This window comes from Hyperoodon ampullatus (genome assembly GCF_949752795.1).
Source record: "Hyperoodon ampullatus genome assembly, chromosome: 5".
Classification (NCBI taxonomy): domain Eukaryota; kingdom Metazoa; phylum Chordata; class Mammalia; order Artiodactyla; family Ziphiidae; genus Hyperoodon; species Hyperoodon ampullatus.
In genome coordinates, this window is record NC_136918.1 from 23,158,891 (window position 1) to 23,230,979 (window position 72,089).

The window sequence follows — 72,089 nt, forward strand, 5'->3', positions numbered from 1 at the left end:
GAATTCAGGAGCATATGCTTTTTTTTTTAATTGAAGTGTAGTTGATTTACAATGTTATGTTAGTTTCAGGTGTACAGCAAAGTGATTCAGTTGTATATACATATATATTATATATATATTCTTTTTCAGATTCTTTTCTATTATAGCTTATTATAGGATTGAATATAGTTCCTGTGCTACACAGTAGGTCCTTGTTGTTTATCTCTTTTATATATAGTAGTGTGTATCTGTTAATCCCAAACTCCTAATTTATCCCCCTTCCCCTTTGGTAACCATAAGTTTCTTTTCTTTTCTTTTTTTTTTTTTTTTTGCTGTACGCTGGCCTCTCACTGTTGTGGCCTCTCCCATTGCGGAGCACAGGCCCCGGACGCGCAGGCTCAGCGGCCATGGCTCACGGGCCCAGCCACTCCGCAGCATGTGGGATCTTCCCGGACCAGGGCACGAACCCGTGTCCCCTGCATCGGCAGGCGGACTCTCAACCACTGCGCCACCAGGGAAGCCCCATAAGTTTATTTTCAAAGTCTGTGAGTCATAGGAGCATATGCTTTTTTGAATTGATTTCTGTAATGCAGTGACATGGATACCACATTCTCTGTTACCATTAGAGTTGTATTCAGAATCTCTTGTTTCAAAATACATGACGTTCTCCTCTTGCTAAGAATTTTAATATTTATCTAACATTCCTGGGTGTCAGGCACTGTGCAAAGTGCTTTAATAAATTATTTCAATCAATTTTTTACCATGGCCTTGTGGCATACACTAGATATTATTATTATCCTCATTGTAGAGCTGAGGAACTGAGGGGTAAATATTAGCCCATGGTCCAGGATCAGACAGATAGCTAACACCAACACATGGCAAAGCCAGAACTTGAATTTGATTAGTATGAATCCAGAGCCCATACACTTAACTACTACATTACACTGCCTCCCAGAAGTCATTATCACAGAAATGTGTATTATTTTTTTATTTCCAAGAATAATAATATGATTTTCTTTCTGTTATTACACTTGATTTAAAACAAATAAATAAACATGATACTCAAATACCTTTCATGTCACCCAAACCTGAATTCCTACAGAAGTCTTGTCTGTGCTAATTTAACTTGCAGTGGAGCCTTCATTCCTCTGTTTTTCTTAAATGAGTCTTAAATTTGTAGCTAGAGGCGTGTTCATGTTTTGAGTAATTGTACTTCACTCCCTATGACATTGTGGGTACTTAGAACATGTTCAATGATGTTTAAAGAATGCAATTTACACCACTTCCTTTGGAAGACTATAAATTAAAAAATGGTAGAAAGTGTCAAACCATAGTTACATCGAGGGTTTTAGTAACCTCATAAACCACAAGAACGAAATACCAAAAAAAAATTTTTTTTCAACTGCCAGCATCAAAGTTTCATTTGCTGATTCTATTTTTGCAGCATTGATGGAAGTAATCCAGTTAGGTTGACATTTTTATAGAGGATGTTTTAATGTTCAAATAAGCCGTGTTATTTCACCATCTTTATTTTCTTTATGGAAAAGGGTTTTTTTCTTCTGTAATGATTTGAACTATGAAATGAAAATGTGTCTTGTGGGTTGGATTATGGCTCCAGAAGATACATTTTAGTTGATAGAAAGGTCTTTGCCATAACCACAGTTGATGTTTACAGATACACACCCCTTCTAATTTTTAATGCTGTTGCTGTATTTCTTAGTGAATCTAATCACAGAAAATGTGTCAAATGGAAATGGAAACTTGGTCTCAGACATATGCTTGGGTTTCTGTTAGCAGGAAACAAATGTCCAAATGTGATTGCAGACAAGATCACATACGTGCTCACACATGCACTCATGTTTGGATCCAACTGGGAACCTGGTGACACGCGGACACTTAGAGCCAGATACTAAGCATATGTGGAAATTCGGTGTGATCACAACAGCAGAATGCTACAATATTTTTTCATTCAATCTGATGCTGGAAGAGAAGCCAAATGACAGCAAATCATAAAACAAATGTCATTCTCTTCTCAGAGCATGATGTTTGAATAATGGAGAAAAAAATAGATCAATTTGTTTCAGTGTGACTTTCTTGTCATTGGCAAATTGATAGATACACTTCTGCTCTTCAAGAGAAAATAGGCTGACAAAACTTTCATGGTTGAGATATGTGAGATAAAATTGCTTATATCTGATGTTTCTCTCCTATAGGACAAAATATGTCTATCACACACCAAAAAAAATAGTATCTGCAAATTCATATAGTTCAATATGACAGAATAATATTTATTATGTTCCTTTTTTCCTCAAGATTTCTTTCTGTGTTTTTTAAAAAGATGGCAATTTTAGTCATGTAAAGAGGGCATAACTAAAGATGTGGTATCTTATTTGGCATAACTTAAAGGTTTAAGTAACTTTAAACCTTACTGATACACATATCTTGTGTGGGAGTCAAACTTTTTCTAGTTTTATTGAGATATAATTAACATACAGCACTGTAAAAGTTTAAGGTGTACACAGAATAATGATTTGACTTGCATACATCATGAAATGATTACCACATTAAGATTAATGAACATATGTCAGCTCATATAGATACAAACTAAAGGAAAAAGAAAAAAACTTTTTTTTCTTGTGACGAAAACTCTTAGTATTTACTCTCTTAACAGTGCTCATATATAATGTACAGCAGTGCTAATTATATTTACCATGTTGTACATTACGTCCCTAGTGTTTATGTATCTTATAACTGGCAGTGTGTGCCTTGTGACCACCTTCTTCACCATACAAAGATGTTACATTTTCAGTGACCCTCCCCAACCCTGTACATTTCGTGCCTGGGACTCATCTATTTTGTAAGTGGAAGTTTGTACCTCTTAATCCCCCTCACCTATTTCATTCATCGCCCCAGCCCCCTACCCTCTGGCCACCACCTGTTGTTCTCAGTATCTATGATTCTGTTTCAGTTTTGTTATTTTTGTTCATTTGTTCTGTTTTTGTTCATTTGCTTTACAGATTCCACATGTAAGTGAAATCAGGGTATTTGTATTCCTCTATCTGACATATTCCACTTAGCATAATACCCTCTAGTTTCACCCATGTTGTCTCAAATGGCAGGACTGCTTTTTTTATGACTGAGTAATATTCCATTGTCTACAGATCCCACATCTTTTTTTATCTATTCATCTATCAGTGGGCACTTAGATTGCTTCCATATCTTGGTTATTGTGAATAACGCTGCAATGAGCATAGGGGTTCATATATCTTTTCAAATTAGTGTTTTTGTTTTCTTTGAACAAATACCCAGAAGTGGAATTTCTGGATCATATATATGGTTGTTCTATTTTTAGTTTTTTGAGGAACCTTCGTATCATTTTCCATAGTGGCTGCACCAATTTAAATGCCCACCAACAGTGCAGGAGGGTCCCCTTTTTCTACATCCTTGCCAACATTTATTATTTGTGTTCTCTTTGATGATACTTATTCTGACAGGTGTGAGGTGATGTCTCATTGTGGTTTTGATTTGCGTTTCCCTGATGATTATTGATGTGGAGCATCTTTTCATATGCCTATTGTCTATCTGTATGTCTTCTTTGGAAAAAATGTCTATTCAGGCCCACTGCCTGTTTTTAATCAGGTTGTTTGTTTTTTTGATGTTGAGTTGTATGAGTTCTTTGTATATTTTTGGATATTAACCCCTTATCAGACCTATTGTTTGTAAATATTTTCTCCCATTCAGTAAGTGGCCTTTCTGTTTTGTTGATGGTTTCCTTGGCCATGAAAAAGCTTTTTAGTTTAATGTAGTCCCATTTGTTTATTTTTGCTTTTGTTTCTTTTCCTGAGGAGACAGATCCAAAAGAGTGCTGCTAAGACCGATGTCAAAGAGCTACTGCCTATGTTTTCTTCTAGGAGTTTTATGGTTTCAGGTCTTACATTTAAGTCTTTAATCCACTTTGAGTCTATTCTTGTATATGGTGTGAGAAAGTAGCCCAGTTTGATTCTTTTGCATGTAGCTGTCCAGTTTTCCAAACACCATTTATTGAAGAAGCTGTCTTTTCCCCATTGTGTATTTTTGTGTAATTGTGGCATGCGGGATCAGTAGTTGTGGCTCGTGGGCTCTAGCACTCAGGCTCAGTAGTTGTGGCGCATGGGCTTAGTTGCTCTGCAGCATGTGGGATCTTCCCGGAGCAGGGCTCAAACTCGTGTCCCCTGCATTGGCAGGTGGATTCTTATCCACTGGGCCACTGGGGAAGTCCCTGGACACATTTCATTATACAATATTTAAGATTCTGTTATTACACCTCCACTGCTCTCAGAAAGGTCTTTAACAATTAGGCATCTGCCAAGCCCACAGTGGTAGATATATGAGTTTTCAAAAATTCTAATTTTCATTTGCCAGCTCTAATTTGGTCATGGGCAACAACTACTGCCAGTTGTTTTCTTTGCAGTGACAGACTCTTCACCCAAGTCTGAATAAGCACAATTGGTCTCTCACTCATCCTTTCAAGAAAAATGATGTTCTATGGAGAAAGCAGGTAGTTGAGTTCACCATTCAGACCATCTATATTGCTAAGTTTTCTCCAACATGGCTTTACCAATTTACAGCCTAATGTAGTTCTTAACTGGTCCTCTCTACCCAGGAGCAATTTGGCAATGCTTGTCAAACACTTCAAGAGAAGACATAATTTTTGAACCAGAATTTTCAGTTCTAAGAATTGGCCGTTAGAAACAAAGGTGTTTTTTTTTCACAGAGTTGCTTATTGTATTATTTGTAGAGGGGAAAATCTGGACAATAGCTTCTAGATGTTTAATAATAGGTGATTAGTTACATATATTGTAATATCTTTTCATGGACTATTATTTTATATCCTAATTTTGTTTAATGTTATTTTATATAATTTTATGTAATTATATTTATCAAAATGGGTGATATGAGTACAGTTAATTTTTTCTTTTCTTTTTTTGTGTGTGTATATTTGTGTTTTTGAGGAAACGTGTTATTACAGAAAGGAAGGAAGGAAAGAAGGAAGGGAAGGAGGGAGAGATGGAGGAAGGAAGGAAGGAAGGGAGGGAGGAAGGATGGACGGGAGGGCTGGCAGACCGTAGGTTAGAGAACAGATCTTGAAACCTCATCCCAAACTAAGTGTCAGGTCAGGCCAAAAAAGTAGAACATTTCCCAAACTTGACACTGCATTGTTGACATTTGAGAGCTTGTTGCAACCCTCAGGGATTTTGATTCGGTGGGACTTAGGATCAAGGAGACTGAAATACATAGACCTCACACCTTAAGAAATACTAATTCAGACACTAACTGATTTGATCAGATGAACCTGCAGTCATGAAAAATAAGGAGTCTTGTCATTTTCAATATTCAGCAGGCAAAAGAGATGAACAGCGTCTGGGGACAGTTCTGGGGGTGCCTCTCTTCCCAGAGGCCTGGAGCTGAAGGCCGGAGCCTTGGTAAACACATCCTGAAAGCCTGCCCCAGCCTTTGCTTTCTCCTGGGCTCTGGCAGCCTGCCCTGAGGCAGACAAGGTCAAGCCTGCAGGTGGCGGCCCCAGGTGTCCATGCTCAGTTCTCTCCCATCCCTTCTTCCTTTGTTCTCTGGCACCTGGGTCGCTTTCTCTGTTGACCAGAGCTTCCCAACTTTGAGCATCAGAATCTTGTCAAGATACATATTCCTGGCCCCCAACCCCAGAGCTTCAGATTTCATAGGCCTGGGGCGGGGCCCAGGAATATGAATTTGTAATAAGCTTCCAAGTGATATTGAAGCTGCTGGCCCTGGGGTGCACCGAGGTCAAGCCAGTCAGGGACTCGGGCTGAACAACCGAATGTTAGCCACTAGAATTCCTATCAGATGCCATTTAGAAATGCAGATGTGGATTGAGATTGACACATAGACACTATTGATACTATGTATAAAATAGATAACTCATGAGAACCTACTGTATGGCACAGGGAGCTCTACTCAGTGCTCTGTGGTGACCTAAATGGGAAGGAAATCCAAAAGAGAGGGGATGTATGTATATGTATAGCTGATTCACTTTGCTTTACAGTAGAAACTAACACAATATTGTAAAGCAGCTATACTCCAATAAAAAATTTTTTTTTAATTAAAAAAAAAGAAATGCAGACGTGGATGCAGTAGTATTAACAGCATTACTAGTGGTGGTGGTAATAACTAGAAGAAAAATAGCAACTGTGTTAATAGTAAGATTAATAAAGAAATAAAAATAACTAAGAACAATTTTTCTTCCCGTGTTTTGACAAAAGTCTTGAACATGGTCTTGCAGGAACAGAGACGAGATTTCCAATGCAAAAGATGTTATGAAATCACGAATTTCAAAAATGTCTCTTTAAGTGGATGTTACATTTTCAGTGAAGGCAAGGTCTTGAAAAACATACCAGACCTTATGATCCAGAAAAAGCTATTTCTTTTCCTCCTGCAGGGTATTATTTATCTTTGGCTAATAGATTCAGCCAAGCCATTTTTATAGCCTCACATGTTATCAAAAGAAAGTGTTTTTATTGCTCAATCTGACTACCCCCTTTCTTAACCTACTGCATTAATCCTGCCTTTGGAAGCCAAGTATAAACTGAAGTCTAGATAAAAGGGATTTTCTTTTAAACCCCATTTGTGTTTTTCCTTTTTGTGTTAAATTATGAATACGGTAATTGGCAGTTAATGAGACGTAAGTGCTGTAGCCTCAGACACTTTGGGTTACTCACGTCTCTGTACCATTTTCCTCTGGCCCTCATTTTCCAAACACCAGACCTATAATTATGCCAAAATTTATCCAAGCCCGAAGATATTTTGTTTTTCCTTTTTGCTACCTACAGACCATAAAATTATGGAAAGCAGACATGCGAAACTAATTTTAACCCCCAGTGAAAATTTTGAGGGGTGGCTCAATAAGATATAATTAAAGGTGTATGAATCATAGATGTCAGAGATAATGAGACATACAGAAAGCATCTGATTCAGCTGTTTGGCTGAATGTATCAACCCCATTTTGCAGATGAATTAGCCAAGGCTCCAAAAAAATAAAATATAGGTGAAGCTGAGAATTTGAACCGGAGGTCTATCTCACCCTAAAACTTGTGCCTTGTCGAGGGGGGTTAGCAGCTATTTTTTGCCTCTCTGAAGAGTGTTTTGTTTTTTTTATTGCACCCTACCTTGAACTCTTTTTTTCATAAGCTCTAAAGCTCCGTTTATAGTTGATTTGTGCAGTATCTTTCAATGACCATGTCCTTGCACCAGATATTTTGATATACTAAATTTACACATACACCTGAGTGAGGAAGACACAGGCATTCTGTTGTGTGTAAAAAAAAAAAGTCCAGGTCTCATGTTTATGTTGAAAATGTCAATCTTTGTTTCCACTCAAGTGCTGATCTTTCTAAAAATGTCCCTGATATTGAAGGACATCCAAAAGGCAGTAACTTATTAGAACCTTGGGTTCAGATTACAAATGCATCTGGCTAGCTCTGTGTTAAAGTTCAAATTACCTCAGAATTATTTTAAATATTTGTACAGGAACACTGATTAGTTTCCTAACGTGTTGCCTCATAACCACCTACTAATAACTACCTTGGTCTCCAATTGCTAACTGCAAGGGCTCCAGTGAGCTCTCGGCAAAGCTAATTGCTTCAATGTTTGGAGCTGTCCTATGATGTCTTGACTCTAGGACTTGAAAGCATTGATTCAGAAAAGAAATTTGAAACCGATTTTGAAAACTGACTTTATTCTTTGCACAGAAGGGTTGAAAAGGAAGTTCTGATGAGGTAATGTCCTTCCCTCCCCACCCCTTTTTTTGTAGTTACTATTTCCTGATGATGTACATTTAAACTGGAGACCAGTAGCATGATGTAGGGAAGAGAGTGACCCTGTAGGAGTTAGGGTACCTGGGATTTAGTTCTGGCTCTTTCAGCTCATGACCTTAGACAAGGCATTGAGTTTGGGTGTTGGTTTCTATAAATGAGACAGTGACACAGGCCATCGCAAAGCTGTGCGTTTAGCCAAGAGAAGCTAAACCACGGCGCAGACAACAGATCCAGGGATGGTTAGGCAGACCCCCGCCTCCCTTCTTTCTTACCTTTTGGCAGGACTGGCTTCATGGGCTGCAACCCAGGCAGTGACGCTGGGCCCGCGCTCTGCAGGGCTCTGTGCCTGGTCCACCAAGCTTTACTGTCACTGTCTTGAAAGTCTTACTAATTTTTGAAGAAGGGCCCTGCATTTTCATTTTGCTCTGGACCAGACAAATCATATCTCTGGTCCTGCCTTTCAGTAATACATTTCTTGCCAGTGTGTCTACCAGCTGAAAAAAGGTGTCATGACCTCAAATCTGCCACCTTTGTCACCACTGTATCGTTTGGGTAGACTGGGAGAGTAAAATATTGGCAAAAATATAAATGTGGATTTTTTTGGTTCTTTTCAGTGATCAGAGTTTTTGTGGGGGGTGTTTGTTTTTCTAAATTTTTTAAACATTAAAAAAAATTTACGGAAGTAGAGTCAATTTACAATGTTTCAGGTGTACAGCAAAGTAATTCATATATATATATATATATATATATATATATATATATATATATATTCTTTTTAGGATTCTTTTCCATTATAGGTTATACCAAGATATTGAGTATAGTTCCCTGTGCTATACAGTAGGTCCTTGTTGTTTATTTATTTTACATGTAATAGTGTGTATGATCTGAGGTTTTTTTTGTGAGATAAGAATTTATTTTCTATAGAGAGGACGCAATGCTGAATAACTTGGGGTGAGTTCATCAGCATCAGTAACATATATAGTAACAGAATGAGCCAAACACTGTCTGGTTTCTTCAGTGACCTCGGCTGAAAGTGGGTACATGTTTAATTTCATAATGCACATTACTCTGCTCACAGGAACAATCTAGCTGTTTAGTGCACTGAAAAATAATTGTTCTTGCATGGTCATGTTAATATTTAGAACTCTGACTCGTAAAACTTTAATGATAAAATTGTAATAACTGATTTTAATACAATTTCTGATTTTTTGTACCCTGAAGTTTAATCTGTGTTGTTATTATGTGGCTTTGGCTTCATAGTTAATGAAATACATTTAACCCTTTGTGTTCACGGGGTCCTGATCTGAGTTTTTGATTGTCTACATTTTCCTTCTTCCGTTCCTCCTTGTCCTAGCTCAATCCCATTAAAAAAAAAAAAAGAGTTAATTACTGATATTTACCACTAAGTATTTTCAGTCTCTCCCCCCAACATCATTCTCACTGGAGCCATGTAATCACCTGTAGTACAATGTAGAGGACCCTTGACAGACTGGAGAGGAGGCTTCTTTTCCACCAGCAGCAGCTTTGCTCTGACCAAGTGAGCTTCTCTCCCCTTTAAGGCTAGAACAGCCACCTTGGATGGGAAGAGGTCAATTCTATGTGAAAGGGGCTTGCTGTATGCGCTAAAATGCACATTCACGTGGGGCCGGCGTGACTGTACACATTAACACTGATAAAATTGACTCTGTGATTACAAGGAAATATGCTTTCTTGGTTATTCATTATCGCATGCCAGAGATGAAGGAGCAAAGGAGACAGAGGGAAGTGCTTCTAGGTACCCGCTGGATGTGGTTTGACATTAGGTGTCTGCTTTCAGAAGCTTGGAGGAGGTCTCTAAGCAACTAAACAGCCAATTGACATATTATATCCCAATAATAAATGGCTTTGATGGGCCACTCCAGAGTGTGTTAGTTCGAAGCATTGAAAATGCCAAACCAATCCTCAAACACTTCTTTTTTTTATTATTATTAGTTTCTGCTTTATAACAAAGTGAATCAGTCATACATATACATCTGTTCCTATATCCCTTCCCTCATGCATCTCCCTCCCTCCCACCCTCCCCATCCCACCTCTCCAGGCAGTCACAAAGCACCCAGCTGATCTCCCTGTGCTCTACGGCTGCTTCCCACTATCTATCTACCTTACGTTTGGTAGTGTATATATGTCCATGCCTCTCTTTTGCTTTGTCACAGCTTACCCTTCCCCCTCCCCATATCCTCAAGTCCGTTCTCAAGTAGGTCTGTGTCTTTATTCCTGTCTTACCCCTATGTTCTTCATGACATTTTTTTTTCTTAAATTCCATATATATGTGTCAGCATACAGTATTTGTCTTTCTCTTTCTGACTTACTTCACTCTGTATGACAGACTCTAGGTCCATCCACCTCATTACAAATAGCTCAATTTCATTTCTTTTTATGGCTGAGTAATATTCCATTGTATATATGTGCCACATCTTCTTTACCCATTCATCCGATGATGGACACTTAGGTTGTTTCCATGTCCGGGCTATTGTAAATAGAGCTGCTATGAACATTTTGGTACATGTCTCTTTTTGAATTATGGTTTTCTCAGGGTATATGCCCAGTAGTGGGATTGCTGGGCCATATGGTAGTTCTATTTGTAGATTTTTAAGGAACCTCCATACCGTTCTCCATAGTGGCTGTACCAATTCACATTCCCACCAGCAGTGCAAGAGGTTTCGCTTTTTTCCACACCCTCTCCAGCATTTATTGTTTCTAGATTTTTTGATGATGGCCATTCTGACTGGTGTGAGATGATATCTCATTGTAGTTTTGATTTGCATTTCTCTAATGAGTAAAGATGTTGAGCATCCTTTCATGTGTTTGTTGGCAGTCTGTATATCTTCTGTGGAGAAATGTCTATTTAGGTCTGCACATTTTTGGATTGGGTTGTTTGTTTTTTTGTTATTGAGCTGCATGAGCTGCTTATAAATTTTGGAGATTAATCCTTTGTCAGTTGCTTCATTTGCAAATATTTTCTCCCATTCTGAGGGTTGTCTTTTGGTCTTGTTTATGGTTTCCTTTGCTGTGCAAAAGCTTTGAAGTTTCATTAGGTCCCATGTGTTTATTTTTGTCTTTATTTCCATTTCTCTAGGAGGTGGGTCCAAAAGGATCTTGCTGAGATTTATGTCATAGAGTGTTCTGCCTATGTTTTCCTCTAAGAGTTTGATAGTGTCTGGCCTTACATTTAGGTCTTTAATCCATTTTGAGCTTATTTTTGTGTATGGTGTTAGGGAGTGATCTAATCTCATACTTTTACATGTCCCTGTCCAGTTTTCCCAGCACCACTTATTGAAGAGATTGTCCTTTCTCCACTGTACATTCCTGCCTCCTTTATCAAAGATAAGGTGACCATATGTGCGTGGGTTTATCTCTGGGCTTTCTATCCTGTTCCATTGATCTATCTTTCTGTTTTTGTGCCAGTACCATACTGTCTTGATTACTGTAGCTTTGTAGTATAGTCTGAAGTCAGGGAGCCTGATTCCTCCAGCTCCATTTTTCGTTCTCAAGATTGCTTTGGATATTCGGGGTCTTTTGTGTTTCCATACAAATTGTGAAATTTTTTGTTCTAGTTCTGTGAAAAATGCCAGTGGTAGTTTGATAGGGATTGCATTGAATCTGTAGATTGCTTTGGGTAGTAGAGTCATTTTCACAATGTTGATTCTTCTGGTCCAAGAACATGGTACATCTCTCCATCTATTTGCATCATCTTTAATTTCTTTCACCAGTGTCTTATAATTTTCTGCATACAGGTCTTTTGTCTCCTTAGGTAGGTTTATTCCTAGATATTTTATTCTTTTTGTTGCAATGGTAAATGGGAGTGTTTCCTTGATTTCACTTTCAGATTTTTCATCATTAGTATATAGGAATGCCACAGATTTCTGTGCATTAATTTTGTATCCTGCTACTTTACCAAATTCATTGATTAGCTCTAGTAGTTTTCTGGTAGCATCTTTAGGATTCTCTATGTATAGTATCATGTCATCTGCAAACAGTGACAGCTTTACTTCTTCTTTTCCGATTTGGATTCCTTTTATTTTCTTTTCTTCTCTGATTGCTGTGGCTAAAACTTCCAAAACTATGTTGAATAAGAATGGTGAGAGTGGGCAACCTTGTCTTGTTCCTGATCTCAGTGGAAATGGTTTCAGTTTTTCACCATTGAGGACGATGCTGGCTGTGGGTTTGTCATATATGGCCTTTATTATGTTGAGGGAAGTTCCCTCTATGCCTACTTTCTGCAGGGTTTTTATCATAAATGGGTGTTGAATTTTGTCGAAAGCTTTCTCTGCATCTATTGAGATGATCATATGGTTTTTCTCCTTCAATTTGTTAATATGGTGTATCACGTTGATTGATTTGCGTATATTGAAGAATCCTTGCATTCCTGGAATAAACCCCACTTGATCATGGTGTATGATCCTTTTAATGTGCTGTTGGATTCTGTTTGCTAGTATTTTGTTGAGGATTTTTGCATCTATGTTCATCAGTGATATTGGCCTCTAGTTTTCTTTCTTTGTGACATCCTTGTCTGGTTTTGGTATCAGGGTAATGGTGGCCTCGTAGAATGAGTTTGGGAGTGTTCCTCCCTCTGCTATATTTTGGAAGAGTTTGAGAAGGATAGGTGTTAGCTCTTCTCTAAATGCTTGATAGAATTCGCCTGTGAAGCCATCTGGTCCTGGGCTTTTGTTTGTTGGAAGATTTTTTATCACAGTTTCAATTTCAGTGCTTGTGATTGGTCTGTTCATATTTTCTATTTCTTCCTGATTCAGTCTTGGCAGGTTGTGCATTTCTAAGAATTTGTCCATTTCTTCCAGGTTGTCCATTTTATTGGCATAGAGTTGCTTGTAGTAATCTCTCATGATCTTTTGTATTTCTGCAGTGTCAGTTGTTACTTCTCCTTTTTCATTTCTAATTCTATTGATTTGAGTCTTCTCCCTTTTTTTCTTGATGAGTCTGGCTAATGGTTTATCAATTTTGTTTATCTTCTCAAAGAACCACCTTTTAGTTTTATTGATCTTTGCTATCGTTTCCTTCATTTCTTTTTCATTTATTTCTGATCCGATTTTTATGATTTCTTTCCTTCTGCTAACTTTGGGATGTTTTTGTTCTTCTTTCTCTAATTGCTTTAGGTGCAAGGTTAGGTTGTTTATTCGAGATGTTTCCTGTTTCTTAAGGTGGGATTGTATTGCTATAAACTTCCCTCTTAGAACTGCTTTTGCTGCATCCCATAGGTTTTGGGTCGTCGTGTCTCCATTGTCATTTGTTTCTAGGCATTTTTTAATTTCCTCTTTGATTTCTTCAGTGATCACTTCATTATTAAGTAGTGTATTGTTTGGCTTCCATGTGTTTGTATTTTTTACAGCTCTTTTCCTGTAATTGATATCTAGTCTCATAGCATTGTGGTCAGAAAAAGATACTTGATACAATTTCAATTTTCTTAAATTTACCGAGGCTTGATTTGTGACCCAAGATATGATCTATCCTGGAGAATGTTCCATGAGCACTTGAGAAAAATGTGTATTCTGTTGTTTTTAGATGGAATGTCCTATAAATATCAATTAAGTCCATCTTGTTTAATGTATCATTTAAAGCTTGTGTTTCCTTATTTATTTTCATTTTGGATGATCTGTCCATTGGTGAAAGTGGGGTGTTAAAGTCCCCTACTATGATTGTGTTACTGTCGATTTCTCCTTTTATGGCTGTTAGTATTTGCCTTATGTATTGAGGTGCTCCTGTGTTGGGTTCATAAATATTTACAATTGTTATATCTTCTTCTTGGATCGATCCCTTGATCATTATGTAGTGTCCTTCTTTGTCTCTTCTAGTAGTCTTTATTTTAAAGTCTATTTTGTCTGATATGAGAATTGCTACTCCAGCTTTCTTTTGGTTTCCATTTGCATGGAATATCTTTTTCCATCCCCTTACTTTCAGTCTGTATGTGTCTCTAGGTCTGAAGTGGGTCTCTTGTAGACAGCATATATATGGGTCTTGTTTTTGTATCCATTCAGCCAATCTGTGTCTTTTGGTGGGAGCATTTAGTCCATTTACATTTAAGGTAATTATCGATATGTATGTTCCTATTCCCATTTTCTTAATTGTTTTGGGTTCGTTATTGTAGGTCTTTTCCTTCTGTTGTGTTTCTTGCCTAGAGAAGTTCCTTTAGCATTTGTTGTAAAGCTGGTTTGGTGGTGCTGAACTCTCTCAGCTTTTGCTTGTCTGTAAACATTTTAATTTCTCCATCAAATCTGAATGAGATCCTTGCTGGGTAGAGTAATCTTGGTTGCAGGTTTTTCTCCTTCATCACTTTAATTATGTCCTGCCACTCCCTTCTGGCTTGTAGAGTTTCTGCTGAGAGATCAGCTGTTTTCCTGATGGGGATTCCCTTGTGTGTTATTTGTTGTTTTTGCCTTGCTGCTTTTAATATGATTTCTTTGTGTTTAATTTTTGACAGTTTGATTAATATGTGTCTTGGCGTATTTCTCCTTGGATTTATTCTGTATGGGACTCTCTGTGCCTCCTGGACTTGATTAACTATTTCCTTTCCCATATTAGGGAAGTTTTCAACTATAATCTCTTCAAATATTTTCTCAGTCCCTTTCTTTTTCTCTTCTTCTTCTGGAACCCCTATAATTCGAATGTTGGTGCGTTTAATGTTGTCCCAGAGGTCTCTGAGACTGTCCTCTGTTCTTTTCATTCTTTTTTCTTTATTTTGCTCTGCAGCAGTTATTTCCACTATTTTATCTTCCACCTCACTTATCTGTTCGTCTGCCTCAGTTATTCTGCTATTGATCCCATCTAGAGTATTTTTTATTTCATTTATTGTGTTTTTAATCGATGCTTGATTCATCTTTAGTTCTTCTAGGTCCTTGTTAACTGTTTCTTGCATTTTGCCTATTCTATTTCCAAGATTTTGGATCTGGGAAATAGAATCTTGGATCATCTTTACCATCATTATTCTGAATTCTTTTTCAGGTAGACTGTCTATTACCTCTTCATTTGTTAGGTCTGGTGGGTTTTTATCTTGCTCCTTCTCCTGCTGTGTGTTTTTCTGTCTTCTCATTTTGCTTATGTTACTGTGTTTGGGGTCTCCTTTTTGCAGGCTGCAGGTTCGTAGTTCCTGTTGTTTTTGGTGTCTGTCCCCAGTGGCTAAGGTTGGTTTAGTGGGTTGTGTAGGCTTCCTGGTGGTGGGGACTAGTGCCTGTGTTCTGGTGGATGAGGCTGGATCTTGTCTTTCTGGTGGGCAGGTCCACGTCTGGTGGTGTGTTTTGGGGTGTCTGTGGACTTTTTATGATTTTAGGCCACCTCTCTGCTAATGGGTGGCGTTGTGTTCCTGTCTTGCTAGTTGTTTGGCATAGGGTGTCCAGCACTGTAGCTTGCTGGTCGTTGAGTGAAGCTGGGTGCTGGTGTTGAGATGGAGATCTCTGGAAGATTTTCGCCGTTCGATATTATGTGGAGCTGGGAGGTCTCTTGTGGACCAGTGTCCTGAAGTTGGCTCTCCCACCTCAGAGGCACAGCACTGACTCCTGGCTCCTCAATTTGGGATGATTTGTTGTCTATTCATGTATTCCACAGATGCAGAGTACATCAAGTTGATTGTGGAGCTTTAATCCGCTGCTTCTGAGGCTGCTGGGAGAGGTTTCCCTTTCTCTTCTTTGTTCTCACAGCACCTGGGTCTCAGCTTTGGATTTGGCCCCGCCTCTGCGTGTAGGTCGCCGGAGGGCGTCTGTTCTTCGCTCAGACAGGACAGGGTTAAAGGAGCAGCCTCTTCGGGGACTCTGGCTCACTCAGGCCGGGCGGGAGGGAGGGGCACGGAGTGCGGGGCGAGCCTGCAGTGGCAGAGGTCGGCGTGACGTTGCACCAGCCCGAGGCGCGCCGTGCGTTCTCCCAGGGAAGCCGCCCCTGGATCCCGGGACCCCGGCAGTGGCGGGCTGAACAGGCTCCCGGAAGGGCGGTGTGCACAGTGACTTGCGCTCGCACACAGGCTTCTTGGCGGCGGCAGCAGCAGCCCCAGCGTCCCACGCCCGTCTCTGGGCTCCGCGCTTTCAGCCGCGACTCGCGCCCGTCTGTGGAGCCCCTTTAAGCAGCGCTCTTAATCCCCTCTCCTCGCGCACCAGGAAACCAAGAGGGAAGAAAAAGTCTCTTGCCTCTTCGGCAGCTCCAGAGTTTTCCCGGACTCCCTCTCGGCTAGCTGTGGCACATTAGCCCCCTTCAGGCTGAGTTCTCGCCGCCAGCCCCAGTCCTCTCCCTGCGCTCTGACCGAAGCCCGAGCCTCAGCTTCCAGCGCCGCCCGCCCCGGCGGGCGAGCAGACAAGCCTCTCGGGCTGGTGAGTGCCGCTCGGCACCGCTCCTCTGTGCGGGAATCTCTCCGCTTTGCCCTACCCAGGTATGTGGGGAGTTTCTTGCCTTTTGGGAGGTCTGGGGTCTTCTGCCAGCGTTCAGTATGTGTTCTGTAGGAGTTGTTCCACGTGTAGCTGTATTTCTGGTGTATCCATGGGGAGGAAGGTGATCTCCGCGTCTTACTCTTCCGCCATCTTACCCGGAAGTCACTTCTTTTTTCTTTTACAAATGACGTGTTCATAAACTTCCAAAAGGCTGTCTTTTTGCCCTCAGTCCACAAAGTTTTATTCTATTTACTTAAAACTTGATAGTAGCTGACTTCTAATTATATTAACAATATCTGAATGTTTTTAAGTATTTATTCTTTTCCCTTCATAAAACTGAATTTAAGTGACCATTTCTATGCTCTAATTGCTGCCCTGACTTCTGACTTAGAGATTGGAAGGCATGTCATCTTTTTTTCTTTAAATCACATAAACTGGTGTTTTGATTCACAACCATACTTAAAAACAGGAAAGAAAGAATTGGTCAGTTTTTAAAGGAAATGCAATTGGTCACTCAACAACGTTTTCTATCTGGTATTGATAACCAGCAAAGCAATAGTCCCAGCTTCCTTTTTTGGGTCCCTTGTATCCTATGCATTGAATCGTTCCCACAGTGAATCAATAGTTTTGAAAGTGTGGGATTTTAGATGAAAAGAACTAAAGTAAAACTCCTCAAGTAATCAGGTAAATGGTTTGGTTCCATGCATTTTATTTCAGAATGAATAAACCTTTTGAGCACTACTTTACAAAGATTCCAAAGTAAGAGCCATGGAAGCCAAAACATACGGTTACTTATGAAGTGAGAAGAAATCAGAAGTTCAGGTATCCACCCAGTGGGAGCGTAATGTTTCTCCTCTGTGACCTCCAGGAGGGGAGGTCACCCACTCAGCTTCTTCTCATACGTGTTGGTCTCTTCTGTGCAGTGATCTTAAAGGTCTCTGGGTCCTGCCCACAGAGATTCTGATGTAATTGGTCCAGAGCGTAGTCCAGGCGTTGGGATTTGAGAAGTTCCCCCTCCGGTGACTTTAAGAAGCTGAGAACCAAGGTCTAGAATGAGAAGTTTTAAAAATATACAATTAAATATATTAAGCATATAATTTAATGTATAATTAAATATATATGAAACATATTAATATAATATATATATAATGAGCAGCCTTACTAAGATATAATCACATACTATACTATTCACCCATTTAAAGTGTACAATTCAATGGCTTTTAATATATTCACAGAGTTGTACCACCATCACCTCCACCAGTTTTACATTTCCATCATTCCCCACCCCAGAAAAATCCATTAGCAGTCACTCCCCATTTCTTCCCCACCACCACCCCAGCCATAGGTTAGGCAACCACTAACCTGCTTTCTGTCTCTGTAGATTTGCCTATTCTGGACATTTCGCATAAACGGAATCATATAATATGTGGCCTTTTGTGAATGACTTCTTTCATTTAGCATAATGCTTACAAGATTTATACAAATTATACCATGTATGACAGATGAATGGATAAAGAAGATGTGGCACATTTATACAATGGAATATTACTCAGCCATAAAAAGGAATGAAACTGAGTCATTTGTAGTGAGGTGGGCGGACCTAGAGTCTGTCCTACAGAGTGAAGTAAGTCAGAAAGAGAAAAACAAATACCGTATGCTAACACATATATATGGAATCTAAAAAAAAAAACCAAAACTGGTTCTGAAGAACATAGGGGCAGGACAGGAATAAAGACACAGATGTAGAGAATGGACTTGAGGACACGGGGAGGGGGAAGGGTAAGCTGGGACGAAGTGAGAGAGTGGCATGGACATATATACACTACCAAATGTCAAATAGATAGCTAGTGGGAAGCAGCCGCATAGCACAGGGAGATCAGCTCGGTGCTTTGTGACCACCTAGAGGGGTGGGATAGGGAGGGTGGGAGGAAGACGCAAGAGGGAGGAGATATGGGGATATATGTATACGTATAGCTGATTCACTTTTGTTATAAAGCAGACACTAACACACCATTGTAAAGCAATTATGCTCCAATAAAGATGTTTAAAAAAATTCAAAAAAAAATTATACCATGTATCATTATTCACTCCTTTTTATTCCATTGCACAGATATACCACATCTTTTTTATCCATTTGCCATTTTGTGGATATTTGGGTTGTTCTATATTTTGGCTATTATGAATAATGCTGCTACAAACCTTTCTGTACACGTTTTTACATGCACATTCTCTTGGGTATATATTTAGAAGTAGAAAGTACTGGGTTTTATGGTAACTTTATGTTTAACTTTTAAGGAACTGTTAGACTGTTTTTCAAAGTAGCTGCACCATTTTCCGTTCCCATCAGCAGTGCATGAGGGTTCCAGTTTCTCCACATCCTCTCTGACACTTTTGATGATAGCCAAGAATGGCCAGTTTCTGCATACACAATTCAAGCACACATCATTAGGAAATGGGTGTGAAATAATATCTCTTTGTAATTTTGGTTTGTGTTTCCCTTATGGCTAATGATGTTGAGCATCTTTTCGTGGGCTTATTGTCCATTTGTATATCTTTGAAGAAATGTCTGTTTAGATCCTTTGCCCATTTTCTAATTGAGTTACTTGTTTTCTCATTATTGAGTTGTAAAAGTTCTTTATATAGTCTAGATACAAGTTCCTTATAAGAACTATGATCTGCAAATATTTGGCTTATCTTTTCACTTTCTTGAAGGTCACCACTGAAGCACAAAAATTTTTCATTTTGTTGAAGTCAATTTATTTTTGCTCTGTTGCTTGGGCTTTTGGTATTCTATCCAAAAAGGTTTTGCATACCCCCCAGGCAATAAAAAATTTTCTCCTATACTTTCTTCTAAGAGTTTTACAGTTTTAGCTTTTCCATTTAGGTCTGTAATTCACTTTGAGTTCATTTTTCTATACGGTGTGAGGAAGGGGTCCAACCTCATTCTTTGGATGTTGCTATCCTGGAATGAGTTTTTGAAATAGCCTCCTCACTGATGGTCAGTGCACATCTTGCTGAAAATCAGCTGTGTGATGAACTTCACTGCACATGGGACATCTTTACGAGAAATGAATCACCAGAGAGTTCCAGCTTCTTTCTGCTCTACCCCAGTGAGCCCATACACCAGGTGAAAGCCTAAAGGCACACCTGGACTACCAGAGAACACTTGTACTCAGTCTCTGGACGGAGGGCTCCCTACTGGGGGGGCACTTAGGAATTAAGGGAAGAGTAATATCAATCATGAAAGGCCTCTGAAGGAGTTGAGTGCCCTCTTCTGCACTGATCCACACAAACCCACTTAAACTACAGTGTGTGACCTCTAGGTCAGGAAGTGCCTGGCTGGATACTATGGTACTATTTGAGGATGCTTCATTGCCTTGTGCTCTTTCCTGTTTGAATGAAAGAAGGACCCTTCCTGATAATAGTGAGTCAGAAATGATTTCCAGGAGGGTTATGAAAATGTCTTACCCGAAAATGCTTAAAAAAAGAGTAGATAGGGAAATTCCCTGGTGGTCCAGTGGTTAGGACTCGGTGCTGTCACTGCGGTAGCCTGGGTTCAATCCTTGGTCAGGGAACTAAGATCCTGCAAGTTGCGTGGCATGGCCAAAAAGAAAAAGAAAAAGAAAAGAAAAGAGTAGATAAACCATCCCTCCAGAAGGCCCTTGAATGAAATATTGTCCAAAGTAGAGGGGAGTATCACCCATCCCCAAAGTTCTGTGCTGCTAGGTGGGTGACAGGTAGGAATAAGAACAATTCCACCAACAAATAGGGAAACCGCCGATAGTCAAGCCACTAGACCGTGAGCCCAAGTTTAGAACAAGTCAAGTTCCTTCTGTCTCTTCAGCTCCACAGGTATTGATTCTGGTGCACAGAGGTTCATCTTCCACAAACAGCCTCTCTGTGCTTGTTTAGGAAGGGAACATACATGACAAGGGTCTTACTTCGTACTTACTGCTAAGCTTTAGGTGGGCACATTAATGTGTGCTTTGGGGGACTGTATTAAAACTTCCATCGCTTCCCATAAATTCCCCTGGGAAATCCCATTTTATCCCAAGAAAGCAGCAAGGATTCACATAGACCTGGGTCCAAATTACACAATCTGGGTAATTTCCAGTGAGCTATTTAAATTCTTTGAGCCTCATTCTCCTCTTCAAATTATAGGAATATAAAAAATATTTATTCATGGTCATCACTGGATAAACTGAGATAACAAATGTAAAATCCCTGGCCCAAATTGTGAGTTATATATATTTTATTCCTTTCTCCCTTTCAGTACCAAAGAGAGGGTGGGCCCTCAGTTTCAAAACTCACATTTTGGGCCTTCAATCCAAAGAATAACAAGGACCGTTAGTGAAAATGGTAGTTGGATTTATGCTTGGACACGTCAGATCCCTCTCCTTTATCATTCTGTTCCTTCAGTGGTCTTAAAGCCCTTGGCAGGCTATAGGACCTCACTTCATGGGGCCTTCCTGCTACCCTAAGAAAAACACTACTACTGTCCATGACTTTGGTGATCCATCTGCATTCCAGAGAACTACCCAGTGGTTTAAAACAGCAGGTATTTATTTTCTTTGGTCTGAATATGCGAAGGTGAAACGCAACTGCCTTTTTTCAGAAAAGCTTTCTTGGTCTATGTCATTTGGTTAGGTTAAGTGCTGGGATGTATTATGACCTTGTCTGTGTACTAGTCTTCACCCAGTGACCCCAGAGATTGTTTATGCAGATATTTGTTGGCCACATAGCTGAAACTAAGCCTGAGCTTCCCTAAGATGCTTTTTTGGGGGGTTCATTGTTCAGCAGGAATATTTGTTTGTCAGTAAGAAGGAGCATTTATCATGGCAAGTGTGTGAGGCTCTGTACAGAAGAAATTACTCTAAGGAGGCATGGGATCTGGCTTGGTTCTTCAAGTAACCTTGGGCGTTTAACCCTCTCAAACATTTCCATTGCCTCTGCGTGATATGGAGGTCCTGATCTTTTCTTCCATGGGCCTCCCTGTAATGTCCTAAAGGTCATCTGTAAGATACCAGGCCTGAAGGATTTCACTCCAAGAACAACGTACACATTCAAGTAGTGGTGTCTCTCTTATTTGTATTCCTGAACCAGAATTCAGTCCGGTTGGTCTCTGGAAAAAACTCAGACGTTTCTCTAATGACAATGTGTCAAAAATTGGGAACAATGAATTTAAGAACTAGGAATGAGTAAGCATCCAAAGAAACAGTAATTCAATAAGGAATTTGGCATTTATCTTCATTAGGCTACATTAGCATGTATGTCCTTTCTTAAAACTTTGTGGATATAAGTAGAGATATTAAAAAAAAAGTAGAATAAACTACTTATTTTTCAAATCAAGAGAAATCAGAGGTATATATAAATTCCCAGAAGTACATGTTCCAAACCTCTGAAAATCCTTTCTGGAATTTGGCCTGGTATATATAAATCTAGACGTGTGAGTACAAATGTTACTCATATAGCTATATATGTGTCAAGCCCAAACTATTTGATTTTGCAGTGCAGTCAGTTATAACTTAAGACATTTAAATACACTCTCTGTTTCTACTGGAGTTCAGTGCATCCCCCTGAAAAATGTAGGACTTTGCTTTATAACTGGAGAAAAGAAGCCATGGAGAGTTATTTGAGGATGATTTACAGTCGAATATAACTTTAATTTTTTAGGTGGAGAAATCCACCGTGTTACTTTAGATTAATTTTAGAATTTTCATCTGGAAAACAAATTAGCCAAACCCTTAATAATTCAACAAAATAAAATACTACATATTTTTCCAAGACTTGGAAGAAATAAAATGGGGATTCTCCGTTTAAGTAAAACCTTATGTGTGGTTGTAAGAATCAAATGAAAAGATGCACATAGAAGTGCTTTGGAAATGGCAACATACTCAAGCAGGGTACCAGGAGGGTTCCGAGAGCCTTGTGGGAAGGAGTCTGGCTTTGGAACCATGTGTCTCAAATCCAGCGTGTGCTCATGTGTGAATTACTTAGTCTCTATGTGTCCCAGTCTCCACATCTGTAACATAGGGATCACAGTAATTCCCATCAGCACATGTAAAATTCTCAGGATAAAGCCTGACATATAGAAAGTGCTCAACTAATGTTGGTAATGATAGTGAAATGAGGATGATGCAAATGTATTGGGGGAAAATGAGAGGACAAGAAGAAGAAGTATCTGTTTTTGAAAATGGGAGATAGACCCCAACTGTTTAAAAAGGAGTAAACAGGATACTAGAAGCAAATTAGGTTTGGAATTAGAACAGAAAGGGATACACAGTTCATAAATATATTCCAAGTTGAGATAATTGTCTTTCTTGGTACTGGTAGAAATATCATTAGCAGCAGTTAAAATAGTTAAAACATGAAATATTTTGAGCAATCATTGCACATTTACTATGGAGCCATGAAGGTGCAGTTTCAAAACACAGGAAGGGGGACTTCCTTGGCGGTCCAGTGGTTAAGACTCCGTGCTTCCACTGCAGGGGGCACAGATTCAATCCCTGGTTAGGGAACTAAGATCCCGCAAGCTGTGCGGCCAAAAGAAAGAAAGAAAAAAACATAGTAAGGAATTATGAGATGATGACTTGGGATAATAAACCCTTATATTGTCGCATATATGGGCTGACAGCCTTATTCAAGAATGGTAGGCAACACAGCCTGACTCCAAGGGACATCTCTCCACAAGACCTTTTCCAAAGCTGAAATCTAGTTATTCTTTATGGCTTCGACCATATTTTGCCCCCCATTTTCTAAAACAGTGGCTAAATATTCCCTACGGGAAAGCCAGAGCCACCTGGGCTTTACCTTCCCGTGTCTATGATGCATGTCATAGCAGACATATAACATGGAGAGCAGCTGCATCACTCTCCAAAGAAGCTTCCCAAGGCCAAGCAGCTCTGCCCACTCACCTGTCCCTCGCCGTGCTCTACGGCTGCCTCTGCCTGGCTGGACAACGCACCTGGACTCTGCCTGGGATGCCCTGTCCCTGCTTGCTGCCACAGGGGCCGTTTCACAGGCTGGGTGAAACGGCCCCTGAACAGATTCAGCTCTGCTTCTCCAGCAGCTGAGGGAAATGGCCTGCAGGGCTATCTCAGATCTGCCAGAATTATTCCAGCAATGCTTGGCAAGAGCCCAGGCTGTTAGTTCTTCACACTAAAAATGGAGAATCGGGGCCAATATTCTTACTAGGATGGTCTTAATTCCAAGAATTTAAAAATAATATATATATATACACATTACATGTATATATATATATATATATATATATACACATTACATATATATATATATATATATATTTTTTTTTTTTTTTTCAGGGAAAGGATTGGGAAGCAGCTGGGCAGCCAGGCTGAGAGGCTGGATGAAAACAGAGCAGCTGTGTTGGTCTTAAGCCCTAGCTGGCTGCGTAACCCTTGATTTCTTTGAACTCTAGGCCCGAGGATTCGGGGCCATAAAACAGAGCTAACAAGTGCTGAGCTATCTGATTTCTTATGAGACATCAAGAGTAGAGTTGATTGTTAAGACGTTTGCAAACGGACGTTATTGCAGAAATGCTTATAATAATAAAAGGCTAATTATAACACTTCCCCAGGTTCTGGGACTACTGTAATTGGGAAGATAACACACTCAAGACCCAGCACATCCATCAGAGAGCTGGCGGCATATCTACCAAAGTAAATACTCTGTTATATATGGTGATATTTCATCTGCTGACCGGCGTAATAAGTCTTGCTGGACAGCAGCTTCAGTTTAAGATAAACAAAGCAAGCCTGGGAGTATTTTAAAGCCCTTTATGCATAGGTATATATACCTAAAGTAGGTTTCAGCCAGAGAGTAGAGGGGGCATCTCATGCCTCTTGGTATCTTCCTGGTGTCTTATGATTAATAAAAGTCCTAGCATTCTGCCTGGCACATAGTAACTGACCGAGAAATCATCAGTTCTATTCCTGCTCCCTAGCATTTTGTCATCAGTGGGAGATGGCTTGGCAGACGGGCCATGGGGAGAATTGAGTGCCAAGAGCACACAGTCTAAACAAAATCAGGGGGACTTCCCCGGAGGTCCAGTGGTTAAGACTTTGCCTTCCATTGCAAGGGGTGCGGGTTTGATCCCTGGTCAGGGAGCTAAGATCCCACATGCCACGAGGCCAAAAAACCAAAACATAAAACATAAGCAATATTGTAACACATTCAATAAAGACTTAAAAAAAAACATGTATTACATTAAATAAATAAATAACCAAAATCAGTGGGTTTGGTAGACAGATGCAGCCTGGGGATGGTATCTCTAGTTCCTCCTTCCAACCAGATTGTCACCTCTGTGGCACACCTACGAAGACATTTTTGAACTGTCATTGGTCACCTTTTATTCAGTGAGAGCTACAGAAGTACCAGTAGACCCAACTGCGTCTCTTACGGACACTCTAAGATGGAGATTCCCTTTAGGGAGCGCCGCTGAACAGAGTTCTACTTGTTGAGTATCGCTTACTGTGGCAGCGATTTTTAGAAACACCACCAAAAGCCTTTAATCCTCTCTCCGTTGAATGTATCTTTGGGGTTGTTTTGGTTGTTAAAACCCACCTTTTGGCAGAGAGTGGAGTGAGCCAGGAAAAGGGAATTGAGGTAGGAAACAGGGTGTAGAAAGTTCCTTAGAGAAACCCTGGGCTCTGTGTTACACCTTGCATTCCATTAGAGAACCACAGGGTAGAAACAAAGCACAAATCTGGCTGAGAACATGAAAGGCAAGTTTCAGCAAGAGCGAATTTTTGCAAAGGGGGGGTAAAATGAAATTCTGACAACCTTAACTACACTTCCTTCTTAAAGCATTGCTATAACAATAAAAGGTGAAATGTCAACAGTCACGTACTATTCTAACAATAGTTGATAATTTTTCCTCCGTGGGAGCGCTTGCCCTTGTGTTGTTTCAACTCTGTATTTTGACTGGCTGCCCAAGGACAGCAATTACTTAAGCCCTTTACCTGCACTTGGGCAGCACAGCTAGGACCTGTTGGACACTGCTGAGTCCTCCAGGGTTTTGCTCTTGGTGACTTCAGCCAAGCAAATGAGTCCTATGATATGGGCTACCTACTACTGCCTCTGCCTTTTAAACCACTCCAATTACCTGGATTCATCTCTGAGCCTTGCAACCAAACTAATGGCCACGCCTTTGGAAAAGGAGAACCCAACCTCTTTCTGCGTGTCCAGAAAACATCTTCCTGCTTCCGAAAGTCACACAGGGTCTCCCTCAGAATATACTAGAAGCGTAGGCTCTGCTCAGGGTTGGCACAAGTGGTGAAGAGGGTCTTCTATTTAATTTTGTTCGCTTACCAAGCATGCTTGGAACAACTGACCTATTCACCCACCTAGCCCATCTGCTGGGGGAGAGCTACCGAGATGACTACCATACAGACCTAGCCAGCAAAAAGCTTATATTCTGTGGGAAAAGTCAGATGATAGGAGTCATTGAGGGAAACAAGCTGAGCAGGGAAGTAGCCTGCCTCGAAGTTAGAAACTGAAATATCAGAATCACAACTCCAGTGTCCTCAGGGCTGGGCAGCTAAAAGAAATGAACGAAGGGCACTGGAAGGACATGGGGGTGGGCTGCACAGGCACCATCCAGTGGAACACCATCCCTCAGCTCCAGGTCTCAGTGCCACGTGCCAATGCTGGCCCATTATTGCCAAGCTTTCAGCCTTTTCAAAAGAATTTTTTTAATGTTGATAAGTTCACGATTTTTAACCCCTGAAAAGTCAACACCAAACTTTCTAGAGACCAAACTTGGCTCACTGGCCAGTAGTTCTTTTTCTCTGAGTTATGGTATGTGCCATCGTCAAATTCTCTCCCATCTTCATTGTCTTTGGCTGTCACTGGTTAGGTTCTGGGAAGCAGATTCTGAGACAGAGTTTATCCAGGAGGCAGTTAATTGGGGTGGGGTACGGTGGGCGGTGTTCTCGAGATTAAGACCTCTAGTAGGAAAGAGAAGGAAAAAGCTTTGGATAGAGAGAAGTTGAGCTGCAATGCAGTCTCAGTGGAGGTCTCCTTCAAGGAGGACAGAACCCGGGATGGCCTTGCAGAGCTGCTCCAAGTTGGAAGATGGGGCCAGGCCTTTATACACTGCATAGACCAGTCATTGGATGTGGGTTGCTTTGGGAAGGGGCATGACTTTGAGGCATGAGGTTCTCTTCAGCTAAAGGAATATCCATAATATCCATCACGGTCAATAGCTCTCCTAGAAGCTGGGGAACCAGGCCTTCCTCCCTGCAGGGGGATCCGGGTGGTACATCACAGCATCCATCACAGTGGTAGATAGACTTTTCTGCATGTCTAGTGTTGCTTCTGCAAACAAGGTCTCCATCGTCTTTGACCTGGTCTGATATCATGCCTTAGAGAAGAGATGCTCTCACATTCACTGCTTTTCCTTTCAGTCCCATCCTTTCTCTGAACCTGTTTCCCTCCCTACTTCTTGCTGGCCTGCCTGCCATAGAGGCTATTGGAACAGAATTCCTAAATTCCCTGAGGAATTCCTAGCCCCTTGATCCAACCCCAGAGCTGCACTACTGAGGCCTATAGTACGTATTGGGGACATTTGTAAGCACAGAGGCTCAGTCTAAGTATATGGAGATGGAATAGAATGACTCACTCATTTTATTCAACACTTGCCTTTTGATGGCCTACTGTGTGCCATGCATCGAGCTATTCACCTTGAACGCAACGTGATCCCTGTATGCAAGAGACTTGGGTTTTATTTGGCAGTGCAGGTACATAAGCAGACAAATACAGTGATGGGGGCCCTCATCGGGGTCATCACGAGTGTTACCTTGGAAGGCCACTTGGATTAGAGACCATCATAATCTTGGTGAAAAACAATTCACTGAGGCAATGCCGATTGGGCCAGAGAGGGTCAGGTTATAAAATGTGTCAAGACCCAGGGGATACTAGCACATGTGAAGAGTGGGGAAGTGAGGACCCTAACATGCTGTCCAGGTTGCAGACCTACGTGGTCGTAGATTGGGAAGATGTGAATGAATGATGGGATAACTGAGGAGAAAATGAAGACCTAAACATATGCTGCTGATAATTAAGGGGTCATTTAATACTTAATAACTGTTTATGGAATGTGTTCCTCCCTGTGAAATAAGGCAGGCAGTCATTAATAACTCTCATATATGGTCATTTTTTGATAAATGTAATTAAAGGCATGGCCAGCGTCCGATGGAAGGACAAAGGAGAGGAAGGCTTTAATTTCAGTTGATGAAATAGGAAACTCTTCTTGAAGTCGATAATAATGATTAGGATAATGATATCAGTGGAAATAATAGCTTCTATGGATGCTTGTTCAGTATGAGAGTTGTGTTAAGTACTTTCTCATGTCTGTCTCGTTTTCACTCAATTCGTCCTCTCCACAATCCTGCAATACAGATACTGTATCGTCATCCTCTCTGTGTAGAGAAGAGGAAACTGAGGATCTCAGAAACATTAAGCAATTTGCCCAAGAGTGGATGACAAGAAAGTGGTGGCCCTGGAATTTGAAGCCAGGTTGTCTGAAGCCAAAGTCTGGTGTCTTATCACAAATCTATACTATCTCCTGCTTGAAACTGATCTGGAAATAAACATGGGAGAGGGGAGCATTCAGACTGAAGTAACTGTCTTTCAAAGATAGGATGCTATTTTGCGTCTGAGGGTAAGTGCAGGAGGCTTGACCAAATGTGAGGTACAGAAGTGGGAACATCATTTGAAGGTTAAGTTTGCGAAATTAGATGACTGTCTCTTCATAGATGGCTTTAAATGCTGAGCTTAGGAGTTAGGGGGTTTTTTGTTTTGTTTTGTTTTGTTTTGTGGTACGTGGGCCTCTCACTGTTGTGGCCTCTCCCATTGCGGAGCACAGGCTCCGGATGCACAGGCTCAGTGGCCATGGCTCACGGGCCCAGCCGCTCCACGGCATGTGGGATCCTCCCGGACCGGGGCACGAACCTGTGTCTCCTGCATTGGCAGGCAGACTCTCAACCACTGTGCCACCAGGGAAGCCTGAGTTAGGGTTTTATTCTATGTGAAGTTGGGGACCAAAGAGGGATGTGAGCAGGGATGTGGTAAGGGCTGCACTGTGAACAATAATAACTCTGTTTGGGAAGGGGGGGTCGATAAATGGAGACACTGGAGGTGGGTGAATATACAGAAGGAGGAGAAGGGAGCCCCTGAATGTTGGCGAGGCTCTTTGTCAGCAGGACGAGGACAGGGCAAGTAGAAGGAAATGGAAGAGAGAGGCTTTACTGGAGGAGGGAAGGAAAGGATTTAGTCATTGCATCGACTCAGGTTTTGAGTTTGTGATATTGGGACCATGGGATGCAGATAAAGCTGGATGCAGAGAGAACGTGTGTGCAGTTTCATGTTGTGAGAATGGAGGTCTGGGCCTTGGGAGAGGCTCTGTCTAGAAGTCTTGGGAACCTCCACTTAGAGGGTTTGATGGACACTGGGGTTTGGATGGGGTGGGTTGGAGGTTATTGAAGAAAAGGCATCTAGGCTGAGAAGTCTGAAAGTAGACATTGAAAGAGAGGGTAAAGAAGGTGATTTTTTTTAAAGTCGTATTATGCATCGAATGAGTTGCTGCTGAGGCCACAGGCTGTGAAAGAAGTGTGTGAACTTTCAGCTTTAGGGTAAGAATTAATGTTTAAGATTGGGTAAAATGTTTCAGAAGGGCAAGATTGACACATGATGATTTATCTCAGAATCTTCCGAAAGCCCAGTAGGTCATGTCCATATGGGAGCACCGTCTGACCACAGCCAGTGATGAACTCGGGGAACCAATGGTCTCTGTCGTTTGTTGGCTACTCAGTACATACATCTTTCTGTTAAACCATCATAGTCTGCGATTTAGTTCTGACTTGTTTAAAGTGTGGATTATTACTTTTATTCTAATGACATTATAATTACAGGTTCATTTTTACTATTCAAAAGGTACAGCTTAAAACTCCAAGGATTTAAGGCAGATTATGCTGGATATAAAAGGAGGAAGGTATTCCCCAATATTTAAAGAGGGTGGCAATACTTCCAGCCCTTCCAGTGCATACAAATCGTGTGTGTGTGTGTATGTGTGCACGTGCATGTGCAAATTGTAGTGTATTTTATTGTTTTCTGGGAATTCTTTAATAATTTGGGTGCTCCCCTACATACAAGTGGGAATGTTAAAGCCAAGACTGAAAAGAAATTTCTGTTGCAGAAATTTTCACCTTAGTTGATTCTCCCAAGTAGCAGGCTGGTCGTCAGTTGTCTTTTTCTGATTATTAATAAAAATTCAACATTTCAAATTACATTCTCGTTCTCCAGCAGATGGGGCCCCATCTTTAGGACATCTGCAGAAAACCATTTATGATAGAATTCTTGTCATACCATAAAATTCTTATTAGACCTTAGAAATGACAATCAGGTTGTGTCCTGTTTCTTGCTAAAGATTACTCTCCCCTAGCCTTCCAGAAAACAGTTGTACCTTTACTTAAATTCTATTTTGATCGAGGTATTACATTCACACAGTGCACAAATCACAAATGTATGGCTGATGAATTTTTGCCTGTGTATATGCCTGTGGAACCACCAGGCAGATCAAGTGATAGAACATCAGCACCTGGAAGGCTCCCTCCATCATGCACTCCTTAAAGGTGACCTCTATTCTGACCACTGTGACATTGGCCAGGGACACATGGGTTTTAAGTGCAATGCTTACATATCAATGAATTCTGAAATGTGTTTATTTGCCTGTGCTAGGAAATACTCTTGACTTCTTTCCAGAGGTCACTTGTACAAGAGGAGCTCTTACTATTTGAGTGACTAATCCTGAGGCTTTTGCAATCAGAAGTGGCACACTCTATTTATACCAAGGGTGGAAATGATACTCAGGGTGAATGATTTTATGGACTTCTGCCCTCTAAGGGAGGTCCTAAGTTCTCACCATTTTCACGGAATTGAATCTCTCCTAAATTTTCTCCTCCTCTCACCATCCTGCACACCCAAGGGTTCTACTTGGTGTTATCTTTTTTCTTTTCTTTTTTTCAATTTTATGGAAGTCTAGTTGATTTACAAGGTTGTATAAATCACTGCTGTACAGCAAAGTCATTCAGGTATACATATATATACCTTCTTTTTTAAAATATTTTTTTCCATTATGGTTTATCATAGGATACTGAATATAGTTCTCTGTGCTATAACAACAGTGGGACCTTGTTGTTTATCCATTCTATATACAATAGTTTGCATCTGCTAATCCCAACCTCCCACTCCAGCCCTCCCCCAACCCCCTCCCCCTTGGCAACCACCAGTCTGTTCTCTATGTCCATGATTCTGTTTCTGTTTTATAGATAGGTTCATTTGTGTCATATTTTAGATTCCATATGTAAGTGATATCATATGGTATTTGTCTTTCTCTTTCTGACTTATTTCACTTAGTATGATAATCTCTAATTGCATCCATGTTGCTGCACATGGCATTATTTTGTTCTTTTTTATGACTGAGTAGAATTCCATTGTATATATGTACCACATCTTCTTTATCCATTCATCTGTCAATGGACCTTTAGGTTGTTTCCATGTCTTGGCTATTGTGAATAGTGCTGCTATGAACATAAGGGTGCGTGTATCTTTTTGAATTAGAGTTTTGTCCAGATATATGCCCAGGAGTGGGATTCTAGGATCACATGGCTACTCTAATTTTAGTTTTCTGAGGAACCTCCATACTGTTTTCCGCAGTGGCTGCACCAACTTACCTTCTCTAGTGAGTGTTATCTGAATGAAATTTCTTTATAATTATATTGATCAATTTATATTATATGAGTAATACTCTATAATTCTTCATCTTCTCCTAATCATTCTTATGTTCCACTCCAGAACTTCTCAGAGTTCTTACAGTTTCCAACACATAAGAATACAGGATTCAATAAATGACCAGGCAAAATCATCCCTCTTATTGCACGATTCAGGAAGCCTGAAAACAATACAGGATGGTCTTGTTTTCTTTCTCCTCCCTAGGGCTCCTTCCATAGGGTTGTTCTATGATTGTGCTGTAAGTCCAAACTTGCCCCTGTTTAGAAACCAAAATGAAAAGTTTGAGGCTCATTTCTTCAACAAACTCTGATGAATGAAGGGGTGATTTGTGGTCACATATTAAGGTGGCAAGACTTGGTGTGGCCCAGACTGCTGGTGCTTCTGAGACAATTCTACAGACTAAACCAACATCAGAGAGAGACTAGCGGTAGTTAAGTAGAAATAGAGACCAAGAAAGATCTCTTTGGTTATTAATTTCAATTTTTTTTCCCTGGTTGTTGAGAGTATGCCTTTTTGAATTGTAGGAGCTGGTAGTTCCATCAAGAGAAGATGCTCTAAGGTGAATTGGGTTAAAGAGATTTCTTTATTCATTAATCAAAGTCAAGAGAATCTTGTTTCCTCCACATTGTTCCTGTCTGTGAAAAGACAATGGCAATGTGACTGAATTCCCCACCTTTCTTTAATGAGAAAAAAATGTGTGTTTGCATGAGTATACACCTTTCTTTAATGAGAAAAAAATCTAGCACCTTTCTTTAATGAGAAAAAAATGTGTGTTTGCCTGAGTATACAAACACACATAAGAATGCTTGTGAGAACTGTTTACTCTACACTTAAAATAGACCTGAATTGAGTTGGCAAGAAAAGAGAATTGTGTTAATAAGAAGGTTTGTCAAAGTTACAATTATAGTCCTAATGACAACATATTAAGAAACTACTTAATTACCCACATTGACTGAAGGAAAAATTTTTAAGGTACACTTGATCTCATGTCATCAACAAGAAAGTAATAATTATGTTATGGTAATTTTTTTATTCCATGTACCTAGTAAAAATGTAAACAAATGCAAATATTTAAAAGAGAAAGTGAATCTTTTTACTTTTCACTCCCATCTATTCCCTCAGCCCCAATCCCTAGATAATAGCCATAGCTAATAGTTTCTTCCAGATATTTTTAATGCAAGTACAGAATGGAAGAATGGAAGGATGGATGGACGGATGGTTGGATGGATGGGTGGGTGGATGGATGGCTATATAGACTGAAATACATACTTATTTATTTCATTTCTAAGTCACCTACCTTGTTGAGGATTCAATGACGAGCAAAAATAGATACGCTATCAACTTTCCTAGAGATTATAGTCCAGCAGAGGAAAATAGGTATTAATCACACATAGGTAAATGTATAATTATAAATTAAATGCAACCAAAAAGGAGCATGTGAGTTTCTCTGAGGAAGTGACAATGGGGCTGAAATCTGAGGGAAGAATGGAAAACTGAGTTAGATTAGAGGGAAATGTTCCAGAGAGAGACAAAAGTATGTTCAAGTCTGTGTGCCAGGAGCACCAGAGCCTGTTCAGAGTGGCTAAAGTTAGACTGAGCAAGCGTGGGGAGAAGTACCTAGTTGGACTCCAGTTAGGAGGCTATTGCACAGTGTAAGGGAAGGAATGAAGGCAACTTGGACTAGCCCATCATTGAAGAAAAATGGAAGCATTTCATGGTATTTTGGAAACTAAATTCCACATGATTTAGCGATGGATTGGATGTAGATGGTAAGGAAGGAAGCAAGAAACAGATACTCTTTGTTTGTTGGTTTATATACGTGGAATTATCCTACAGTCATTGTTCTGATTCTGCATTTTTTCTCTTAATAATATGTTTTGGACAGTCCTCTACCACCCCTATCCCCCCACCCCCAGTTTCAGTAACATCTTTTTAACAGGCTCACTATATTTCATGATACGAATGTGTCATAATTCTTTTCACGAGTACCTCGTTGCTAAATAGAGATTGCTTTTGTTTTTTGTTTTTGTTTTAATTTGGGGGGAGGTATTTCAAACAATAGTACAATTTAAAATAACATACTTATACTGTACATTTGTGTTTGCAGACTTAGGCAAATATGATGTGCTAAATTCCCACCAGGGTAATTGTTGGGTTAGAAAATGGTACACTTAATATTTAATAGATATTTTCAAATTGCTCTAAAACAAGTTTACAGCATTTTATACCATCACCAATAATTTGTGAGACTGTGTGGTTCCACATACCATCAACAACTTTAACAAAGTTTTTAAGTTTTGCCAATCTGATCAGTACTAAATCTCTTCGTGATTTGTCTTCCTTTAAAATAAGTTTGAGTGTATGTGTATGTGTGCGTGTGTGTTGGCCACTAGTACTTATTTTTAGTGTGACCAGCTTGTTCATAATATTCATCCATTTGTCTAATGATATTTTTCTTTATTTAAAATTTTTTTATTGAGAACATAAGTTCCTTGTCTAACAAATAGATAAAAATAATTCAAACATATAATCATCACTGTAGATGCCACAGATACCAAAAAGGCATTTAACAAAATTTATCAACTATTTTCCCCCTGATTTATTTAATAGCTCTCCAGAGGTGGTGTTCTGGTCTTTATTTTGTATTCTGAACTCTACTGTCTCTCTTTTCTGTTCTTTCTTCTCTCTTTGCATCTCATCTTTGATTCATTCTTTCATCAAATTCATCATTTTTAATGTCTTCTATGATGCAAAGTATTCGTTATAGAATTTTTCTGCTGTTTCTCAAGGCTTTTTTTCTAGAATGTATCTTTCATCAGTCTCTATTTGATACCTTTCTCTCTCCCTCCCTCTTTCCTTCTCTCTTTTATTTCCCCTATGTTTTTTGGTTTTTGAATAGTTGCTATGCCATTGGTTTTCATGTTTCTCATATTCATGTGGGACATGCTAGCTAGACCATCTCTTTTCCCAAATGTTGTATCCATGAACCACACTTATCATCCCTTCTGCTCTGAGACCTGTTTATATTCTCTTAGAACTTAAGTTTGAAGCCTGGGTATTACTAGGATTTTACTTTTGCTTGAAGGCAGAGAAAAGGATTCAGCTGGGAGACATGGACTGTAACAGTTGATGAATTTGGGCTCTACTCTTTGTTCTGCAGCTTTATTTAACATTTCATACTGTTATATTTTTTAAGAAAGGACATAGTCTAGTCCTAACAGTGGGAACCCTTGGGTGCAGACTATGCTGTAATCTGGAAAGAGTTTTTGGAGCTTTTATTTTGACAGAGACATGCATTTACTTCCCCAGCTTCAGCTCCCCCTTCCAAAGAGTTGTTCTCACTTTAGGTGAGTCACTATCATGGTGGTGAGTCAAGACTCCTACTCTTAAAGCTTATTCTGTAAAATTATTGTGCCTACACTGCCTATTGACCCCTCAGAGTGCTGCCCTCTGAATCCTGGGGCATTTGTGAGATTTCCCCAAAATTTGTTCAAGTCTCCCAGAACTGCTTTCTTCTCTTAGAGTTGCTTTGGAGTTAGAGAGTAATTGCTTTTGGGTCTCTACACTGTTGTATCTCTTTTTCCCTGATCACCATCTTTAAAATATTGTTTTGCTAGATTGTATTTCTTCCTTTGTTTGAATGTTGTTGTTGTTTAATGTTTGAAATTTTTATTCCTTTTACTAAATTTGGAAGAAGGGAATTCTGGTTGTGTGACAATGGCTACATCTTTTAGCCTTTGGGGTTCAAAAGTTTTATCTGCAAAATGGGAACAAGGAATTCCTACCCTATCTGCTTTGGGGGGTCAAATTAGGTAATGTATTAGAAAGCACTTTGTGATAAGCAACCTAACATTACACCACAAGGAACTAAAAAGGAAACAAATTAAGCCCAAAGTTAGCAAAAGGAAAGAAATAATTAAGATCAGAGCAAAACTAAATGAGATAGAGTGTAGGAAAGCAGTAGAAAATATTTTTTAAAAAACTAAGAGGTAGTTCTTTGAAAAGATTTTTTTTAAAAACTGACAAACCTTTAGCTAGACTACCAAGAAAAAAAAGAGAGAGGACTCAAATAAGTAAAAATTATAAATGAAAGCAGAGACATTACAACAGATACCACAGAAATATAAAGGATCATAAGAGACTACCATGAACAATTATAAATCAACAAATTGGACACCTAGAACAAATGGATGCATTCTTAGAAATATATAACCTACCAAGACTAGATTATGAAGAAATAGAAAATCTGAACAGACTAATTATGAGTAAGGAGATCGAATCAGTAATCAAAAACCTCCCAGCAAAGAAAAGCCCAGGACCAGATGGTTTCACTGCTGAGTTCTACCTAACACTTAAAGAAATATTAATGCCAATCCTTTGTAAACTTGTCCAGAAAAAACTGAAGGGAAGGAACACTCCCAAACTCATTTTACAAGGCCAGCATTATCTGAATACCAAAGCCAGATAAGAACACTACAAGAAAAGAAAACTTCAGACCAATATCCCTGATTAATATAGTTGCAAAAATTCTTGACAAAATATTAGGAAATTGAGTCCAACAGCACATTAAAATGATCATACACTATAATAAGCGGGATTCATCTTGGAATGCAAGAATGGCTCAACATAGGCAAACCCATAAAAATGCTACATCACATTAATAGAATGAAAGATAAATATACAGTCATCTCAATAGATGCAGAAAAAGCATTTGACAAAATTTAACATACTTTCATGATACAGACTGTCAACAAATTAGGTATAGAAGGATTGCACCACAGCATAATAAAGGCCATATATGACAAGCCCACAGCTAACATCATACTCAATGGTGAAAACGGAGAGCTTTTCCTCTAAGATCAGGAACAAGACAAGGGTGCCCGCTCTTACCACTCCTATTCAACATAGTACTGGAAGTCCTAGCCAGAGTAATCAGGCAATAAAAAGAAATAAAAGCCATCCAAATAGGAAAGGAAGAAGTAAAATATAATCTTATATATAGAAACCCTAAAGACTTCATTAAAAACTGTTAGAATTAATAAACAACCTCAGTAAAGTGGCAGGATACAAAACCAACATAAAAAATCAGTTACTTTTCCATACGCTAACAACAAATGATGTGAAAAAGAAATAAAGAAAACAAGCCCATTCAAGATAGCATCAAAAAAAATAAATACTTAGGAATAAATTTAACCAAGGCAATGAAAGATCCATATACTGAAAACTGTAAGACATTGATGAAAGAAATCTAAAATAAATAAATGAAAGATAAATAAATGGAAAGATATTCTGTGTTCGTGGATGAGAAGAATTAATATTGTTAAAATATGCATACTACCAAAAGCCATCTATAGATTCAATGCAATTTCTATCAAAATCTCTATAACATTTTTCACAGAAATAGAAGAAACAATCCTAAACTTTGCATGAAACCAGAAAAGACTCCAAATAGTGAAAGCAGTCTTGAGAAAGAAGAACAAAGCTGGAAGCATCACACTGTTCTACAAAGCTATAGTAATCAGAGCAGTGTGGTACTGGCAAAAAGCAAACGTGAAGATCACTGGAACAGAATTGAGAGCCCAGAAATAAGCCCACACATATATGGCCAACTAATACTTGACTTCAATAAATGGTGCTGGGAAAACTGGATATCTACATGCAAAAGAATGAAACCAGACCCCACCTTACACCTAAATTAACTAAAATTAACTAAATTAACTAAAATTGGATTAACTAAATTAACTAAAAATGGATTAAAGGCTTAAAGGCAGAAACCATACAAATTGTAGAAGAAAACATTGGGAAAAGACTCCTTGACATTGGTCTTGGCTATGATTTTTTGGATATGATACCAAAAGCACAAACAACAAAAGCAAAAATAAATAAGTGGGACTACATCAAGCTAAAAAGCTTCTGCCCAGAAGAAGGAATGATCGGCAAAATTAAAAGGCAATCTACAGAATGGGAGAAAATATTTGCAAATTATATATCAGCTACAGGGTTAATATCCAAAATATACAAGAAACTCATGCGACTCAAAGGCAAAAAAGAAAGATTGATTTAATAATGGGCAAATGACCTGAATACAAGAATACCTCCTTTTATCGTGCTTTGCTGTGTTGAGCTTCAGAGACATTGCATTTTTTTTTGAAAATTGAATGTTTGAAGCAAACCTGCATCAATTAAGTCTATTGGCACCATTTTTCCAACAGCATTGATTTTTAATTATGGTGTGTACATTGTTTTTCAGACATAATACTATTGCACACTTAACAGACTATGGTATAGTGGAAACATAACTTTTATATGCACTGGGAAACCAAAACATTTGTGTGACTTGCTTTATTGTGATACTTGCTTTATTGTGGTTGTCTGGAACTGAACCCACAATATCTCCAAGGTGTGTCTGTAGACATTTTTCCAAAGGGAGTATACAAATGGCAACAGGTATATGAAAAGGTGCTTAATTACACTAATCATCAGGGAAATGCAAATCAAAACCACAGTGATATATCATTTCACATCTGTTTTTATGACTATTATCAAAAAGACAAGAGATAACAAGTGCTGATGAGGATGTGGTGGAAAAGAGAACTCTCATGCACTGTTGGTGGGAATGTTAATTGGTACAGCCACTATGGAAAACAGTCTGGATGTTCCTCAAAAAACTAAAAATAGAGCCACCATATGATCCAGCAATTCCATTTCTGGGTATATAGCTAAAGGAAATAAAATCAGTCTCAAAGAGATATCTGCACCCTAATGTTCATTGAAGCATGATTTATAATAGCCAAACGTGGAAACAACCTAAGTGTCTATTGATGGATGAATGGATAAAGAAATGTTATATATAATCTGACCCCTCCCTAACTCTCTGTTTGTCTCCTGCTACTCTTTTCCAGTTTCCTGCAATTTCACACACACACACACACACACACACAAACACACACAAACACAATGAAATGTTATTCAACCAATAAGAAAGGAGAAAATCCTTCCATTTGTGACAGCACGGATGAAACTTGAGCATATTATGCTAAGTGAAATTAAGTCCGACAGAGAAAGATAAATACTGTATGATCTCACTTATATGTGGAATCTAAAAAAAAACAAACTAACTCATAGAAACAAAGAATAGATTGGCGGCTGCCAGGGGCAGGGGTTGGAGGAAAGGGGTGAAGGTGGTCAAAGGGTACAACTTTCCAGTTATAAGAGAAGTAAGTTCTGGGATCTAATGTATGTGAGTACAGTTAAGAATACTCTTTTGTATACTTGAACGTTACTAAGATAGTAGATCTTTAAAGTTCTCACCACAAAAAAGTAGCTATGTAGAGTGATGGATGTGTTAACTAATCTTATTGTGGTAACTTTGTACACTCAGACTTACACAATATGTCATGTCAATTATATCTCAATAAAACTGGAAAATGTAGCAAAACAAAGATATTTTGTGAGCTGTAAAGTTCTTTAAAGATGTAAATTATTCTTACCATTATTTGCCTAGATGGGACACACAGAGACAAAAGTAAAGACTAGGATGATATATTCTGAGCACCAAAATGATAGAATGTGTGTTCATACAGTTAAACATTTAGGGCTGGTATGTAGAGTGAAATGGACCCAAAAGGAATAGGAATTCTGAGACAGACAGGAGTAGGGAGGGTAGAAACAAGGAAATGGTGGACGAGGACACCTGATATGTTTACAGACCACTGAGTCTCACAATTTCATTGAAATCACAGGAAACTGGAAAAGAGTATGGCGAGACAAACGTCGAGAGTTAGGGAGGGGTCAGATTATATAGACCTGACCCAGGAACCAGGAAGTTATTATGAATGTGGGGTAAAGTCTGGATTTGGCTTTGAAAACCTTAGGAGGAAGCTTACACTCTATGTTTAAGGGTGATTCTCTGGCCATGACATGCAGGAAACAATGAAGATGAGGAGACACTGGATGAGGGTGTTCCATACGAAGGTGAATGTGCATCTGGTGTTTTTCACTCAGACTGTCAGGTGTACACTTGCTGTACCAGAGTAGTGACCCATAGGGACCCCCTTCCCTCCAATGCTGCTTGTGAAGAAATGATGGTAAGAGTTGTCAGGACCTTGACCAAGGTTAAGGAAGTGGGCAGACAAACGAAGGGGCCAGTGGCAGGATATGAAAAAACAAACAAACAAAGAATTGGTAGAACTTGATGCACTCAGGTAGGAGGTGGGAGTAAAAAGGAGAGTGTGAGAGGTGGGTCCAGATTTTCTGCTGGAGAAACTGGGATCATAGTGGTGACAGTGATTTCAAAAAAGAGATATGGGGGAAACTGGAAATAATATGGATGAGGAGAACAAAAATGAGTTTGCTGTGGACTGTTGAGCTGTAGGTGTCAGTGAGGCTGCAGACTGATTTACCACTCCTAGACTTGTATGATGGCATGAAGGAGTTGTCCATCATGTTTATCGGACATTCATGGACTGTGCCCAGCACTGCGCAGCCAAGCGGACATGACGTGACCTATGGAGCTGGGCCCCAGAACCCTGTGCCAAACAGGAGTCACCTCATCGTGCTGTCCACTCCTAGACAGAACAAATAAGCAAACACCCCAACATGTTCTCTTATAGCTCAAAACCCTTCCCACTTCAAGGTGTTCCTCTGGGCTTTACACACGGGTCTCTTTTCACGTCAGAGAACATTCTCAAGACTTTTGTCCCCTTGGGGGCTCGACACCTAACAAATAGCAGTTGACCTTCCTTATTTTGCTCAGTTTGTGGCTTTCTGTGACCTAATTGGCCACCTTTCTCGATAAGTTGTAAGAAAAATAAATTACCAAATACTACCTATAGTTGTAACATTTAGGGTACAGTTATGAAAATTTGCACATTTCAATGAGATGATGATTATAAAATGCTTTCAAATGATTCTGGCATTAAAAGCAGACAAAAAAGACTGGAAAAGATATACTCAATTGTTAAAAAACAGTTACATTTGACTTGCAGAATTTTGGTTTTTTTTCTTTTTTGACCATACCGCGTGGCATGCAGGATCTTAGTTCCCTGACCAGAGATCAAACCCGTGCCCCTGGCAGTAGAAGCAAGGAGACTTCACCACTGGACTACCAGGGAAGTCCCTGGTTTCTTCTTTATATGCTTATCTCTTACCTAGAAAAAAGATTTTCTCTGTTATCCAGCTTAAAAAGACAAATGAAGATAAAACTGATTTAAAAAATTTTTATGAATGAGTTTTCTAGAATAGCAGTTACCAAAAGGGAAAAAATTCAGACATGTTAATTAATGAGTTTTTGAGTTCAAAATTCTCAGTTCATGTATTTCCTATGCCTGGCACCTTCCTCGTGTCTCTTTGAAGGCCTTTCTCAATGGTTCCCCTTTGAAAGAAGAAAGGCTTGGTGGCCCATTGTACTAGGACCGTTGTCACCCAGTCTTGAAGAAGTGACAGGCCATCAGGTCAGCAGACAGAAACCCAGTATTTTTATAGATTGCTTGGCTTTGTCTTCATTTATCTTTCTGTTTTCTCACTTCTTAAGAACTAACCTTTCCCGGATCACAAGGCTGAGAGATGAGTAGCATTGTCTCTTTTCAAATACGATAGGAATCTCCCACTAAACATATGTTTTCATTAAAACAAATCAGAAGCTTCCTTTCGATCTAAAGCAAGTGCTTATTCACTATGGGACTTTCAGATCCTAACAAATGCATAGATGGCCAACAAATATAATTTCACTACATTTATCCAAATATTTGCACAGTCTTTTCTCCTTTTTTTTCATAACATCAGTCCTAAAGCATCGTGTATAATTTTATGTATTAGTAAGTGGAGATGTTAAGGGATTAGATCAAAATCTTCAAGAGACAGCAGGATTGAAGGAAAAGAATAATCCCCTTACCTGATTTAGTCTGTGCTTCGTTCACACTGAGTTCCTCTTGAGCCTATGCTACTGGATGATTGAATTGGCTTAATTCAACCTTGTAAACAAAAGGAGAAAACTTGGTCTAAGAATTAGCAAATGGGGGCATTGGGAGACTATATGAGCTTTTTCTTACTTGGTCACTGGATTCCTGTATCTCTCATCTTACACCCTTTCTTTGTTGGCTTGAACAAGACACTTTTATAAATCAGCATTAACCTGTTATCTAGCTGACTTTGGAAAGTCCCTTATTTCATAGACTCATGAAATTTTGTAGCTAGAAAGAGCCCTAGAAGGCCTCACTTCTCAGTTTACGGGGCCGGGAGGGCGGGAGGCTGGGAGGTAAGAGATTTGCCCAAGATAATACAGCTCTTTAACAAGGAGCCAGGACTATCCATTTTCAGCTATCAGATGTTGACACTGTCACCAGTAAGTTACATTCTGAGTCACAGTCTGCACGGTCTAGCATACGTGCTACCCTGAACCTCTAAGGCCCTGTCTGAACTGTTATTGCATTATAATCTAGAACAAGAACACTTCTGAATCTCACCCTACCAAGTTTGCAACATCCTATGGATGCAACTAAATCCTAGGGCCCAAATGACATCATCGTGGCTGCATCTCTGCTTCCTCTTCTCTTGACCAAGGTCACTTCACATAGTAGGTGGGATGCCATCAGCACCCCTACTTTCACATCACACTAGTTGAATGCCCACATTTTCAGGGGATAAGTACCAAAGAGGACTATCACTGGCCCAACTTGGGTCATGTGTACATCCCAGTGTCCAAAAAGTAGGACATTCTATGTCTCCTGGTCACTTGGCCACTGGTGAGCATGGAGAGCCCTGGCTAAACCAAACAGAATGTGTTCCTTTATAGGAAAAAGTCCTCTTGCTATACATTTGTGTTCCTGGAAGTAGGAGAAAGACATGCCGGGCAGGCAGAAACAACTATCCACTTCAGGTATCGACCACACAGCAGGTGCACTAAAGCTTTTGTTTGATGGAGGCAGTCATGGATGTGACAATGTGAAAACATTGGCTTTTGTCGTTCTTTAGAGAGGGATGAATTTTTACTAGTCTTCTGGGGGATGAGCTGGAGCTAGCTTTGGCTTTAGGCTTTGTTGGGGACAATCTAGAGTGGTCATTACTTTAGGACTAGAGCTGTCCTTCTAAGGTATTGCATCTTGGGGGTCTTAGCTGAATCTTGGGAGAGTTGAGCAAGGTCTCTTTCCTCTGGCTGGCTGGAACCCTATCTCCTGGCAGTGTGCTACCTTCAGAAACTCTCCTTGGGCTTCCCTGGTGGCGCAGTGGTTGGGAGTCCGCCTGCCGATGCAGAGAACACGGGTTCGTGCCCCGGTCCGGGAAGATCCCACATGCCGCGGAGCGGCTGGGCCCGTGAGCCATGGCCGCTGAGCCTGCGCGTCTGGAGCCTGTGCTCCGCAACGGGAGAGGCCACAACAGTGAGAGGCCCACGTACCACAAAAAAAAAAAAAAAAAAAAAAAAAAACCAGAAACTCTCCTTACAGAAGAGCTGTTTTGTCTAGACCTTGGCTATGCTCTGCTGAATATTCAGCTAAAAGCTCAAGGGAACCTCTCTGCATATTTCAGGAGTTCTTTCACTCTGCAGCTTCTTCAATACCCTGCCCCACAAGTTCCTGCCGTATCTGCCACCCAGATCTCAGTTTCCTCCACTCAGCTGCTCTCTGCTTGGACTTCCCTTCCCTGAGCTGCGGCACGAAAAGTGCCCCCAGGCAGAAAGCCAAGAGAGCTCATCTCCCGAATGCACTATCTGTTGTCCAGTGCCTGAAACTGTGGCTTCAAGACTTGGTACAGGTTTTTTGGGGATTTTTTTAACATCTTTATTGGAGTATAATTGCTTTACATTGTTGTGTTTGTTTCTGCTGTGTAACAAAGTGCATCAGCTCTACGTATACATATATCCCCATATCGTCTCCCTCTTGCATCTCCCTCCCACCCTCCCTATCCCACCCCTCTAGGTGGACACAAAGCACCGAGCTGATCTCCCTGTGCTATGAGGCTGCTTCCCACTAGCTATTTATTTTACATCTGGTAGTGTATATATATCCATGCCACTCTCTCACTTCATCCCAGCTTACCCTTCCCCCTCCCCGGGAGGGGAGTCCATTCTCTACGTCTGCGTCTTTATTCCTGTCCTGCCCCTAAGTTCTTCAGAACCTTTTTTTTTAGATTCCATATGTATGTGTTAGCGTATGGTATTTGTTTTTCTCTTTCTGACTTACTTCACTCGTATGACAGACTCTAGGTCCATCCACCTCACTACAAATAACTCAGTTTTGTTTCTTTTTATGGCTGAGTAATATTCCATTGTATATATGTGCCACATCTTCTTTTCCATTCATCTGTTGATGGACACTTAGGTTGCTTCCATGTCCTGGCTATTGTAAATAGAGCTGCAGTGAACATTGTGATACATGACTCTTTTTGAATTATGGTTTTCTCAGGGTATATGCCCAGTAGTGGGTTTGCTGGGTCATATGGTAATTCTATTTTTAGATTTTTAAGGAACCTCCATACTGTTCTCCATAGTGGCTGTATCAATTTACATTCCCACCAACAGTACAAGAGGGTTCCCTTTTCTCCACACCCTCTCCAGCATTTATTGTTTGTAGATTTTTTGATGATGGCCATTCTGACTGGTGTGAGGTAATACCTCATTGTAGTTTTGATTTGCATTTCTCTAATGATTAGTGACGTTGAGCATCCTTTCATGTGTTTGTTGGCAATCTGTATATCTTCTTTGGTTGGTCCAGGTTTATCGTTGCTAACGTCCATTCATCCCTTAGAGCAGGTGTGATGCTACAACTGAAGCACAAATAGATTTGCTCCAACACCAAGCTTGGCTCTAAATGCAAGGCTACTTTATATTCACAGAAAGTTTCCCCAAAATGCTGAGGACAAGTTTAAGCCCCTGTAAATGAGTTATGGGAGCTGGTAACTAAATCTGGGGTCAATCCTTTGTGAAAAGATAATAATTCTTTCCTAATTTATGTACATTTCTGTAAATTCCAGTATTTATTTATCTCTTTATTTTCTTTTAAGTGGGGATACGATCATCTGTTGAAACAGCTTTGAAATAAGAGAAAGAGAAATGGACTTAGAGTCAGAATATCTGGCTTCAAATTCCAGTGGACCTCAACATCCTTGGGCTTGAGGTTGTCTGTAAAATGGGGGTGAAAATACCAACTTTTTAGACTTGTAATGATAATGTTGATAATACTTTCCAGACTCTTGTTATTTTCTGTTAATTGTAGTATAGGAGACTAGACAAATTTAGAATTAGGTGACATGGAAACGTGTTCTTGAAGTAGCTTTTTTCTTTTTTTCTGTATAGCTAAATATAATATTAATAGAATGTTTGACCATAAAGCATTTCAGAGCAACCAAAAAAATTATTACTTAAAAGGAAGACAGTGTATGCCACTTTAAAATATGTCTGTTAACACTTGGCTTTGCCTTAGAGAAGTTTGCATTTCTTTGCTATTAATCCCTGAGTCATAAAATCTGAGCCTTTGTAAAAGAAAAGTAAAGCAGAGGGGAAAAAATGTGTGCAAAAGAATTTGCGTATTTGAGTTTTGGATCTCTAGTGTTTAACAGTTTCATAATCCAGGTTTATAACTTGTTGAGAACAGCAGACTAACTATTTTAAGTACACTAGCTTTGCTAAAGATTAACTTTTTACATGCCTGGCAAATATGGTCAAATTTAAGCTTTGAGGGTAATAGGAATATTTTCCATCACTGACTGTTTTCTGGATTTTTAGTAAGACACTAACACCCATCCTCTTTGAGTGTGTTAAGTTCATCTGCAAAAAAAGTGATTTAAACATTGTATCTTAGTGCACATACTCTTAGAGGAAAGTGGAATAACTAGGCCTTGTAAACCAAAACTTCATTTTATCCTCACATTACTTTTTATACCTGTTTGTATTCATTTTATATTCTCATTGAAATATAGAGAAAAATAAAATATTTAAGAATCCTCATCCTAACATACATAGTCTGACCTGGATTCCACAAATGCTTTAATTCACAGTCATTTTATATGATTTGAAAATTTTATCATTACTCAATTTCTTTTTAAATCATAGTATCAATCTTAAAGACATTTTATTCCAGCAAGAAATTATACAACATTTTATTAATCTTAAAAAGGACATTATAAATGCATACACACATAAGCAAACATATACTGAAACACTTTACACATACATACATACACATTCTTAAATATTATAAGGCATAATAGGAACAAAGAATTATATATATATATTCTGTCTCTACATACTTTTCCATTGTAGCTTCAGGGTGAATATTTGTTTTAAAAACCATGTGCTTTGGTATTAGGTCTATCTTTACCTATAAGCTTATGATGTTGTCTCAGGAAATATTTAGTGTCTGAGATTCGTTAGGAGCAGACCTGAAATTAATACAGTTTTGTGCAGATTAAATCTATACCATTTGATTGGGCACATCCCTGGTGTCTTTTTTCTACTTAAAATAGTTGAATGACTTTGGCTAATGACGAAAACGATCTTCTTTGCTTCTTTGGTTTTTCATCAGCAGTTCATCAGAAGGTGACTGCAAGACTGTAGGTCTGATGACCTGGTGTTTGTTTCTTGTGATGCCCAGCTGCCTTGTCCATTTTCACTGAGGGCTTGTCACAGGTCTGTGTGGCCTGTGCACGTGTCACCCCAGCAAGCGTGGAAAGGCAGCTACGTTTGTGTGCTTGTTTGTGCAGCCGGGAGTCGTGTCTGGCCTCCAGGGCATCCGCTGAAGACCCTGAGTGCCTGGACCATTTGGGAGGTCATATGAAAGGAGCATCACCAGTGGATACACGGCATCGCCTTGTTTTCAGAACAGGTCAGAAGGAGGCAAAAGGACCTGTGCTGACTTCTTTGCAGTGTGTTTGTACATAGATTATCACCCCAGATCATGGGAAAGAGCAAGCCAGGAGGCTCCCTTTGGTTTACGAGAGTCAGTACCTCACACCAAGGAGCCTTGTTTGAAAACTAACAGTCTAGACTTTGGTCTTTGCTGAGGTTTTCCAACTCTTTTTTAAAGTCACAGAACTTTTTTCAAAAGAAATCTTCATCTGACACCCAATATGTAAAACCGATGAATGCTTTCATTCACATCTGGTTGAGAGGATACAGGGTTTTTCCCCTTATGCCTTATCCCCTTCCCTGGCCCTGAGACGACCCCTAGGCCCCTTGAGACTCCATGAAGCATACTCTGAAAACCATGGCCCAAACAGACCTGTAGGATGTCTGTTGGCCCAAAACATGCCCACTTCTCACATTGCTTTTGATGGGAGTCCTGAACTTGCTGCCACGTTTTCAGAAGTCTTTGTTTTTCACAGTGATGGGGGAGGCATCTTGGTGCTGCAGTGAAGTCCCCATTACTGAGGGACTTGGAGCATGTGGTCTGATTTCCAGGACTTTGGCACCCCCATCTATAAAACGAGGATGGTCAGGCAGGCATGGAAGATCCCTGGAGATCTTTGGCTGAAAGATACCCTCTCAGTGGGATGGGACTGAAAGGGGCTGTTGCTGTCTGATGCATCCCAGTATACATGTGTCCCTGGATCACTTCAGGGACAGCTTCTCGGGTCCATTCGGTTGTAGCTGGGTAGGGTCATAACAACTGGAGCTCACCAGTGTCTGCAGAAGAAATGTCTAAGGCTGAGTTTCCCATCAGGAAACTTCCCATCAGGTACTTCCTCTAGCCAAGTACCTTGGGCTAGAGAGGGGTTTGAAATTCTTTTATTATTCTTTTAAAGGTTTTATTTTATATCGGAGCATAGTTGCTTCACAATGTTGTGTTAGTTTCAGGCGTACAGGAAAGTGATTCAGTTCTACATATACGTGTATCTATTCTTTTTCAAATTCTTTTCCCATGTAGGTTATTACAGAATCCTGAGCAGAGCTCCCTGAGCTATACAGCAGGTCCTTGTTGGATATCTGTTTTAAACATAGCCGTGCATACATGTCAGTAAATTAACACCGTGATGGCATGGTTAGGAACGGGAGAATCCGTATGCTGGGGCTTGTGCTGACAACTTCCCACTTGTCTCCCCAGCTCCGCGGACACGGTAGCATCGTGTTGGTAGCTTGAAATGGCTGTGGGATACTTAGTACACCTGAAAATCAGCCAGTGCTATAAATTGGGGCTTTGTTTTTTTCTGAGAGCTGTTTTACCAGCACACCATGAGTAGAAGGATTTGAATTACAGACCCGGCACTCCTCCTCAACACTTTCTGCCTCAATTTTCCCAACTCTTAACCTTGGAAGACAATACCTGCTCTGTCTCGCAGATCTGTTGTGGAAGTCCAAGTGTATGTGAAAGAACCTTGAAAATGAAAACGGTGCCAGGAGAAGTGGCAGCGCTGTCATTTCCAGTGATTACTGGAAAGACAGAGAAAGAACATGATGAGTATGAACTGAACCTATTTTCCTTCATTAAACAGAACAAGTGTCATCATAGCAGATCTTAAAAGTGCAAAATTATATCTGCTTTTAAAGAAGCATACACATCAGGCATAAGTTGAACTACCTTGAAATGCATTTAAAGCCATTCTTTAAAATGGAACTGCAGACTGGTAAAGAACAAACATCTTCAGCACTTCCCAGAGCTAGAACCACTGGGTCCTGAAGGGGATCTATTGGGTACAGCCTCCAAGGTGCCCTGGTTCCAGCCCGGAGGATGCTGCTGCCTGCTGCAATTGCCGTGACACAGCACAGGTGAGGGGCTGGAAATGATTTTCTCCTTAAGGAAGGTGGGAGAAGCTAGACAGTCTCTGACTTTGTGGGTAACCCTCATCCAGCCAAATGAGGATCTGGATGAAAGGGTGGCCATAGATAATCTTCTCACTGCTGGAAATTGCTCCAGGGGCTTTCCAATTAAACCTAAAAGAAACCCCCTACCCCCAATAAAACAGTTTACAGACAAATGATTATTATTAATAAGATGATGACATAAAATCTCTACCAAGTAGACTTCAAAGAATGTGGTCTTCTTCACCTTTTGATTGAGCCTTATCTCCTGTCCCAGAGCACATTTAGTTAAAACCTTTCTCTTTTTCGTGGACCAAGACCCTGGATGATGTTACCCTGGGCCTCTAGGGCTCTTGGGTCAAAATATTTTCATGAATGGTGTAGACAGACAAACCTGTACCTTTTATTTTGTACTTTAATCGTAAGCTACGTTTATCACTTTGAAACTGTGTTTGTCTTAGGTAGAATTTTTAATCTCTTTATTGCTCATAAACATACTGTAAAGGTTAAACGCATAGCATTCGAACTGTCTCAGGGCTCCATCTCTATACCTGCTCTTTCCCTGACCTTGTGCAAGTTTCTTATCCTCCCTAAGCCTCTGTTTCTTCATCCATCAAATGGGGCTAAGAATAGTCTTTCCTTCCCTGAGGCTCTTTTGAAAATTACACACAAACAGAGCTCAGTTAATGTAAAGACATTAACCTCTTTAAAGAATGAGTCAAATGGTCACATGGCCTAAATTCAAGTGGTAACCTCAGTTAGGATCTTGATCAGGGGTTTCCTGTAGAGAAACTGGATCCAGAGGGGCCAAAGCTAAAATTACACTGCCTCCCAGCTAGGGGAGCCCTAGAAGTCAGTCTGAATTTGTCAGCTGGCATTGAGAAGATATGGTGATGTGGGACCTTAAGCGAGGCATTAGGCCTGGTGAGATTCCCTGTCATTATCCATGCTGTTTTACGGGGCTTTCCCCAGACCAGTGGGGTCCCGAAAGAATCTTCTGTAACAGTGGAGCACCGTCCCTCCGTTCATCACTCTGCAGACAACTAGCTATGCTGAGTGTGCATTCCTCACTGCAGAGCCTCCTTCTGTTCCTTTGGGCCCACACAAGTGCACACATCACACATAACCGCCATGATCATCCTGGCACCGCACCACAGTAAAGCCAGTGGCACCCAGGATATGTGAAATAATGGAGCCTGCCAGAAAGAAGAGTCACCCATACATGTTTTTTCCAAAATAAAGATCCCAGCGCAGAGGCGCACCAAGGGCAAGATGGTGGAAATGGTCTGTCCTGGGCGCTGCAGGCAATGAGGGGGCACATTGTCTATAGAGAATCTAAAAACAATAATAAAGCTGATGAAATGTCAGTTGGTTCTGGTTATCATCATGCCCTGTTCTAAAGAATCTCAGAAATAAAATACTCCCCTTGAAAAATATATTGTGTTGATCTAAGTTCTAAATTACTGTTGAGTTTTAGTAATATGTATTTCAGTTTCAAATTAGCACATTTTATGATTTATCTTTTAATAAACATAAATTCACATGAAAGTTAATTTGGAGAACTCCCAGGTATCCAGTGGGTCCCAGCATACAGGACTCAGCTGCATGCCTTAGTTTACAGAGTTAGTTCTTAGAGGTTTGAAGGATGTTCAGAGCTTTGAGCACTGTTTATATCTCTAACTCTTGTGGCAGTATGTAGTTAGCGTTCAAATAGCTCCAGAATAAACAATGACAGCCCAAGGACCACAGTCAAAGAAACAGAAGCTGAGTTACTTCAGTTCTACCATACTATGTGACCACCTGGAATTTTGATTTGTGTTTTAAATGTAAAACGGTGAAACAGAGTGTACACTGTGAGTTGCAATATTTTTGCTCGGTAAGTGCAATTTTTAAGTGAAAGTGAAAGTGAAACATGAAATATATTGTTTCACGTTATGATTGTGGTTGAAGTGTTGCTGTTTAGAGGAGGGGAGTGTTACAAATGACCCAGCCTGGGGTACAATACTGCCCCGTTGTTAAGTTCAGACAAATGGATAGACGTCTATCATCCGATGTCTTACAAGGGAAGTTGATTTTACTATTTTCTCTTCATCCTTCCTTTCTGCACTTGTTCCCAAACACAGAGCCCCCTGTGGTGGAAGCAGGGTGTGCAAACAAGGTACTTTGAAGCAAGTAGAGACCTGAATTCAAACCTCAGCTCAGCCACTCAGCAGCTAGCAGGCCTGGGATGCATTGCTGGATCTCCACTTGCTCTTTTGCAAAATGCAAATACAGCCTGGAGGCAGAGTCATGGTAATTACATCAGATGTCGCATGGAATGTGTCCACTGGTGCCTCACATGGCAGATACAAGGGCATCTCTTCCTTCTCCTTCTTTCTCCTTTAGGGCCTGCACCGGCATTTATCTGTGTCTGCCAGTGTTCTTAGGATTACTATTCGTTCAAAGTGATAGCTACATGATATTTACAACACCTTACATATTCAACAACTAATACATGGCCACTGTTTATCACCCAGTCTGTCGCTCTGAACCTCTCTTGACTCCACTTGAAAATGCAACAGTTAAATGAGTGAATTTCTGAGTTACAGTTCAGGTCTACAACGCTGTGTAAATCCTGCTGAATAAGGGAAGTCTTTCTTGCACATACGAAGTGGGAAGGGGACACGCCCAGACATTGTGAATTCAGGTGTACGTGAACTTTTTGACCATTGCTGGGGGAACAGCATAGTTAAGGTAGCCACCGGCAGTGTGTCGAACCACAGCTTTTACTGGCTTCTGCAGTAAAGGGCATCCATGCATGAAGAAAGGAAAAGGGACACGACTTGTTTGAAACAGATTATTTCATTTTTGTGGATAGTTCAGTTGACATCTGAAAAGACATTTTCAGCTTTTTCTCAACCTTTCTTTCCTCTCCTTCCAGCTATAGTGTATCTAATCTTCTTTGGTTTATACCTTACATTACTTTTCCTGATACCGCATGTCTTATTGGTGGTACACTGTGTCCAACTGGATAAAGGCTATTCTGCCTTTGACCTAGCTTACAGGAGTTGTATACAGGTCAAATTAGATAACACATAGAAAAGATTTTATAAGTCATAAAGCAGTTATATTGTTAAACATTATTATTATCATCTTATGTAGGGGTTCAGTAAACTATGACCCACAGACCAAATCTAACTCTTTACCTGTTTTTGTGCTAATGTGGGGCTATTCTACTCCCTTTAAGGATGCTGGTGTCAAGCAGGTCTCATGTTTAACTCCCCCTTTGTATTGCCCTCCAGGTTTATGCTTCTGATCCTGGTGCTAGTTCAATATTTGACCCCATGGCATCTGCAGTTTATTCATCATCTTACCCCTTCTAGATTTTCTGCAAGCCCAGCAGAACTGCAAACACTTTGTTCATTGTACTCTGTTGGTATTGCTACGGGAAGTCCTTCAGAATATCTGACACAAGTGGAAATCTTCAAAGCATGTTACATGCCCTAGTATGCCTACTGCAGATGAGAAAACAGGAAACTCAAGCAACTGGTGCACAGTCTCTTGGCTCTAAATGGCATAGCAGGACTTGAACCCAGCCTATCTGAGCCCAATCCAAAAGAAGGCCTTCTGTACCCCAGAGCAACCTGATCTAGCAAGCCTGACTGGTGGGGAACCCAAGGGATGGTTATTTCATGTCCCTGTTCATCCCAAGGTGGTTGACAAAGACCACAGGGTCTCCACCCCTGGCTGCAGTTTCCAGCTAAAGTGCAATGAATCTTTGTTTTATATGTGAAGGTGTTTTTCCCCATCCCTTCTTCTGAATGGACCAGGTCCTTAACCACAACCCTGACCTCTTCCCATGAGTGAACGCTCCCTCCCTCCTCAGGGTCCTCACCGAGCTCTGCCTGCACCCCTCCCAGTGGTCTTGAACAGTGCACTTTCCTCCCAATCAGCTGAAAGTTCTTTGGTGGCAAGGACCCCACCATCAGAGTCAGCTTTATGCGCTCGGCCTCAGCTCACTTCCTGGTGAGCAACTGGGACTCAGTACACATTGGTTGAAGGAATGGTGAATGTGTCATCGGTTCTGTAAATGCTGGCGAGCGTTGTTTAAGAAGGGCAGCTGTGCAAAAGTCACAGAAAAAAAGTGGATGTGAACCCCAAGGCCTGATGCATGTCAGTGCAAACAACGTAACTCCATGTCCTTAAAATGGTCAGCATACCCATGCTTCCAGGAAGTAGGGAGCCTGACAGGTTGGTGGGCAAAGATGTGAGTGATGGACCCCAGCAGCAGAGGTTGCCTCAGCTTCTTACTCCATGGCTACTCCCTGGCCGTGACTTTCCCCAAGTCGGGGGCGGGGGGAAGGTGACGTGGAAGAGGAACTCTGGTTTGCCCAGCTCCCCCAGGTCTAGTCTAAATGGGCACTTGTGTCTGAGTCACGAGGAGGTGAGAAAATGGCCACAGTTAGGACACGTGGAGGATGCTAGTTCTACATGGATTGAGCCAGCTGTGACTCAGTCATGGTTGAGAGCAATTCATCCCATTACGTGTATCTCTGCTTCCAAAAAGTAGAACTGGATAGAGTTGTCTTTAAGGGCTAATCTCTACATTGACTGACACCTCTGGATTAGAGTGAAACTCTGTCGGTAGAATTACATGATCTGGTTTTCCGAGAACAGTTCCAATTTCAAATGTCTCCTCCCATTTTATTTAAGTGTACCTATACTTGTCAGTCACATTTTGATTTTTAGTTTGGAAAAGGCAATCATATGTTTCAATATGCAAGTAATATCTACCCAGCCCAACTGCTTAATACTGGAAGTAGCCAATTAAACAAATAATTCTGACCTTCTGAATGCATTATATAGGTTTCTAGCCAATAAATGTAGTTGAGGTCAAAATACCCCTCATTAGAACTTCTTATTTCCTTCTCTTCTTTCTAGGTGTACCCAATGTGACAAAAGTACTTAAAATTTCTTTATATTGCTTTGCCAATACATAGAGATTATTGATGAGGAGAAAAATACACTCCAAATGAATCTGTATATCTCATGAACTTCCAGAAACCGTATAAAAATATTTAGTCACTAAGGAAAGAAATATAAGGCATAAGAAAATAATGTGTGCTATTAGATGAGATGTGCTAATAAGATGTGCTATTACTTTACACCTGTAAAGTAATAGCACATCTTAAATATTGCCTGGTACAATCTTAAATATTGCCTGGTACAATTACTTTACACCTGTAAAGTAATTGTACCAGGCAATATTTAAGATTTTAAAGTTCAAACTCTTAAAAATAAAATTAATGTTTTTAAGGAAATCAAATTAATTTTTCTAACTGGTAAAGGCAATCCATATGATAATTGATCATCTTGTTTACAATTGTCCTATTTCTTTTTGATTCCCAAGTTTATAATAGTGACTATTAATGGATTTGCTCTTTACAAAAGAGGTATCTTATCTATAGCCCAAAGATAAACTGCCCAGACACCTTATAAAGAAGCCACATTATTAAAGTAGTTTAAGCAGTTCTAGTCAGTTGAAAAGCTTTGGTTTATTTGTTTTTGTAAAGTCCAGTGACACAAAGTTGGCTGGAGACTGTGGTGTTCATCGCTCCCCCTCTGCAGGCTGTCAGCTTCCAAATGGGGGCAGAGAGAACGTCCTTTCTCGCCCGGGCCTGTTCCTGCATACTCCTGAGCACCTCAAGTTCACAGGCATGACCTTGACCCCATGGCTCTATGTGGAATGGTGCCCTCTTTCAAGTAACTCTTGGTGAAGAAGGCAGGAAATAATGCTCCTGGATAAAAGAAAAAGAAAAAAAAAAGATCAGACTAATAATGTGAGGGTTAAATGATTTTTCTTATAAATACAGGGCTTGGAAATATGTTTTTGAATGAGGCCGTTTACCTCTACTATGCTAGACATGGAGAATCCTTCACTTCTGGCATATTCTATGTCTGGTAATAAGATACTAGGGTGAGGGGCTTCCCTGGTGGCACAGTGGTTGGGAGTCTGCCTGCCAGTGCAGGGGACATGGGTTCGAGCCCTCGTCTGGGAGGATCCCACATGCCGTGGAGCAACTAAGCCTGTGTGCCACAACTACTGAGCCAGCGAGCCACAACTACTGAGCCCGCGTGCCACAACTACTGAGCCTGCACTCTAGAGCACACGAGCCACAACTACTGAGCCCACGAGCCACAACTACTGAGCCTGCTCTTAAAGCCCGTGAGCCACAACTACTGAGCCCACGTGCCACAACTACTGAAGCCCGTGCACCTAGAGCCCGTGCTCTGCAACAAGAGAAGCCACCGCAATGAGAAGCCCACGCACCACAACAAAGAGTAGCCCCTGCTCACTGCAACTAGAGAAAGCCCACACGCAGCAACGAAGACCCAACACAGCCAAAAAAGTAAAAAAATTTTTTTAAGTTAAAAAAAAAAGATATTAGGCTGAATGCAATTAGAAAAAAAATGCCCTTTCTGGTGTGGAAAATACAGACATAGACGTATACACGTCTGTGAGCTCTTATCTCACTGAAAAGTGATGTAAGTTGCTTATTTTTTATTTCTCTGAAGCAACACCAAAAATTCTTTAAATAGTTAAATTATCTCCATCAGGTTTTCCAAGGCCTACTTTTTTTTATGTTTGTCATAAAAGGTATAACCTGCAGTGGCCGATCTCTCTTATTTGCTTGTTTCTGTCTTTGTAATTTTTCACGTGAGCACTCTCAGTAGCCCTTTCCCTAGGGAGCAGTGTAAGTCACTTCACATTATTAGTATGTCTTGTTTCAGGCAGGTGACAAAGCAGAAAGATTTGAGGCTCTAGAATCAGAACTGGGTTTGGATTCTGATTTGCTTACTAACTAGGGAATGTGAAACAAGTTATTGAACCTTTCCAAATCTCAGTTTTCTGATCTGTAAAATGGAGATAACATCTACTTCATAGATGGACTGTAAGGATTAGAAATAACTTGTGGGAAGTTCCATCTTGAAGGCTCTTACTGGATGTCAGCTATTATGATTAAAATAGGCAATGCCCGACACATAGTAGGCATTTAGAAGAGGTGATTTCCTTCCATCCTGAAGCACTGCACTATCACTTAGGCTGGCTTGAGCAAATCATCAGTCCAATGACGTATCAGATGATTGAGGATACTGATGGGAACTCTTCATTGCAGCTGATCTTATTGCTATGTGTCTGTTCACATTTTACTCATGCTTCTTTGTTACATTTCTAAAATGTCCCTCCCTCTCACTGGTTTATTTTTGCTACCACCATATTGTTTTCAAATATTGATTTGCCAAGTATCCCTAAATAAATAAACATTTGCATTGAGAGTGCAAGGCCTTTATAACTGAAACCAGTATCTAGTTTGTTTCAATAAGGCTTAGGTGGAATTTTCATGTTTGCAGTTTAAGCAGTCATTCTGGATACTGGTTACTTCCCTGGCTCTATCTGTCCTAGTAACAAAGTCGACAAGGATTAATATAAGGAATGAAAAATGATCTCAAATTGTTTAAGGGTATTTATGTATATTAGAAGGCAGAATGATGCCGCATTTTCCTAATTTCTTTGTTCTTAGCATCGAAGATCAGACTCTTCCACTAGCAAAATACACATACGTGATCTTTCTGGAAATTATAAAATTCATTATTTGAAGTTAGTGAGCTTAAAATGTCAAGCCACCAGTTTATTTCTTGTCTTTAAATTGTATTAGAAACTTAAGACACACCTCATCCATCTAATTCATCACTTATTTGCCAAAAGATGTTTTCTGCTTGTGTATCTCTTCTCAGACAATTTTCAAAAGGTGTTTGAAAACTTTTTTTTTCCCCTGAGAAAATGTTTCAGTCTTCTCTTCCTTGAACTTCACTTTTTGGTTTGGCCAAACACCATGTAAATGAATGGCTCATGGACTAAGCACTTTGACTCACTGAAAGCTCAGCCTCAAGTAGATTGCTTAATATTTACCAAGTGCTCCCAAGGCTTCAGGCACATTCAGCCTCCTCAGGCATCCTGTGTTTGGCATGAGTTGAATTCTATCTGACTTATTCTCCAATGGGGGAGCACTGGAGTGGTCTTTAAGGCTGAGTTAACGGGCTCTCTGCAGAATCCTTTAAGATTCCTGGTGACAGTTTTGCATTACATGTGGTCATTTCTTACGGTGTCTTTGGACTCAAATTCCTGCAGCTGGCTCATACTGGATGAAATTCTTAAGCAATTTAAGGTTCAAAGTGGCCCTTGACTTACTTACCCCAAGGAAATAGGACTTGCTAAACCTTGATTTATTTCCCATCGCCGTAATACTCCAGAAGGTCCACCTTCTCAACACATGATCATTCAAGAAATGGCATCAACTACTCTAAGAATTAAGAATTACCCTAACCAGAGGGAACACAAATAGCTTTTCCTTTTCTCACTGGCTTCCAGTAATTGCCCTAGTTCCAATTGCACCAAATACAGCTCCACTTCTAGATTTTATTTGTTGCATTTATTATTTCCCAAGAAAGGCCCAGAACTGTTAAAATAACAAAAGAGTGGGCCATGAATTGTCTGTTGTTTCTTTCTAAATTAATCTGTAAAATAATCTGGTCACAATAAAATAGTGAGATAATTTTTTAGATGGAGGGTTGACTGGCTCTGTGGCTTCTGATATTCTTGTGAAAAAATAAGCGCGTGAGAATGGACAAAGAGAGGGGCCCAGCCTTACCCAGATGTTAAAATCACTATATTAGTACCAACACAGGAATAGACAGACAAATTATCAGAGCAGACTAGAGATCAGATATAATGTAAATATTTATAGGAATTGGGTATATTATAAAGATGACATTCAGAGCAATGAGAAGGATGAATTGTTCTTTAATTCATGTTGGACCAACTAGCTAACTATTTGGGAAAAAATAACAAAGCTGACTACATAGCCAAAGCTGACTACCTTTGCCAAAATAAATTCCAAATGAATCAAAGATTCCAACATGAAAACAAACCATGAAACTACCAGACAAGTTTTTAAAAATAACTCTGGAGTGCATAAAGCCTTTTGAAGCAAGACACAAAACATAAAAGCTATAAAAGACAAATATGTTATGCTTGAGTATATAGTAATTAAAGTGCCACCAACAAAGTTAAATAACAAGCACCACGCTGGAAATTATATGAGCAGGACAAATGACAAAGACTTATTTAATGACTCTATAAAGAACTCTTATGAGTCAGTAAGAAAAAACCCATAAATCAATAGTAAAATGTGCAAAGCATTCATTCATTGATTCCTTATTTATTGAGCACCTACCAAAAGCCAGTCAGTACCTTTGTCTGTGCTAGGGACACAGCAGCAAATAAAACTAAGTTCCTGACCCCATGGACCTGCCCTTCTAGTAACAGATACAAATGACAAAAAGTGAACAGGCAAATACATTCTATTTCAGGTGGTGATAAATGCTGCAGAGTTAACTAAAGCCAGGCGAGGAGGTAAGAATGATGGGGAGTGGTTGCTAGTGTAGGAGGTTTTTTCAGAAAAACAAGTGGCAGAAACGAGAGAGAGAAGTGTATGAAATGATGCATACAGTTAAAACATACTCAGTCGGCACAGCACGGCTTGTAGTGCAAAAGAACAGCGAACAACCTAGAAGTACTTCATTAGAGAAGTGCTTAATAAAGTATGAACAGAAGAAGTCCAAGGGAATGCTATGTAACCCGTTTAAAAGGAGGAAGTACATTTGAATATATCAATATGGGACAATTCAAACCAAAAGCTGAACAAAGGGAGCTGGAGAGATTCATCATATGATCCTTCTTCTATGGGGAAAAAAAAAGAAAAGATGCACAGATACCTATGCATGTGTGTGCAAGGAACATTTCTGGGAGGATAAGCCAGGCTCTACCGATGGTGGCAGCTCTAGGAAGACTCCCTTTCCATGGCATTGTTTTTAGCTCCACATAGGTTTTATACCTATTCGCACAATAAAAGAGACAGGGGTGCCAGCACTGGAACAATGTTAAGACTGAGGAAGTCACCTCACCTTTCTGTTCTTCCCTTTCCCCAACTGTGAAAGGAGGCATTAGGGCTTCCCTGGTGGTGCAGTGGTTGAGAGCCCGCCTGCCGATGCAGGGTTCATGCCCTGGTCTGGGAAGATCCCACATACCACGGAGCGGCTGGGGCCGTGAGCCATGGCCGCTGAGCCTGTGCGTCCAGAGCCTGTGCTCCGCAACGGGAGAGGCCACAACAGTGAGAGGCCCGCGTACTGCAAAAATAAATAAATAAATAAAAAGGAGGCATTTGAGCGAAATTATCTCTAAACGTTCTTTTAAGCTCGGAGATTTAGAGCCTGAAATACTGGTGTTTTTGATATATTATTTTCTACTAAGATAGAAAGAGAACAGAAAAGCAACTGGGAGAAAAACAGACCACAGCATTGATTCGGGGCTACCATCCCATTTGCTTTACTTAAAACCTCAGGCCAGGTTCCCCAAACCAAGTAAGAGCCTTATGTTTTGGTTACATTATTGACCATAGGTCACTGAGAATAGTAGCTAGTGCTGAAAAATTTTAAAACATGAACTGGTGTATATTGCCAAAGGATAATTTATTCTTTACCTTCCTCTGGTCCATCTGCTGACAAGAAAGGCTTTAGGACTGTGGCCATGAGAGCCCGTCTTTGCTGTGGGACATCCGGCCTGAGTGCAGGATGAGGAAAGCCTCAAGCACTCTCGGGTTTGTTTTCTTCTGTTTGCATATTCATTTGACACCGTCATAGCTGACTCAGCCCTCCTAATGACTTTGACCATGAATTCACATTGGGTTGAATTTGTATGAATAACGTCATCTTTATTTTTTAAAATAAATTTATTTATTTTATTTTTGGCTACGTTGGGTCTTCGTTGCTGCGCAGAGGCTTTCTCTGGTTGCAGTGAGTGGGGGCTACTCTTCATTGCGGTGCGTGGGCTTCTCATTGTGGTGGCTTCTCTTCTTGTGGAGCACAGGCTCTATGTGCGTGGGCTTCAGTAGTTGTGGCTCACGGGCTCTAGGGCACAGGCTCAGTAATTGTGGCACAGGGGCTCAGTTGCTCCGCGGCATGTGGGATCTTCCCGGACCAGGGCTCGAACCCATGTCCCCTGCGTTGGCAGGCAGATTCTTAACCACTGCGCCACCAAGGAAGCCCTGCATAACATCATCTTAAAGCAGTAGGGTCAGAGCTATTTATTGCCTAAGGATTCAAAGTGTTGCCTGAGTCTCAAAACCTTCTTTTAAGAATTTATTTCACTCAGCAGTAGTAGGAGCTCAGGGTGCTTGAAAAGCAAGCAAGAAAGGACTGTTCCTTTTTACATCCCTCTGGAGGGGCCATTGATGGACCCATGGCCACCATTTCTGGAGGACTGAAGTTCTGTGGGATCTTAGGCGCCCTCCTGCAGCCTGGACACTATCTGTTCTTATCACAGGAGCCCACGGTGGACTTCAAGGGATCCATAAGCCTCCTAGGACTGTCTGTAGAACCGTGCAAGTGTGCAAGGGCACCCTCTGGAAACAAAGCGAAGCAACAACAACTGCAAAATTGCCCACATTAGATTCCCCAAGGGACACATGACCCAGAAAAGATATGCAATGTAATCAGTAGGCGTTTCTTTAGGGTATAGAAAGACTGAGAGGGATATGTGGAGGCCCATTCTGTGATACTATAAATCTCTATTTCTCCAAAATTGTATTGAATTTAAATGTGCCCATGCAAGGTAGACTGTGTACCACACTAATGGTCAAATAAAGAAACTGACAATTGGGCTTCGCTGGTGGTGCAGTGGTTGAGAGTCCGCGTGCCGACGCAGGGGACACGGATTCGCACCCCGGTCCGGGAGGATCCCACATGCGGAGCGGCTGGGCCCGTGAGCCATGGCCACTGAGCCTGCGCGTCCAGAGCCTGTGCTCCACAACAGGAGAGGCCACAACAGTGAGAGGCCCGCGTACAGCAAAAAAAAAAAGAAAGAAAGAAAAAAGAAAGAAACTGACAATTAAAAAAAAGAGGAAACACAAAATAATACTATAACACAATCAAATAAAATCGATCGTTATCAGTATGTTTAGCTCTAAATTATTTACTCATTTTCTGAGAATTATGTAATTCTAACTTGCTGACAGACTGTTTTAAACACTGAATAGGGGAATTCCCTGGTGGTCAGTGCTTAATACTCTGTGGTTTCATTGTTGAGGACCCGGGTTCGATCCCTGGTTGGGGAACTAAGATCCTGTAAGCCACGTGGCACAGCCAAAAAAAAAAAAAAAAAAAAAAACTGGATAAACTATTTTACTCTCTTTAAAAAAAAAAAAGATCAGGGACCCATTTGCTGTCCACGTGGCTGAAGATGGCTCTCAGCTCAGGCACCCTCCCCCAGTGCAGGTGGTTAGGGCACCTGGGCAAGGATGGGGAAACAGACTCCGGCAGGGTGATCTAAAGGAAGACGCTGGAGCTTAAATTCTGCCTCTCACCTACTTGCCTGTGACCTTGGCAAAGTGATTTGGAGACGCTGAGCTTCAGTTTTCTCATCTCAAAAATGGGCCCAAGCATCCCTTGCTGCTCTGGTGTAAGGCGCTAACATCCTGGGCTACAGAGACCCTGGCCTCTGAGAAGCAAGTGGGCAACACTGGCACGTCCTTGTTAGAAATGCAGAATCCCAGGATCCACTTAGACTTACTGAGTCGGAATCTGCATTTTAACAAGGTCCCTACGGAGTCTAGATTAACTGGTATTTAAATTAGACTAAAATAAGATTTGTGGTGATGTGTCTGGAATTCAAAATGGATGAAGTTTCTAGTCCTGGTTTTCATCTCTCACATCACACTCCTCTGACTGCTTCACCTGGAGGTGACTGTATTTCCATAAGGCATCTTTTAGAGAAGGATCCGCATACAAATTGCAGAATGTGCTAGCAGCTGCAGCCTAGTCTAAACCAACCCCCACACAAGCTGACCTAGGAGGCAGAGTATCTTCACCTTGCCATAGGTTGGAGTGAACTAGAGCGGGCAGACGGTGTGACGGGCTGAGAAGCAGACCTCGTGAAGCCCTTCATGATCACAGACTCCTGGGACAGAGGTCACCAGAGCTACACCTTCAAGCCAAGGGTCAAATACAAACAAGCAAACAGATAAAAGGAAAGGAAATTATGAGAAATATTCCCCTCATCCCAGAAAGCAGCAAGGCCAGTCACAAGGCAAAAATTTAGGAGTTTCCAGGATAAACCAGACTCCTGTAGACATTAAGATGACTGAGATTATAATCCCCAAGCTGTCACTGGGGTCTGTGTATGTTGATGTGGTGTGTGTGTGTGTGTGTGTGTGTGTCTACCTACCATGTGTGTGTATATTGCAGGGCATGTGGTGTGTGTAGGGTGTGTGGGGATGAATGTGTATGATGTGTGTGTATGCGGGGTGTGTGCATATGTGGTGTGTAGGTGTGTGTGGTGTGTGTATATGTGTGTGTATGGTGTGTGTATGCAGGGTGTGTGTGTATGCAGTGTGCATGTGTGGTGAGTGTGTATGCGGGGTGTGTGGTGTGTGTATATGTGTGTATGGTGTGTGTATGCGGGGTGTGTGGTGCATGTGGTGTGTGTGTACAGTTTTGCACATCCTTTCTCTCTTCGGTGGAATGTTCCGAGCCTCACTTCCCAGATGACCCCGCCCCCCAAGTGGGCCCTACTCTCTGATAGCGCTGGGGAAGAATTCGAGGGTGGAGAAAATGCTGGTTTTGTCTCATGAAATCTCTGTTCCCCACCTTGCTGTCTTTTTTGGCCTCACTCCTAAATGCTTCAATGTGTACTTCCTAAGAACAAAGATAGTGTCTTACATAACCCAGTTATCAAACCCAGGAAATTCAACATTGATATAAATACTATTATCTAATCAACATCCCATATTCAAACTTTATCAACTGTCCAATAATGTTCTCGGTAGCAAGTTTTTCCCAGTTGGGATTTGCTCCACAATATCCTGTTGCATTTAGTTGTCATGTCTCCTTACACTGAAACAGGTCCTCAGCCTTTCTTTGTGTTTCTTGATGTTTGGAGGATACAGGCCAATTCTTTCGTAGAATTGGATTTCTGATGTTTCCTCAATGTTAGATTCAGGTGATGCCTTTTTGGAAGGAAAGCCACAATAGTGACCTTGTGTCCTTCTCAGAACACATGAGGTCAGTTCATTCCACTAGTGGTGATGTTAGTTTTGATCACTTAGTTAAAGTGCTGTCTGCCAGGTTCCCCCACCCATCCACCCCCCCCACCCCCCCACCCCCGTAGGGTTACTACTTTCCTCTTTGGAATTAGCATGTTATTTGGGAGGAAGTATCTTGAGACTATACAAATACCATTTCTTCCTTAAATTTTTCCCCACTAGTTTTAACACCCATTGATGGTTTTCTAACTCCGTCATTCCTTCTGTATTTATTAGTTGGCGTTCTACTCTGCAGAAGAACTTTTACTTCTCTCCTATTTATGCATTCACGGATTTATGTATGTCAGTGTGGACTTAAGGAGAAACCCTTCCCCCTTTGATTTTGAGCCTTCTGTGGTCTCCTCCATCCAGAATCTCTGAAAACCAGCCTGAGCATCCAGAGCTGGGAGCTGCCTGGGGTGGTGCCATGGGACATGGATGCACAGCCCCAGGGGATTCGTAATCTTGGTTCCAAACCAAGGTCTTTATTTAACCTGGAAATTTGGCTTTCTTCAGTTTTACTCGCAGGTTGACGCTGAAACCCCTTCTCTGAGAGCAGAAACCCAGACAGAACACAGCCATGCTCTCTTCTCCTCTTCCATTCAGGCTCCCTTCTCTCCCCTCCAGTGTGTCTGTTCCAAAGCGGTAGTAAATGTCTCAGCCTGAGGACTGGAAAAGGCCCCAAGGTGTCGAAAAGTTTACCTTCCCATTATAGACCAGAAAATGCAATGGGTAGGTCCTAGTGACCCTGTATGCCTCGTGTTTCTCCAAAGTAAACGAGTTTCTATCCATTTTGTGATAGCATCTGAAATTCCTTTAACACTGTTTATTTAGGAACTTTAATTGAGGGCAAGGGCGTAAGGCTGCCAACCATAGGTGGTACCCCATCCACATTAGTAAGAAACTTTTAAAAATTTTAGCAGAGCTTAGTGAGGGATTGGGGTAACTTTGTTGCCAAAGTCTCAGTATTTACAATTTGCTTCATGGACTTGCTTTATTCGATTTTGTTTTAGTTAAATTAAGGAATAAAAAAACAAATTTCTTAATTGGTTAAGTGGCTTGCTAGTAACAAGATTTTATAGGAGTTCTTTTCTTTTTTCTAACTTTTTATTTTGTATTGGAGTATAGTTGATTAACAATGTTGTGTTAGTTTCAGGTGTACAACAGAGTGATTCAGTTTTACATATACGTGTATCTGTTTTTTTTTTTCAAATTCCTTTCCCATTTAGGTTGTTACAGAATATTGAGCAGAGTTCCCTGTGTCACAGAGTAGGTCGTTCTTGGTTATCCATTTTAAATATAGGAGTACATGTCAATCCGAAACTCCCTCACCCTTCCCCCCTAGTAACCATAAGTTCGTTCTGTTAGTCTGTAAGTCTGTTTCTGTTTTGCAAATAAGTTCATTTGCATCAAATTTTTTAGATTCCGCATATAAGCGATATCATATGATATTTGTGTTTCTCTGTCTGACTTACTTCACTCAGTATGACAATCTCTAGGTCCATCCATGTTGCTGCAAATGGTATTATTTCATTCTTTTTTATGGCTGAGTAATATTCCATTGTATATATGTACCACATCTTCTTTATCCATTCCTCTGTCGATGGACATTTAGGTTGCTTCCATGTCTTGGTGATTGTAAACAGTGCTGCAATGAACATTGAGGTGCATGTATCCTTTCAGACCATGTTTTTCTCTGGATATATGCCCAGGAGTGGGATTGCTGGATCATATGGTAGATGGGAATGTAAATTGGTGCAGCCACTGTGGAGAATAGTATGGAGGTTCCTTAAAACAGTAAAATTAGAGCTACCATAGGAGTTTTCTTTCTGACCGTATGGAATTATCCATCAGATATACAAAGTCAGAGAAACAATTGTTAAAACAGATTAACCTATCTTTTTCCTCCCTGAATCTGCCAGTGCAACAATAAGCCTTTGGCAGTATCCTATACTGACCTGGTATGCCGGCTAAACTAATTGTGACTATCCTGTGGTCCCCGCTTGAGGACAGTAGCCTCACTTCTTTGTACTGCCTTCATTCCTTTTCAAATAGCTGTAGAGATTACTGTATTGCTCACTGTCGCCAGCTGGATGCCAGTAGTTGCTATAGGGCTGGGGAGCTATGCCAAAGGGAACTCATCCATGTGTGTGACATTTACATTAACTGAGTGGGCTTTCAGATTGGTCATCTAAACCTTTAATGTTATTTATAAGCTACGGTATTAAACTCGTCCACACAACCCACATGAAAAATATATATATCAGAAAAAGAGGTTTTTTTAAGTTGGTCTTCCTTCATGGAAATATGTTCAGAGGGTAAGAACCCATGTTTCATTCTTCTTTTTGTTTGCATAAGATTTTTCTTTTTCTTTGCATAAGATTCACTGAGGCATCCAGTCTTCCTGTTCTCCATGTTAAGTTAGAAATTTAACTCCTTAAGTTGTCATTAAAGAGAAAATGGACAAAGTTTCCAGCTATTTATGAGTCAGCAAATGAACAAACTAGAATTTATAAAGAAATGCATCATTACATTTTTTACAATAACTTTCATCTAGCTGTAAAAGCAATCCATGTGTACAATGGAAATTTTGAAAAAAAAAGATAATAAATAAGAGATAAATAAAAAGAGATAAATAATAAATGAGTTAAAAAAAGATACTTAATATTCACTCTTGATTTCACTAGCTAGTGTTATAGCTCCTCAACATTTTGGAGTGTTTCTTCCAAATCTTTTTCTATGCAAATATAATACATATATGCTTTAAAATGGTCAAATTCATATTTTGTATGTGTAGTTCTTCAACCTGCTTTTTGCATTTAACATTTTATTGTGGTTATTTCTCACACTGTGATTTGTGAGTATTAGTTTTAATGGCTGCCCAATTCCTTTTTAAAAGTCTTCCCCGCAGTTTGAGACTTAGAGACTGCTCTGACTTCATGCTACTAAGGCAAATATACCTCTGTAGACATCTGTGCATGTAACTCTTAGTTTGCATTTTTGGTTATTTCCTTGGGAGCATCCATGCTCTCTTGGGACTAAAGCAGAAACAAAGCCTAGACTCCACGTCCTAGGAAAAAATGGATCCATTTCAGCCCTGTTAAATTCCTCATGATCCTTTTCTGCTAAAGGAAAGACCAGTCATGTTCACGTCCCTCTTTACCCACAACCTGTCCTCACAAAAACAACATTGCCAAAGTGGACCATGGTGCTTGGCCCAAAACATATTTTTCTTTCTTTGGGTGTGGAAGATAAGCCAAGATGGCAACTTGCCCAAAAGTGATCCAAGAACCTTTTGTAGGGAAAGTTTTGTTCGATAGGACCTGAGAGGATGTTTTAAAATAAAAGTTTTATTAAGGCGAAATGTGTTCCTGGGTTAGAAAGATAAGGTTTCTTCTCACATGCCTGGACTAGCTCCTTCCAACATGTTTGCTAGTTCTCCTGTAGACACACAACTTCAGTGACCTGAGAAAGACTTTACACCCTGAAAAGAAAGATAAAGGAAACTCAAGAACATGAACTCCTTTATCACAGAGATGCACAGAGATGCTCACACCATTCTTCATTGTCAACTGTAGAACCCTTTGTTCCTCTTTCAAAAGTGTCTTTGTGTTTCTTGGAATGAGCTGGCTCTCTCTCTCCCAGCTGTCGGAAATGCAAGAGAACTTCATGGAAAGCAAGAGTGTATATTGTTCCCGAAAAGGTTAGAGGTGAGCTCCCGTCACATGGTCATCGTCACCATCTGCTCTCGCCGCAGACATTTTTGCAGTGGTGGGACCACAAGTGTTTCTATTACAGGTATTGAAGTTCCTGTTCCCAGAGAAGCAGGGCCTGGCAACTTGGGAGGACCTTTCCTCTTGTGGCTCTGCCCTGACTGATTTACTGTGTGACTTTGAAAACGTTTTATGAGGGCTTTTTCTGGAAAAGATGTGACAGCTTATAAAGATACAAATACCATAATAAGTAAACATAAGTTATAAAGGATAAGAAAAACCAAGAAGCAAAGGAAAACAGGGATAGACACTAATAATGAGCTGCAGATTAGGTTAATATGCAAATCTGTACCATTGTACATTTAATAACTTTTTACTGAGTGTCTAATATTTGCCAGGAACTCTGGAACACATTTTTCAAACTTAGCTGCAACACATTAATGGTCCATGAAATCATTTAAGTGAGTGACCACCATTTTTAACGGAATGGGATGTGAAGGGCTAGGATAGAATACAATAGAAAATATCAGAGGTCATTGCACAAAGTAAGGATATTATTTACAAAAATATAACTGTACACTGGGTCATGATACAAAGTGTATTTCTTACTGTAGCCATAGTAAAAAGAAAATTTGAAAACCACTGACCTGTGGGTATGCACAAATTTATGGCTGAGTTTTCCAGAAGCCAATGGGAATAGGGAAACGTTATACCGTTTTTGCTGCTCATTTCCTACAACTATGCAGAAGGAAAAAACTTTTTTTGCTATCCTTCACAAAGAGAAAAAATGAATGACATACTAAATAACCTCCTTACAGAAAACCCTGGTAATTTAAGGCTATTTCTTTCAGCCTCCCCCCTTCCTCCCCCCCATATAAATAACAGCATCACTCTACACTCTACAAGATGTCTGAAATTTACCCTGATGTGTACTTTAGGTCCTATCACGCTCCTTACCATGTATGTCAATGTTCTTATGAATGCTAAGTAGGAAACGGTTGATATTTCTTAAAGTTTTGTAAACAAAGTTATTTTTTGAAGCAAAATGTAGATACATTCCATTAAAACATACAGTAAAATGCATACATCCATTGTAGTAAAAATGATGGTTACTTACTAAGGTGGTTCCAGGGACCATTAATGTGTTGCAACTAAGTATACAAGTCATTAGCATACAGTTTGATACATTTTCACAAAATGTAAACACCCATGTAACCACCATTTAGATCATGAAATGGAACAACTGACAGGAAGGAGAAACTCTCCAACTTCCCCCCTTCAGTCTCTCTTCCAAAAGACTGAACTTAACTGAGTTCTAAAGCTACAGATTAATTTTGCTTTGTTTTGAACTTTACGTAAAGGGCTCATGTAGAATGTATTCCTGTGTCTGACTTACTTTGCTCAATATTATGTTTGTTAGACATTCCATAAGTTGTGATTTATATATTTCATTGTGGGCACATATCCATTGGTGAATAACTTGTTTACAGCTTTGGCTATGATGAGAAGTGCAGCTATGGACATTTTTGTACAGATCTTTTGGTGAACATGTGTACACATTTCTGTTGAGTTTGAGGATGAAATTGCTGGTATATATATATATATATATATATATATTCAGCATGAAGAGATATTATAGTGTCTCAGGGCATGATCATACATGTGCATCCTTGGGCCTGGTGAAAATCTACCTGGAGATCCACCAGTGTTTCAGTAACAAGTACAAGCACACGTGTGTCCTTTTCAATTCCTTTGTCTTATTTTTATTTTGGAAAATTTGGAAAATATAGGTAAGTATACAGAATAAAATTTAAATCACTATAACCCAGCCACCCAAAGATGACCACTTTTAGCAATTAATTGTATATCCTTTGAGCCCTTTTAGATTATAGATAACACTACGTGTTATAGTTAACACTACGTGAACATCTTTTTCACTGAGGCTTTATATATATATATATCCATAATCATTTATTTAAGATAAATTCTGGGAAGAAGAAATGCTGAATAAAGAACGTGGGAAACCTCAGGCTTTGATACACTCACTAATGTTTTACTAGTTGGATGAGTAGGGGTGTGGGGAAGGGCACACAGAAAACAGATGAATGTCAAAGAAGTCACAGGTAAGAAAGAATATACTAGCACCAGAGGACTGGCAAGAAAGCCTCCAAAGATTCTCTGCTATGAGGATTCTATAGTACCTGTTCATTTTTTTTTCGTTTAGAAAGAGGAAATAGTTTTTAATTCTTTAAGAAATAGCTTTCTTTTGGTAGGTGCCACTGAATTTGGAGCTATATAGCCTTTTACTGTTTGTTTCTACGGTTATCTATGTTGCTCCAATTCCAATTGTGTGCACTCAGTCAAAAGAATCATTGCAAAGTTCTCTCTGGTCTGTAATCAGACGAACAGCCTCAACGCCCGATTCTGCTGTTGCTCCTTCGTGAGTAGTGGTTTCCCTGCCATGCTTTGTTTGCAGATCCCCCGGAGGTGGTTCTCCAGAGGGATGAATGGCATCTTTGTTCAAAGGGGCCAGGAGAGAGAATCATCTAATTCTACCAAAGACAGGAGACAGTAAACCGATCCTGTGTTTCCATTGCTGTTGGAAAAAGAACAGTAAATGACAGCAAAATTGAATAACGAGATACTTGCACGGTATAAATGACCCAGCGGAAGAGATGTGATGAGAAGGAGAGTGAGGATTTGATCTCTGCCTTTCAGTTTTCAGTCATTGTCAACCACGAAGTACAAAAATTGGCTCAGCAAAACTTAGTTTCATCCAGGATACTAGACAGAGAGCCAAGAGATTTTTTTCTCTGCTAAATTGCCCAGGATTGATGTTTTGTGGATATGTTTACATTGGTGAATAAAGTCAGAGCACTTTATTTTGCTACGGTTGTGCTTTTCAAACAGTGGGTTGGGTCCTATTTGTGGGTAATGAAATCAATTTCACAGGTTATTACTAACTTTTCTTTAATGAAATAGTATATAAAAAAGAATAGAATAGGATAGTGTTGAATGGAATAGAAAATATCCAAGTACATCACATAAGCAAGAATACTATCTTATGGGACTTATATTTTAGTTAGCTATACAGATACACATCTAAATATATGGACATGTGTTATAGATTAAAACAAACTTCTCATTATGGGTCATGGTCAAATAATGAGTGCTGGGAATTTTTTACATTAGAGACTTTTTTTTTCTTCTCTTTTTCTGGGAATATTTTTGTATATACACAATTTTCCAAAAGTTGTTTCTTTGGAATTGAACCGATCAAACTTTGGGGTTTGGGGTTGAGGGGACCAGGAAACATCTTCATGTTAATATAGACAACAGTTACCTTCTTGTTGATCCAAAGTACAAGTAGAAAAAACTTGGCTTATCTGAAGCTGTCTTTATTATGGTCCTTTATAGAAGGCAACTCTGATAATGACACCTCTTTTCCAATGTCAGATGGAAAACACCCAAGGTTAGAAAACTGTCATGGTGGCATTCAAATACCAACCCAAGGGTCAACATATTAATACTCTGAGAAAAGGATGGCTCATGGTAACACGATATACCTACTTGCCGGTGATTGCAATTAAGACTTTACCAAACAATGAATCACTAGTAGCTGATTATGATGACATGTGCTGATTTTAAACATTTACTGTGATCATTCAATAATAGAATAAATTTTCATGTATGCAAACATTTTCCCCCTAATTCAGCTTCATCCAAATCTGTATTTAATTGCTTTGAGTTAACATTAAGTGGACTCACAAACTTGGGTAAGATCTAGCAGGTGGCCCAATTGTATGTAAGTTTCCCATGTGTGGGAAATACACCTATAAGTATGTGTATACAGATCATATGAGTATATAATACCTTATGCTAAGTGATCCATTCATTGGTACTTCATCCTTATGAAACCAAAGAACGGTCAATACAATAAATAAAAACAGTCACTCTAGAAAGCAATCACTCTAGTGGCTGCCTGAGGAGCTATTTCAGAGGGGTTTGGAGATTGGGTTTGGACTCAGCAGTAGGGAAAGATTGCGTTTGATTAGTAATATCTGTGACGACATGGAAAGGGGACAGTGGTGATATACGTGCCATGTGTTTATCTTGGAACTTTTCAATTGAGTGACTCTTTATGGTATCTTGGAAACATGAGTTGCTTCCTCCGTTTCATAGGGGAAAGAAAGGAATAGCAGATGGAGGTGGCCCAGAATTAAACCTTTTTATTTTATTTTTCTGTACCCTTTTTTAAAAATCGAGGTATAGTTGATTTGCAATATTATATCAGTTTCAGGTGTACAACACAGTGATTCAATATTTGTATACATTGTACTTCATTTACAGAATTAAAGCTTTTAGTATCTCTTGATCTTGTTTCATTTCTGTTCATATTTATCTAGATTATTTTAGATAGTGTCTTACAAATGTTCATGTCTGTTTACCCCTTTCCATTCCCATTGCCATGGTTACATTTTTGATCCTCATTAAAATGATGACTAGAGGCGCTCTCTAGATGACTGTCCTGCTTCTAGCGTTCACAGTGTTGGATGGGGTCAAGCATCACGGGCTCCACTGAAAACCATGTGAAAGCTCTGTCCCATCTCTCAGAAAACTGAACACTTGCCCAGACTCCTGCCAATGTGTTCAGGAGGGTTGTGAGCTCTGTGAGGTCTACGCTTAATTACAGATCCCTAGTCTGGTTCTCTCCCTCCCATCTACCCCTCACGTTTTTATCAGAGTAATATTTCTAACACACAGTTTGGATCATATTACTATCTTCTCAGAACCGATTCATTTCCCGTTGCCTTCAGGACAGAAAGAAGTCCAATCTGCTTAGATGGGTCTCCAAACTCTTTTTTTTTTTTACCAAAATATATTGGGCATATTACATTGTGGAATGTATATAACATGTTACACTGGCACATTTATATATAGTAAGATAATTGCCATCGTAGGGACAATTAGCACCTCTGTTACATCACATAGTTTTCTTTTCAGGAGTCCCAAATCTTTCAAGCTCTCACCTTTGTAGCCTCCTTGCCCCCCTCTTCTCCCCTGCACCTTCCTCCCAAATACACAACCTCTAAACCTAACCAGAACACTTGGTCTTTCCCTTCATGGTTCCTGCACTTTGCTCCCACGGGTGCTGCTACCTGAATATCCTTTTCCACCTGTTCAAGCCCTTTCTAACCTTCAAGCCCAGTGTCTGTTCTCTACATTATTTCTGCAGACAGAGCTCTCAGCACCGATGAATGCCTTGTGGTGTCTTGCCCGTCATGGTGAACTGTGTGCCTATTTGCCCTCAGGTCCCTTGCTTGCCCTTCCCTGGTGTGACTGACCTGATGGGGAAGATAAGAAGGATAACAAGACTAGGGAATTGTGGGTTTTTTTTGCTAGACTTTATGTGTTTACTCTCTTTATATTATATAATAACCTACAAGAAAGTAACTGAGAAGGCTGGCTAGCAAAGGCAAATGAAAGGTGGAAGGCATATGAGATGCAAATTATTGGAGTTTGAAGTTACAAGTCAAAAAAACCCAAAAAACCCCCAAAAAACAGGGCTGTCCAGGTTCCTGACTCTGGGGTCAGTCTTGGAAGGCCCTGAGGGAAGAGGGAAGCCAGGTGTTCCTTTCTCACACTCAGACCATCTCTCTGATGGCAGATCGTCTCCTCTGGGGCTTCAACTCCTACTAGGGAGGGCTTCTGAGCTGTCAGCTTCTGCGGTGTGGCCCTGTCCCCTGGGCTCCAGCACCGACACTTCTATGCTTTGTTCCTGTTGCTCAGGGACTTTCTGCAATGACTGAGTTCCTGGATGGCTCCTGCTTCCCCGTTTGCCTTCACATCTTTCCTTCTGTGTGATCAGTTCCCTGCATTATAGTCCTTCTGTTGAAATCCTTAGACTACTTTATATTTTCCTAGTTGAACCTTGACTGAAACAGCTGGCATTTGGTGGATAGTTGATGAGTCTGATTGCCTAAATTTTAAACTATCTTCTATGGGGACATCTGTTTTTTGAGAGAGCCAGGGGTAGGTCCTATATCGGTTATATCTAGTACACAACAACATTTTGTACAGTTACCTGGGAAAGTAACACATTACCTCAAAACTCAATGGTTTGAAACACTTGGCATTCATAAGTTCACAAGTCTGAAGGTTGGCTACTGGCTGGTCCTTTGAGGTCTGGCTGGGCCCACTCGTGCATCTGTGGTCAGCTGGGTGGTTCTGTGTATCTTGCCTGGGTGCTGTCCTATGTGTGGGGCTTGGCTGCTCTAGGCTGATCTAGGATGGCCTTGGCTGAGACGTGAGTCAACACCACTCTGTGTTTCTCAGCCATGACAGGCTAGCCCAGGCATGTTCTCACGGCAGTTACAGAGGAGCAAAGCAAACACATAAACATAACAAGAACTTTTTCAAACCTCTAGATGGAACATACCTGCTAACATTCC